The 66,305-nt window shown below is 65.6% G+C and overlaps 2 protein-coding genes across 2 annotated transcripts in view; both read right to left on the bottom strand.

Moving 5' to 3' along the window:
• Positions 1-7,369, bottom strand: part of MUC5AC (mucin 5AC, oligomeric mucus/gel-forming) — a 33,224-nt gene extending 25,855 nt beyond the window's left edge. The window contains exons 1-12 of the mRNA XM_060177349.1: positions 7,295-7,369; positions 6,160-6,231; positions 5,645-5,704; positions 4,816-5,083; positions 4,625-4,739; positions 4,435-4,525; positions 3,453-3,562; positions 3,161-3,374; positions 2,953-3,078; positions 422-539; positions 136-274; positions 1-6 (exon numbers count right to left, since the gene is read on the bottom strand). The exon at positions 1-6 is cut by the window's left edge and continues 105 nt beyond it. Coding sequence (XP_060033332.1) covers positions 1-6; positions 136-274; positions 422-539; positions 2,953-3,078; positions 3,161-3,374; positions 3,453-3,562; positions 4,435-4,525; positions 4,625-4,739; positions 4,816-5,083; positions 5,645-5,704; positions 6,160-6,231; positions 7,295-7,367 — 1,392 coding nt within the window. The 5' untranslated portion in view covers positions 7,368-7,369. The remainder of the gene's footprint in view (positions 7-135; positions 275-421; positions 540-2,952; positions 3,079-3,160; positions 3,375-3,452; positions 3,563-4,434; positions 4,526-4,624; positions 4,740-4,815; positions 5,084-5,644; positions 5,705-6,159; positions 6,232-7,294) is intronic.
• Positions 7,370-31,069: 23,700 nt separating this feature from the next.
• On the bottom strand, positions 31,070-59,060 carry MUC2 (mucin 2, oligomeric mucus/gel-forming). The gene is made up of 50 exons (XM_060177348.1): positions 58,985-59,060; positions 58,457-58,853; positions 57,574-57,688; positions 57,245-57,335; positions 56,499-56,611; positions 56,048-56,258; positions 54,790-54,915; positions 54,567-54,684; positions 54,082-54,220; positions 53,889-53,999; positions 53,591-53,660; positions 52,689-52,826; positions 52,448-52,612; positions 51,742-51,836; positions 51,539-51,665; positions 50,846-51,101; positions 50,625-50,677; positions 50,411-50,511; positions 50,187-50,338; positions 49,566-49,704; positions 49,385-49,495; positions 48,910-49,089; positions 48,295-48,534; positions 47,979-48,135; positions 47,609-47,740; positions 47,256-47,403; positions 45,187-45,230; positions 44,750-44,947; positions 44,529-44,555; positions 41,335-43,833; positions 39,538-40,968; positions 39,137-39,355; positions 38,791-39,065; positions 38,513-38,687; positions 37,579-37,826; positions 36,279-36,462; positions 35,575-35,797; positions 34,958-35,136; positions 34,797-34,866; positions 34,623-34,723; positions 34,391-34,422; positions 33,952-34,129; positions 33,655-33,756; positions 33,537-33,577; positions 33,327-33,449; positions 33,121-33,219; positions 32,246-32,374; positions 32,113-32,152; positions 31,724-31,850; positions 31,070-31,394 (listed from the first exon to the last, which is right to left on the bottom strand). Exons 1-50 carry the CDS (start codon positions 59,058-59,060, stop codon positions 31,175-31,177), a joined length of 10,725 nt encoding a protein of 3,574 aa, XP_060033331.1. The 3' UTR covers positions 31,070-31,174.
• Positions 59,061-66,305: the final 7,245 nt, after the last annotated feature.

Raw genomic sequence — 66,305 nt, 5'->3', positions numbered from 1 at the left:
GCAGGGCTGCGGGGGGGCGTGGTCAGCCCCCGAACGGCCCCGCCCCTACCTCAAGACCCCGCCCCCTTCCGGCCCGGCCCGCCCTCTGGTCGTCTTGGCCCCGCCCCTCTGCGGCCCGGCCCGGCCCTCGCCCACCTTGGCCAGCACGTAGCCGCACTCGCCGTGCACCGTGTAGTGCCGTTCGTCGAAGGTGGAGATGTGCGCACCGCCCAGCACTGCGCAGGTGCCGGGGCACGGCCGCTCCCTGCAGCCCCAGCGGCCCGCGGAGCAGGTGCTGAGAGACAGGCGCAGGTGAGCCGCAGGGCGCAGGTGAGCCGGGCACCCGCAGGGCGCACCCCACCGCCCAGTCCCCGCCAGGTCAGGAGGACGCGCGGTGACCCGGGACAGGTGACCCGGGACAGGCCTGCGTGCAGAGTCCTACCAGTTGGTGCAGTCGGTGGCGTAGCCGGTCCCCGGGGCGAAGGTGATGCCGTTGTGCGTGCAGGGGCACTGGGCCACGGGTACGCAGCCCGAGTGGCCGATGTCATCCAGCACCGTCCCTGCAGGAGCAGCGGGAGTGAGGGGCCCCAGGGGGCTCCCTGGGCCGTGCTGGGGGTCCCCGGGGTCGCATGGGGCCTCCCTGGGCTGTGTTGGGGGTCCCCGGGGTCGCATGGGGGGCTCCCTGGGCCATGTTGGGGGTCCCCGGGGTCGCATGGGGGGCTCCCTGGGCCATGTTGGGGGTCCCCGGGGTCGCATGGGGGGCTCCCTGGGCCATGTTGGGGGTTCCCGGGGTCGCATGGGGGGCTCTCTGGGCCATGTTGGGGGTCCCCGGGGTCGCATGGGGGGCTCTCTGGGCCATGTTGGGGGTCCCCGGGGTCGCATGGGGGGCTCCCTGGGCCATGTTGGGGGTCCCCGGGGTGGCATGGGGGGCTCCCTGGGCCGTGCTGGGGGTCCCCGGGGTCGCATGGGGCCTCCCTGGGCCGTGCTGGGGGCCCCCGGGGTCACATCTGGGGCTCCCCGGGGTCACATGGGGGGCTCCCTGGGCCGTGTTTGGGGTCCCCGGGGTCGCATGGGGGGCTCCCTGGGCCGTGTTGGGGGTTCCCAGGGTCGCATGGGGGGCTCCCTGGGCCGTGCTGGGGGTCCCCGGGGTCACATCTGGGGCTCCCCGGGGTCACATGGGGGGCTCCCTGGGCCGTGTTTGGGGTCCCCGGGGTCGCATGGGGGGCTCCCTGGGCCGTGTTTGGGGTCCCCGGGGTCGCATGGGGGGCTCCCTGGGCCGTGTTGGGGGTCCCCAGGGTCGCATGGGGGGCTCCCTGGGCCGTGCTGGGGGTCCCCGGGGTCACATGGGGGGCTCTCTGGGCGGTGTTGGGGATCCCCGGGGTCGCATGGGGGGCTCCCTGGGCCATGTTGGGGGTTCCCGGGGTCACATGGGGGGCTCTCTGGGCCGTGTTGGGGGTCCCCGGGGTCGCATGGGGGACTCTCTGGGCCGTGTTGGGGGTCCCCGGGGTCGCATGGGGGGCTCCCTGGGCCGTGCTGGGGGTCCCCGGGGTCGCATGGGGGGCTCCCTGGGCCGTGCTGGGGGTCCCCGGGTTCGCATGGGGGGCTCCCTGGGCCGTGTTGGGGGTTCCCAGGGCCGCATGGGGGGCTCCCTGGGCCGTGCTGGGGGTCCCCGGGGTCACATCTGGGGCTCCCCGGGGTCACATGGGGGGCTCCCTGGGCCGTGTTTGGGGTCCCCGGGGTCGCATGGGGGGCTCCCTGGGCCGTGTTTGGGGTCCCCGGGGTCGCATGGGGGGCTCCCTGGGCCGTGCTGGGGCTCCCCGGGGTCACATGGGGGGCTCTCTGGGCGGTGTTGGGGATCCCCGGGGTCGCATGGGGGGCTCCCTGGGCCATGTTGGGGGTCCCCGGGGTGGCATGGGGGGCTCCCTGGGCCATGTTGGGGGTCCCCGGGGTCGCATGGGGGGCTCCCTGGGCCGTGCTGGGGGTCCCCGGGGTCGCATGGGGCCTCCCTGGGCCGTGCTGGGGGCCCCCGGGGTCACATCTGGGGCTCCCCGGGGTCACATGGGGGGCTCCCTGGGCCGTGTTTGGGGTCCCCGGGGTCGCATGGGGGGCTCCCTGGGCCGTGTTTGGGGTCCCCGGGGTCGCATGGGGGGCTCCCTGGGCCGTGTTTGGGGTCCCCGGGGTCGCATGGGGGGCTCCCTGGGCCGTGTTGGGGGTCCCCAGGGTCGCATGGGGGGCTCCCTGGGCCGTGCTGGGGGTCCCCGGGGTCGCATGGGGCCTCCCTGGGCCGTGCTGGGGGTCCCCGGGGTCGCATGGGGGGCTCCCTGGGCCGTGCTGGGGGTCCCCGGGGTCGCATGGGGGGCTCCCTGGGCCGTGTTGGGGGTCCCCAGGGTCGCATGGGGGGCTCCCTGGGCCGTGCTGGGGGTCCCCGGGGTCGCATGGGGCCTCCCTGGGCCGTGTTGGGGGTCCCCGGGGTCGCATGGGGGGCTCCCTGGGGCATGTTGGGGGTCCCCGGGGTCGCATGGGGGGCTCCCTGGGCCGTGTTGGGGGTCCCCGGGGTCACATGGGGGGCTCCCTGGGCCGTGCTGGGGGTCCCCGGGGTCACATGGGGGGCTCTCTGGGCGGTGTTGGGGGTCCCCGGGGTCGCATGGGGGGCTCCCTGGGCCGTGCTGGGGGTCCCCGGGGTCGCATGGGGGGCTCCCTGGGCCGTGTTGGGGGTTCCCAGGGTCGCATGGGGGGCTCCCTGGGCCGTGCTGGGGGTCCCCGGGGTCACATCTGGGGCTCCCCGGGGTCACATGGGGGGCTCCCTGGGCCGTGTTGGGGGTCCCCAGGGTCGCATGGGGGGCTCCCTGGGCCGTGCTGGGGGTCCCCGGGGTCGCATGGGGCCTCCCTGGGCCGTGCTGGGGGTCCCCGGGGTCGCATGGGGGGCTCCCTGGGCCGTGTTGGGGTCCCCGGGGTCGCGCAGGTGGGACTCACCCTCGGGGCAGAAGCACCCGGCCACGCAGTGGTCCTCGCAGAGCTGAGCGCGCTCGGGGTTCGAGCAGGTGTCGGCGCAGGGGGACCCGCACTCGCGGTGCTGCATGCCGGCGGGGCACTGGGCGGCTGGGGGGTGGGCAGGGGTGTCAGGGCCGGGGCGGGGCGGGGCCGGGGAGGGGAGGGGAAGCCTGTCGGGGGCGGCACTCACCGCAGAGCTGGGGGCCCCTCCAGTCCCGGGGCCGGCCCCCCGCGTGGGCGCACTGGCGCGCGTACTCGGCCAGCGTGTGGCAGCCGCAGCGGCTGGGGTCCTCCTCGCGGCAGGCGCACAGGTCCCGCCGACACGCCTCCACGTAGCTGCTGGCGTCCACCAGGCGGGCGCAGCCGGAGAAGAGCGGGCCGCTCAGGGTCTCCTCACAGAGCGTCTGCGCGGGTGTGGGGGGTGAGTCCTGGGACCCCGCCCGGCCCCCTCCACCCGGCCTGCCGCTGCCGCCCACGCTTACCGCGTTCGTGGAGCAGTTCTGGAGGGGCGCGGGGACGGGGTCCTGGCACTGCTCCGTGGGGCCGTCCATCTTCTGCAGGTTCCCGAACTCCACCGGGCTCACCCTGGCGCCTGGGCGCAGCACCCTCAGTGAGGGGCCCTCGCATCTCCCGAGCAGCACCCCCCCAAAGCCCAGCAGCGGCCACTGCGGTCAGGGAGGGAGGGAGGAGCAGCCGGGATTCCCGGGGATTTCTGGGGCAGGACAGGGACCGAGCGGGGAGGGCTGGCGGGAGGCAGGTGTGTGGTGGGGGCGCCCGAGGCCAAGCGGGCAGGGGAAGGGCTTCCTCCATCTCTGCTGGGAGCTGCTGGGCCGGGGGCATGAACTGGGTGCAGGGGGCGTGAGCTGGGTGCAGGGGGCGTGAACTGGGTGCAGGGGGCGTGAGCTGGGTGCAGGGGGTGTGAGCTGGGTGCAGGGGGCGTGAACTGGGTGCAGGGGGCGTGAGCTGGGTGCAGGGGGCGTGAGCTGGGTGCAGGGGGCGTGAGCTGGGTGCAGGGGGCGTGAGCTGGGTGCAGGGGGCGTGAACTGGGTGCAGGGGGCGTGAGCTGGGTGCAGGGGGCGTGAGCTGGGTGCAGGGGACGTGAACTGGGTGCAGGGGGCGTGAGCTGGGTGCAGGGGGCGTGAGCTGGGTGCAGGGGGCGTGAGCTGGGTGCAGGGGGTGTGAGCTGGGTGCAGGGGGCGTGAACTGGGTGCAGGGGGCGTGAGCTGGGTGCAGGGGGCGTGAGCTGGGTGCAGGGGGCGTGAGCTGGGTGCAGGGGGCGTGAGCTGGGTGCAGGGGGCGTGAGCTGGGTGCAGGGGGCGTGAGCTGGGTGCAGGGGCTGTGCCAGGGTCCATGCTGGGCTGCATGCAGACATATGTACAGGCATGCAGCTGTTCAGGCGCCTGTGTTTGAGGGCAAGGTTGGGGTGTCTGACAGGACAGAGAGCAGGTCCTTGGCAGGTCTCACCGTGGACAAAGAATTCATTCAAGTCAGGCAGCCCGTTGAAGTCCCCGCACAGCCCACAGGTCTGGTTGGCGTACTTGGGGTCCAGCTCCAGCTGTGGCAAGGTGGGCGTCAACAGCAGCCCCCTACACCCGGGAAGGAGGGGCAGACGCCGGCCCTACCTCGGCCCTGCACCCCCACCCTGGGCGCTCACCAGGAGGCTGCCATCCTGGTTCCACATGAAGACCAGCCCCAGCCGTGCCGCCACCTTCACGTAACCGCTGCCCAGCTCGATGCTGACCCCCGACCGGCTGAAGGGCAGCTGGACCCTGTGGGAGACGTGGTCAGCACCCAGGAGGCCCGGGGCCAGCCAGGCCCCGCAGACCCTCCGCCTGCCGGACTCACGGGGCGCCGTTGACCAGCACGGACTTCCCGGTCAGCCCCACGACCATGCCGTCCAGCTTGAGTGTGACGCCGCACACACTGGTGGTGTCGGTGGTGGCAGGGTCACAGCGCCGGACCTGCAGGTTGAAGTCCTCGTAGGCAGCCCCGCAGTGCGCCGACAGCACGTAGTTGCAGAGCCCGGGGAAGCGGAAGATGGCGCCGTCGAAGGTCTTGTAGTGGAAGTCGCCCCACGTGCTGCACACCCGCCCGTTGTGCGCGGGGTTCAGGGCTGCGGGCAGCGGGGGGGCTCAGGTGTTGCCCTGGTGCTGGGACCCCACCCGGTGCACCCCCGAGGCCTGAGACCCCCCCACAAGCCCCACATCTCGGACACCCCCACATCCCCAGGAAGCCGTGCCCCACGTGCCCTGAATTCTTTCTTCTCTTTTCTTTTCTTTTTCTCTCCAGGGTTATCACTGGGGCTCAGGGCCTGCGCTGTGAATCCACCGATCCTCATGGGCATTTTTTCATTTTATTGGACAGGACAGAGAAAAATTGAGAGGGGAGAGGGAGAGAGAGAGAAGGAGAGGGAGAGGGAGAGAGGGACCTGCAGACCTGCTTCATCACTTGTGTGAAATGTCTCTTCTGCAGGTGGGGAGCAGGGGCTCGAACCCAGGTCCTTACACATGGTGATATGGGTGCTTAACCTAGCCCCCCTGAGTGCTGGGACACTGTCCCCCACCCTGAATCTGGTCCCTGAGCCTCGAGACCCACCCCAGGTCTGGCGTCGCCAAGGAAAGGGGCTTCAAGAGGAAGGGTAGGCATAACCCCAGGGACGGGGACGCTGGCTTACCTCGTATCACAGGGACAGTTCTCATTGGCGGGAGGATGGTGACCCCACGCACAGGCTCACCTGTGGGGACAGGGCAAAGTGATCCTCGGTCTCCGGGAGCTGGGGTCCCCCTCCAGCATGAAGGCTAGGTATGTCTCCTTCAGGGAGGAGTTCCCCCCAGCCCCCCTTGTGGCCCAGCCTCTGTTTGCATAAGGAGGAGCAAAAGACCTTAATCCACACAGCCCAGGCAGGGCCTCCTGGGTGCCCCGTGGGAATGCAGACACAGACTGGGGACCATTTCCCCAGGGCCACCCCACTCAGACACCTGAGGCCCCACCAGAAGACTGAGAGTCTGGACTTAAACCCAGAGAGATGACCAAGGCTTTGAATCCTAGCGGTCTCTCTGTCGCCTCGCCGGGACATAGCCAGGTGTCCACGAGGCCCCTCATGAGGGGGTGTCCTCCAGTCCTCACATTCTGACCCCCCCACTGGCTGGTGGAAGGCTACCAAGCCTGGGACCGCAGGGGTGGACATACCAGCTGGACCCTGGGGCACAGGAGGCAGGTCCAGGAAGTGGCTGTGTTCTGTGGGGCTGTCCAGGGCCAGGCCTGTGGGAGAAGGAGGGCAGGGCTGAGCTGACAGAGGGAAGGACAAAGGGACTAAAGGACACACGTGAAGGAAGGGACCGAGGGATGGAAGGAAGGAGGGACAGAGGGACGGAGGGATGGAGGGATGGAGGGACAGGCGAAAGATGGATGGAAGGAAGGAAGGAGAGAGGAACAGAGAGGATGATTGGAGGGATGGAGGGACAGAGGGAGAGAGGGAGGCAGAGGGGGCAGCTGGACCCTGTGCCTGTGGGCTCTCGGCATTGAGGCCATCAGCTCCCGCAGCCTCAGTGGCTGGGCTCTGCCTGGCTGGTCTCAATGTTCAGCTGTCGGCCAGTGACCAGGCTCAGTGGGCATCCCTGCCCCGGACATGGGCCTGTCCACTGCTCAGGAGGGGCCAGGTGGGGGGTTTCAGGGGAGCAGACATGAGGCATGAGGGCAGGTGCTCAGGGGACCCTGGGGTTAGAGGTCAGGAGACAAGCCAGCTGTCCCTGGGGCCCTCGGAGGCCAGGTGACAAGAGCAGAAAGTCACCACCAATGTGGGCCTGCAGCGGACCCAGACCCGCCTCCAGAGAGGCACGGGGACCCCTCCCTCCATCTCCACGGCCTCCTCTGAAGAATGTGCACCCCCTCCCTCCCCAAATGACGAACAGACAGAGGGCTGGGGGAGAGACAGAGGGGGCAAGGGATGGAGGGATGGAGGGCGCACAGAGGGGCTAGTCCCCGTACCCAGCGGGGCACCCCATTATCTCTCCCTGGTTTGGGGACTCTGGCAGCTGACAGGGGCCAGGGACCTACAGAGCATTAGCCGGGACCCCTCCTGCCGTGTCCCGGTCCCCAAGGAGCTGAGTGCCGGGGCCACCCTGTGATTCTGGGGGTCCCTGTGAGAATCCCCCGTAGCTGCCTTGGGAGCACGTGACCACCCACTGCCCAGGCCTGGGACAAGGCCATAGGGCCCCACACCCTCCACCCTGAAAACACCCTGCAGCCCTGAGGAGAGCTGGGGGCCCTGGGGATGGGCGGGTGGGGGCAGCTCCGAGGGCGGGTGCTCACAGCGGGTGCTCACCTGCATGCTGGGCACAGGCCAGGGCCAGGGCCAGCACCCAGAGCGGGCCCAGCATCCTCCGGCCGACACCCATGGTGCAGGCAGTGCTGGGTCTAGGACGCACCCTGGCCTCGGGGCCTTTTGTAGTGGGGCCTGGCTCCCAGGTCGCAGGTGGTGGGCGGGGCCGCAGCACCCCAGGTAAACAGAGGCCGTTGGCTGCTGGGATGGGTGGGTCTGCTTCCTCCCTCCCAGGCCGGGGTGGGGGGCCACCCCGGCACTGACCTCCACCCTGACCCCTGGACTCTGTGCCCCAGAAGGTGCCAGAAGCCTGGCTGGAGAGGGGCTGGCAGGACCCCCAGGGATGGGAGCCCCCAGGGGCAACCCACTGCCACCAGGACAAGAGCCTAGTGTCAGAGCCTCCCAGTGCTAGACCCCCCAAGTGACAAAGCCCCCAGGGACAAGACCCCCATGGTCAGCACTCCCTGGACAGGATCCATCAGCCAGCTGCTACCTGACCCCTGGTTGTGCTCAAGCTCCAGGCCAGCTGAGGTCCCCGTGGGTCCCCGTGGGTCCCCCAGCTGCCCCCCAGCCCAGCCCAGGGCCACGCCAGAGGCCTGTGTCCTGCCAGGCTGAGATGAGAGACAGGAGATGCAGACCCTGACCCAGACACGCCGTGGGCCTCAGGCCTGCTTAGAGCCACCCATGGACTCCTTTCCTGCTCCCTGTCTGGGACCCACATGCCCACAGGTGCAAGGACTGACCAGCGAGCCCCAGCGAGCAGCGTGACAGCCAGGTGGACACTCTGCACGGGCAGCTGTGGGCCATGGTGTCTCAGGGCTGTCCTCAGCCTTCGCTCTTGGATCCTGAGGCCTGTTCCCAGCCCTGACCCCTAGCCCTCCTCCTGGGAGAGACGGCCACCTCTCAGGACTGGGGGTGTGTGTGTGGGGAGGGGGGGGGTGGACGAGTGGTGAATTTTCAATGAACACGGAGTTGTGCGGAGAGCAGTCTGTCTGTCTACCCAGCCCTCAGCCTCCGTGCTGTCTCGGGCACCCAGCTCGGGGGTATGCACGTATGGTCGGGGCGTGGGTTCCGGTGAGGCCTGGGGCAGGGCCGCTCCAGCAAGGCTGGGTGACGCCAGTGTCCCTCGAACCCCAGCTCCTGTGCCCAGCACAGGCCCCAGTGAGCCCTCTGAGCCACCACCCTTGCCCGGGGTCCCTCCCACATCCACTGGAAGCTGGGCCGAGACTCCAGCCTGGGAGCCCCTCCAGCACCAGCACCATCTGCAGCTCCCCCAGGACCAGGCCCAGAGTGAGCAGTGGGGGCGCCCCAAGGGCCGTGAGGGGGTACCAGGGCCTCCCAGCCTCAGTTTCCCCAGCAGTGGGCTGGCACAATGCTCCAGGTGTGATGGGGCTCGGGGCGCGGCCTGGACAGGGAGACCTTGGCCGAGGCCCAGAGGGGCCCGGGGTTATCACCGCACTGACGCAGGCGGCACCTTGATTGGGGGACAGGAACTGGGCATCCGATACCCCTGTTTGTCCAGGTGAGTCAGGAGTGGGCCAGCCAGAGGGCGTGAGCTGCGGCTGGGCAGGGACCCCACAGCAGTCCACGGGGAGCACAGGCACTGCCCCAGAACCCAAGGACCGCCTTGCACACCCTCCTGCTGTCCGACACCCAGCAGGGCTGGACCAGTCCCCGCAGTTGGGTGCAGAATGCCCACTGGGGGCAGCCTGCAGAGGGGACCACAGCACTGCGCCACAAACTCTAGGCGGCCCGGAGGCCTCCCAGACCCAGAGTGAGTGGGGCAGCCAGCCTGGATGGAGGTCACAGCTGTGCAGACCCTCCCTTGCCGCCCAGAGCAACCTCTCTGTGCCTCAGACCCCTCTCTCCTGGACCATGGGGTCTCTGCTCGTGGACACTGCAGGACGCATGAGGGGGTGTCTGCCCCAGAAACTGCCCCCCATCTCTCAGGGTCCCTCCCAGCCCCCTGACTGGGGAAAAGAGGGGTTCAGACAGCCTTTTCTTGAGGTTTTGCGTCAGTTTTTAGGGTCGAAGTAATTTCTCAGAGTTCAACTCATTTATTGGGGTTTGGGCCACTTCTTGGGGGGTTCGGATCACGTTGGGTTTTTTTAAGCCATTTCTTGGGGTTCAGGTAACTTCTTGGGATTTAGGGTCATTTCTCAGGGTTTGGGGTCACTGCTCAGGGTTCAGGTCACTGCTTGGGCTTTTGGGGTCACTTTGTGAGGCTTGGGAGCCGCTTTGGGGAGCTTGGGGGCCACTTTTGGGGTCCAGGTCACGTCTTGAGATCCAGTCACTTCTTGGGATCCAGTAACTTCTTGGGGTCCAGTCACTTCTTGGGGTCCAGTCACTTCTTGAGATCCAGTCACTTCTTGGGGTCCAGTCACTTCTTGGGGTCCAGTCACTTCTTGGGGTCCAGGTCACGTCTTGGAGTCCAGGTGACTTTTTGGGGAGCTGCATACTTGTACTTCCTGGGATCCACATCACATTTTGCTGTGACAGCTACTTAGGGAGCCAGCCCCTCCTCTCCTAGTGGCACCAAACACCTAGCACCTCTCCTGGCACCCAGGAGCAGAGCCACCCCTGACCAGGGAAGCCTGAGGGTGGAGGACCCCCTCCAGGCAGCGGCTATGATGAGGGTTAGGGTCCCAGGCCCGTGATAGGTGTGGAGAGTGGGCGTGTCCCTGGCAGGAGGAAGTGGCCAAGGAGCTTACGGGAACTGTCCGCCCTGACAGCCTGGGGTGGCCCCACCGTCCCCATGCCAGGAACTTCCTCCAGGACAGGATGCCCCCCAACTGCCGCCTGAGCTGCTGCAGGTCCAGGGGAGCCCCCCAGATCCCTGCCAGGTGGGATGGATAAACTGGGTGGGGCATGCTGATTGGGGTGTGTGTTTGCTGAATCACTGCTCAAACAGAATTCCTCCCCAGATCTGGCCACGGCGTCCAGCCAGCATCTAGGGTCCTGTGGGAAAGCCAGACCCCTCTGCAGAGAGCCTCCACTGGCCCACAATGGTCCCCGAGAAGGTGACACTACACTGCCCACTGTGTCACCTGACCATGTCACCTGACCATGTCACCCCAGCAACTGCCATGGCTGGTGTCCCCTTGGACTCCATGGCCAGTGTCCCCTTGGACTCCATGGCCAGTGTCCCCTCGGACTCCATGGTCAGCATCCCCCTAGGCCTGTGGTCAGTGTCCCCCTGGGTCCTGTGGTCAGCATCCCCCTGGGTCCCACAGTCTTCATCCCCCTGACCCCCATGGTCAGCATCCCCCTTAGGTCCTGTGGTCAGTGTCCCCCTAGGCCCTGTGGTCAGCATCCCCCTAGGCCCTGTGGTCAGCATCCCCCTAGGCCCTATGGTCAGCATCCCCCTAGGCCTGTGGTCAGTATCCCCCTAGGCCCTGTGGTCAGTATCCCCCTGGGCCCTGTGGTCAGCATCCCCCTAGGCCCTGTGGTCAGCATCCCCCTAGGCCCTGTGGTCAGCATCCCCCTAGGCCTGTGGTCAGTATCCCCCTAGGCCTGTGGTCAGTATCCCCCTAGGCCTGTGGTCAGTGTCCCCCTAGGTCCTGTGGTCAGTGTCCCACTGGACCCTGCGGTCAGTGTCCCCATGTGATCATTTCTTTCTGGACCTGCACCCCTTCCCGCCTCTATGCCAGCCTTTGCAGAGGACAGGGGTGGGTGAACCCTGGGGCTCACACACGCAAGCCTCTGCTCTCCCCCGAGTCCCCACCAGCCACCCACCTGGAGTTGGAGAGATCAGCTGGCATTTAGTGGCCATCACTGTGTGTGCCCTGACCCTCCGCTCCAGCCCAGGTCCCACACATGTGCCTGGGAGTCCCTGCTTCCCCAGCTCTGCCAGAGCGGGCAGAGCGGGCACCCTGACCCCCGAGTGGCTATAGGCCGAGGGCTGGGCTGCTGGTGCTGGGCCGGGTGTGCCCCCGTGCAGGGTGGAGGGTGTGTCTGATTAGATCCTGTTGGCCCCATCACCTGCCCACATCCTCCTGGGCGTCAGTGGGTCCACCCTCCGCTACAGTGATGTCCCTGAGGCCCAGTGAGTCCCCTCCCTACAGTGATGTCCCCGAGGCCCAGTGTGTCCCCTCCTCTACAGTGATGTCCCCGAGGCCCAGTGAGTCCCCTCCCTACAGTGATGTCCCCGAGGCCCAGTGTGTCCCCTCCCCTACAGTGATGTCCCCGAGGCCCAGTGAGTCCCCTCCCTACAGTGATGTCCCCGAGGCCCAGTGTGTCCCCTCCCCTACAGTGATGTCCCCGAGGCCCAGTGAGTCCCCTCCCTACAGTGATGTCCCCGAGGCCCAGTGTGTCCCCTCCCTACAGTGATGTCCCCGAGGCCCAGTGTGTCCCCTCCTACAGTGATGTCCCCGAGGCCCAGTGTGTCCCCTCCCTACAGTGATGTCCCCGAGGCCCAGTGTGTCCCCTCCCTACAGTGATGTCCCCGAGGCCCAGTGGGTCCCCTCCCTACAGTGATGTCCCCGAGGCCCAGTGGGTCCCCTCCTACAGTGATGTCCCCGAGGCCCAGTGTGTCCCCTCCCTACAGTGATGTCCCCGAGGCCCAGTGAGTCCCCTCCCTACAGTGATGTCCCCGAGGCCCAGTGTGTCCCCTCCTACAGTGATGTCCCCGAGGCCCAGTGAGTCCCCTCCCTACAGTGATGTCCCCGAGGCCCAGTGAGTCCCCTCCTATAGTGATGTCCCCGAGGCCCAGTGAGTCCCCTCCCTACAGTGATGTCCCCGAGGCCCAGTGAGTCCCCTCCCTACAGTGATGTCCCCGAGGCCCAGTGGGTCCCCTCCCTACAGTGATGTCCCCGAGGCCCAGTGAGTCCCCTCCCTACAGTGATGTCCCCGAGGCCCAGTGGGTCCCCTCCTATAGTGATGTCCCCGAGGCCCAGTGAGTCCCCTCCCTACAGTGATGTCCCCGAGGCCCAGTGAGTCCCCTCCTATAGTGATGTCCCCGAGGCCCAGTGAGTCCCCTCCCTACAGTGATGTCCCCGAGGCCCAGTGGGTCCCCTCCCTACAGTGATGTCCCCGAGGCCCAGTGAGTCCCCTCCCTACAGTGATGTCCCCGAGGCCCAGTGAGTCCCCACCCTACAGTGATGTCCCCGAGGCCCAGTGAGTCCCCTCCCTACAGTGATGTCCCCGAGGCCCAGTGAGTCCCCTCCTATAGTGATGTCCCCGAGGCCCAGTGAGTCCCCTCCCTACAGTGATGTCCCCGAGGCCCAGTGGGTCCCCTCCCTACAGTGATGTCCCCGAGGCCCAGTGAGTCCCCTCCCTACAGTGATGTCCCCGAGGCCCAGTGAGTCCCCACCCTACAGTGATGTCCCCGAGGCCCAGTGGGTCCCCTCCCTACAGTGATGTCCCCGAGGCCCAGTGAGTCCCCTCCCTACAGTGATGTCCCCGAGGCCCAGTGGGTCCCCTCCCTACAGTGATGTCCCCGAGGCCCAGTGGGTCCCCTCCTACAGTGATGTCCCCGAGGCCCAGTGGGTCCCCTCCTACAGTGATGTCCCCGAGGCCCAGTGGGCCCCTCCTACAGTGATGTCCCCGAGGCCCAGTGAGTCCCCTCCTATAGTGATGTCCCCGAGGCCCAGTGGGTCCCCTCCCTACAGTGATGTCCCCGAGGCCCAGTGGGTCCCCTCCTACAGTGATGTCCCCGAGGCCCAGTGGGTCCCCTCCTACAGTGATGTCCCCGAGGCCCAGTGGGCCCCTCCTACAGTGATGTCCCCGAGTACCCTCCCATAGCCTGCAGCTCTGTAGTTCTAGGAAGCACTTGGGGGATGTCCCCTCAGTTCCCTACTTGGACCCGGGACCGGGACCCCTGGGCTGCACTGCCAACAGTGCTGCTCACTCTTTCTCCCTCTCTCTCTTCCTTTCTCTGACTCTCTTTGTCTTCGTGTCTCTTTCTTTCTTCTACTTTTTTTTTCCCTCCAGGGTCATTGCTCGGCTCTGCACCATGATTCCACCGCTCCTGGAGGCCATCTCCCCCTTTTGTTGCCCTTGTTGTTGTAGCTTCGTTGTGGTTATTATTATTGCCATTGTTGATGTTGTTTGTTGTTGGATAGGACAGAGAAAATCCAAGAGAGGAGGGGAAGACAGAGGGGGGGAGAGAAAGACAGACACCTGCAGACCTGCTTCACCGCCTGTGAAATGACTCCCCTGCGGGTGGGGAGCCGGGGGCTCGAACCGGGATCCTTACGCGGGTCCTTGCGCTCTGCGCCACATGTGCTTAACCCGCTGTGCCACCGCCCGACTCCCTCTTCTACTTTTTAAACACATATTTGTCGTGAGAGAAGAGGGAAAGAGGCCAGCAGAGAGGCACCTGAGGTGATTCCAGGGCTCGGACCGCGGACCTGTGAGGCCGGGAGCACGCTGGCCGAGGTTTTGTAGGCTGCGTGTCTCCTGGGCCCTGGGGTCGGGGAGCTCCGACCCCCACCTCCACCCCCTGGAATCCCTACTGCGTTCGAGCCCGGGCTCAGAGGTCTAGCCAGCCTCTTACTGCCGCTTCCTGGGCTGCCCACCTTCGGGTCTTGAAGCCCCTCGGACATTTCTCGGGGACACCCACAGGGTGCTCCTTCCCATCCCTCTGGCCTCTGTGTCTGCGGCTGGGGGCACTGCGGGTTCCCGAGGTAATAGCCTCACCCGCCCCTGCCCTGGGCACCACCCTGGCCCTGGCCTCTGAGCTGCCCCTGGACGCCTCTGGCCTCTATTTGCTCTTTAAGACCTTTATGAGCTAGGGGCTTGCAGTGTGGCCTTCCAGTCTTTAATCTAGACACAGGAAGAAAGGAGAGCAGGCTGGGAGAAAAGAAAGACACGCAGACCAAGGACAGACAGAGCAGCCCCGTGTCATCCCCCAAGGACCTTGCCCGTCACGGGGCTCCTCTGTGGTCGGACTTGAACCCTCACCCTGTGCACAGCACATGCTCTGCTCTCCCAGGTGGGCTAGCCCCAAGCCCCTCTGGCTCTTTCTTTTCTTCTTCCTCACCAGGGTGTTATCCCTCTGGGCCAACTTTTCCAGACAGAAAGAAACAAGGCAAACAGAGTGGCCCTGCATCCCTGAGGGTCTCGGTGCCTCCCAGCTTCACCGACTCCTCAGCTCCAGGGGCACTGCTGGCATATTTTTCTTTTTCTTCCTTTCTTTTTTTTTTCTGCTTCCAGGGTTATCACAGGGGCTTGGTGCTTGCACTATGAATCCACTGCTCCTGGAAGCTATTTTTTTCCATTTTTGTTGCCCTTGTTGTTTTATTATTGTTGTGATTATTATTGTTGTTGTTGTTTTGGACAGGACAGAGAGAAATGGAGAGAGGAGGGGAAAACAGAGGGGGGAGAGAAAGACAGACACCTGCAGACCTGTTTCACCACCTGTAAAGCAACCCCCCCTACGGGTGGGGAGCCGGGGGCTTGAATCGGGATCCTTGTGCCGGTCCTTGCACTTCGCACCATGTGTGCTTAACCCGCTGCACTACCGCCCAACCCCCCTGGAATATTTTTACTCTATTCTAATGACACATATTCTAATAAATACGGAGAGAAAGACCCCAGTTTAAGACCCCAGTGCCATCCTGTAGGGAGGGGGGAGACTTCTCAAGAGGCAGGCGGGGCTTTAGGCATCTCTCTCTCCCTCCCCCTCTCCCCCTCTCTCTTCCTCCTGTTTCTCCATCAAAAAGAAAAAAAGAAAAAAAATACATAGCCACTGGGAATGGTGGCGTTGTGCAGGAGGCACCAAGTCCCCGCAATACCTCTGGTGGCAAACTAATAATGATAATAAGAAGCAAAGCCCCAGGTTCAAGCCCCCACTCCCCAGCTGCAGGGGGAAAGCTTCACGAGTGATGAAGCAGGGCTGCAGGTGTCTGTCTCCCTCTCTACCTCCCCCTCCCCTCTCAATATCTCTATATATACAATAATAAATAAAATTAATGTGATAAATAAATGATCCATTTTATAACGAATGAGTAAGAGGTGAGGGGAAGCACAGTGGTGGTGTGAATGAGTTCGAGTCTGCGGCTCGAGGACCCAGGTTCAGCCCTCAGCACAGCACCCAGAGCTGAGCAGGGCTCTTATTAATAGCACGGTGCTGGGATTGAACCCGGGACCTCGGAGCCTCGGGCGGGAGTCTTTTGCAGAACCACTGTGCCGTCTCCCCAGTACTATTATTGTTGTTGTTGTTGTTGTTTTTGTTGTTGTTGTTACACTTTCCCAAAGGCCTGCTCAGCTCTGGCTGGTGGTGGTGCTGGAGTTGAACCCAGACCTCAGAGCCTCGGGCGGGAGACTCTTTTGAAGAGCCGTCATGCTGTGCCCCAGCTGCCAGGTTCGTTTCCGTGGGGCCGTCTGGGCGTGTGGACCCGGCCGTCCCCGGGGCTGGTGGTGGCTGTGGGTCCCCGGCTCCCCACCCAGCGGCTCCCGTGCTGCGTCTGACTCACGGCCTGCGTGAGAGGCTCTCCTGGCCTCCCTCCCGCCTCACCCCTCAGGACTTTGTTCAGAGAGGTTCCCTCGGGACCACAGCCAAGACTTCACCCTTGTGTTGGGACGTGTGGCCTTTGGCCCATGTCGCTATGTGCACAGGTCCCTGGAGTGGCTACTCAAGGCCAGCGACACCCCCAGCCTCTGCCTGGCCACCCACTCTGTCTGGAAGGAGCCTGGAGCCGCCGTCCTGGTCTGAGGCCGCCCCCCCCCCCCCGCAGAGCAGAGCACCCAGCACCCCCCAAGGCTGTGGCCTCCTCACTCAGTGGCATGGAGGCGGGGCCAGCGGTCAGGGGGCTGGTGAGGCCTGGTTTCCTCGAGCGCCCCGTGTCCTGCTCCTCAGGATTCCGACTGTCTGCTCTCCTCTGGGACAGCTGGCGGCAGATCTCTGCTTCTCTGTCCGAACAGGCTTCGCCGGCTGGGGACAGGACTTAGCGCTCCAGAGCGGGGGCCTGGCTGCAGGGTCCCAGTTCAGGCCCCTCCACGCCGCAGCACCCTGCAACCCTGCACCGAACGGGCTCTGTGCTGCAGAATCAGGGGCTGTCCTCTCCCCCCTCTTTCTCTGTCCCCTCTCTCCCTCGCTTCCCTCTCCCTCTCTCTCCCTTTCTCTTCCTCTTCCTCTGCCTCTCCAGCTAACTCTTTCTCCCTCTCTCTTCTCTCTCCCTTTTCTCTCCCTCTGATTATCTCTCCCTTCCCCATCTGAATGAACAGTGATTTGGGCGCAGTGAAATCATGGGTGTGTGAGGCCCCAGCTCTGCCAAAAAAAAAAATAAAACAATAAAGTGACACAGGATACTTATCACCCCAGAGGGGCACCTTTTCCCCTTTATTAGAGTGAGTAATGGTTTACAGTCGACAGTGAGATCCAGTGCTTGGTCCTTGTGTCACATTTCACAGTTTTCCATGTAACTCTCTCCCCCAGGTCCTCCCCATCATGTCCCAGGACCGCCCTCCGGGTCCTCCCCATCATGTCCCAGGACCCCAGGTCCTCCCCATCATGTCCCAGGACCCCAGGTCCTCCCCATCATGTCCCAGGACCCCAGGTCCTCCCCCATCATGTCCCAGGACCCCAGGTCCTCCCCATCATGTCCCAGGAACCCCAGGTCATCCCCATCATGTCCCAGGATCCCCAGGTCCTCCCCATCATGTCCCAGCACCCCAGGTCCTCCCCATCATGTCCCAGGATCCCCAGGTCCTCCCCATCATGTCCCAGAACCCCGAGGTCCTCCCCATCATGTCCCAGGACCCCAGGCCCTCCCCCATCATGTCCCAGGACCCCAGGTCCTCCCCATCATGTCCCAGGACCCCCCAGGTCCTCCCCATCATGTCCCAGGACCCCAGGTACTCCCCATCATGTCCCAGGACCCCAGGTACTCCCCATCATGTCCCAGGACCCCAGGTACTCCCCATCATGTCCCAGGACCCCAGGTCCTCCCATCATGTCCCAGGAGCCCCAGGTCCTCCCATCATGTCCCAGGACCCCAAGGTCCTCCCCATCATGTCCCAGGACCCCAGGTACTCCCCATCATGTCCCAGGAGCCCCAGGTCCTCCCATCATGTCCCAGGAGCCCCAGGTCCTCCCCATCATGTCCCAGGACCCCCAGGTCATCCCCATCATGTCCCAGGACCCCAGGTACTCCCCATCATGTCCCAGGACCCCCGGTCCTCCCCATCATGTCCCAGGACCCCAGGTCCTCCCATCATGTCCCAGGAGCCCCAGGTCCTCCCATCATGTCCCAGGACCCCAAGGTCCTCCCCATCATGTCCCAGGACCCCAGGTACTCCCCATCATGTCCCAGGAGCCCCAGGTCCTCCCATCATGTCCCAGGAGCCCCAGGTCCTCCCCATCATGTCCCAGGACCCCCAGGTCCTCCCCATCATGTCCCAGGACCCCAAGGTCCTCCCCATCATGTCCCAGGACCCCAGGTATTCTCCATCATGTCCCAGGACCCCAGGTCCTCCCCATCATGTCCCAGGACCCCCAGGCCCTCCCATCATGTCCCAGGACCCCAGGTCCTCCCCATCATGTCCCAGGACCCCAGGTACTCCCCCATCATGTCCCAGGACCCCCGGTCCTCCCCATCATGTCCCAGGACCCCAGGTACTCCCCATCATGTCCCAGGACCCCCAGGTCCTCCCCATCATGTCCCAGGACACCAGGTCCTCCCATCATGTCCCAGGACCCCCTGGTCCTCCCCATCATGTCCCAGGACCCCCAGGTCCTCCCCATCATGTCCCAGGACCCCCAGGTCCTCCCCATCATGTCCCAGGACCCCAAGGTCCTCCCCATCATGTCCCAGGACCCCAGGTACTCCCCATCATGTCCCAGGACCCCAGGTCCTCCCCATCATGTCCCAGGACCCCCAGGCCCTCCCATCATGTCCCAGGACCCCAGGTCCTCCCATCATGTCCCAGGACCCCCAGGTCCTCCCCATCATGTCCCAGGACCCCCCAGGTCCTCCCCATCATGTCCCAGGACCCCCAGGTCCTCCCCATCATGTCCCAGGACCTCCCAGGTCCTCCCCATCATGTCCCAGGACCGCCCCCCGGGTCCTCCCAATCATGTCCCAGAACCCCCAGGTCCTCCCCATCATGTCCCAGGACCCCCCAGGTCCTCCCCATCATGTCCCAGGACCCCAGGTCCTCCCCCATCATGTCCCAGCACCCCAGGCCCTCCCCCATCATGTCCCAGCACCCAGGTCCTCCCCATCATGTTCAGGACCCCAGGTCCTCCCCCATCATGTGCCAGGACCCCCAGGTCCTCCCCATCATGTCCCAGGACCCCAAGGTACTCCCCCATCATGTCCCAGGACCCCCAGGTATTCTCCATCATGTCCCAGGACCCCAGGTCCTCCCCATCATGTCCCAGGACCCCCAGGCCCTCCCATCATGTCCCAGGACCCCCAGGTCCTCCCCATCATGTCCCAGGACCCCCCAGGCCCTCCCCATCATGTCCCAGGACCCCAGGTCCTCCCCATCATGTTCAGGACCCCAGGTCCTCCCCCATCATGTCCAGGACCCCCAGGTCCTCCCCATCATGTCCCAGGACCCCAGGTCCTCCCCATCATGTCCCAGGACCCCAGGTCCTCCCATCATGTCCCAGGACCCCCAGGTCCTCCCCATCATGTCCCAGGACCTCCCAGGTCCTCCCCATCATGTCCCAGGACCCCAGGTCCTCCCCATCATGTCCCAGGACCCCCAGGTCCTCCCCATCATGTCCCAGGACCCCCAGGTCCTCCCCATCATGTCCCAGGACCCCAGGTCCTCCCCATCATGTCCCAGGACCCCCAGGTCCTCCCCATCATGTCCCAGGACCCCAGGTCCTCCCATCATGTCCCAGGACCCCCAGGTCCTCCCCATCATGTCCCAGGACCCCAGGTCCTCCCCATCATGTCCCAGGACCCCAGGTCCTCCCCATCATGTCCCAGGACCCCCAGGTCCTCCCCATCATGTCCCAGGACCCCCAGGTCCTCCCCATCATGTCCCAGGACCCCCAGGTCCTCCCCATCATGTCCCAGGACCCCCCAGGTCCTCCCCCATCATGTCCCAGGACCCTCAGGTCCTCCCCATCATGTCCCAGGACCCCCAGGTCCTCCCCCTCATGTCCCAGGACCCCCCAGGTCCTCCCCATCATGTCCCAGGACCCCAGGTCCTCCCCATCATGTCCCAGGACCCCCAGGTCCTCCCCATCATGTCCCAGGACCCCAGGTCCTCCCATCATGTCCCAGGACCCCCAGATCCTCCCCATCATGTCCCAGGACCCCAGGTCCTCCCCATCATGTTCAGGACCCCAGGTCCTCCCCCATCATGTCCAGGACCCCCAGGTCCTCCCCATCATGTCCCAGGACCCCAGGTCCTCCCCATCATGTCCCAGCACCCCAGGTCCTCCCATCATGTCCCAGGACCCCCAGGTCCTCCCCATCATGTCCCAGGACCTCCCAGGTCCTCCCCATCATGTCCCAGGACCCCAGGTCCTCCCATCATGTCCCAGGACCCCCAGATCCTCCCCATCATGTCCCAGGACCCCAGGTCCTCCCCATCATGTTCAGGACCCCAGGTCCTCCCCCATCATGTCCAGGACCCCCAGGTCCTCCCCATCATGTCCCAGGACCCCAGGTCCTCCCCATCATGTCCCAGGACCCCAGGTCCTCCCATCATGTCCCAGGACCTCCCAGGTCCTCCCCATCATGTCCCAGGACCTCCCAGGTCCTCCCCATCATGTCCCAGGACCCCAGGTCCTCCCCATCATGTCCCAGGACCCCCAGGTCCTCCCCATCATGTCCCAGGACCCCCAGGTCCTCCCCATCATGTCCCAGGACCCCAGGTCCTCCCCATCATGTCCCAGGACCCCCAGGTCCTCCCCATCATGTCCCAGGACCCCAGGTCCTCCCATCATGTCCCAGGACCCCCAGGTCCTCCCCATCATGTCCCAGGACCCCAGGTCCTCCCCATCATGTCCCAGGACCCCAGGTCCTCCCCATCATGTCCCAGGACCCCCAGGTCCTCCCCATCATGTCCCAGGACCCCCAGGTCCTCCCCATCATGTCCCAGGACCCCCAGGTCCTCCCCATCATGTCCCAGGACCCCCCAGGTCCTCCCCCATCATGTCCCAGGACCCTCAGGTCCTCCCCATCATGTCCCAGGACCCCCAGGTCCTCCCCCTCATGTCCCAGGACCCCCCAGGTCCTCCCCATCATGTCCCAGGACCCCCAGGTCCTCCCCATCATGTTCAGGACCCCCAGGTATTCCCCATCATGTCCCAGGACCCCCCAGTTCCTCCCCATCATGTTTAGGACCTCCCCGTCCCTGCTTTGGGCTGTGCCATCACAGAGAACACTAACGTGCTCACTCCCGCCTCTGAGCCCCCTCTGACGTCCCCCGACAGCCCTGAGTCAACCACTCCCTGTGTGAGCAGCCATGCTGCTCCCTCCCTCCCGGCTCAGGGCTCGGAGTCTTGGCAGAGAAGCCTCGCAGAGCTGCCCGTCTCCTGGCTGCGTGGGCTCTTCCCCATCTCTGTCTGTCTGTCTCCCGACCTCTGTCTCTGCCCTACATCTCTCTTATCTCTGCCTCAGCCTCCCAGCCTCTGTCTCTGGCCATACCCCTGCTGGTGCTGCCTGGCTGTGTGCTCAGTCTCCTGGCTGACCCTGGCCAGCCCTGAGCCTAAGCTGCGAGGTCGCGTGGCCTCCCCCAGGGCCCTGGGAGTGCGGGACCTGGCACTAGGGCTCCCCAGTGCCAGTGACGCCACCCGGTGGCCCTCGTGGGGACAGCCCCGGAGCCCTGGGGGACGGGGCCAGGTGCAGGCAGGGGAAGGTGGGGGCTGGATGCCAGGCGGCTTCCTGTGAAGGTGAGGAGGTGGTCAGGGGTGCCCATGCTGTGTGGACATATCGCCGTGTGTGTGTGTGTGTGTGTGTGTGTGTGTGTGTGTTGTGTGTGTGTGTGTGTGTGTCAAGGCCTTCACGTGGTAAGCAGTGTGGGTTGCCTGTGTTCCGATGGGCTGTGGCTGGATGACCCAGGGGAGGGTACCTGGTGCTGCCTCGCTATTCCTGAAGGCAGCAGAGGCATCGCCCCCCTGCATGAGGAACATAGTCACCCCCATGGTGGCCCCAGGCCACGGGGTCCAGCCCTGGCTTTCTGGGGGACAGTGACCCCAGGGCCCCCTGAGCCCAGGGAGAGGGTGTGGTGAGCTGGCCTCAACTGAGGGGGTGCAAAGCCTCTCTGTGACCGGAGCCTGCGGGTGGGGCCTGTCCTCAGGGGCCACTTGGGGCCCCTCCCTGGGGGTGACCACACAGTGCATGCCCGCCAGCACTGCCAGGGCTCCCTAGGGCTGCAACACCAGACGAGGCCACCGGGTCCCAGAGCTCACTGCTCAGCCCCCTAGAAGCCGAGGCTGCTGGGTGTCCTGGACGAGGCCACCGGGTCCCAGAGCTCACTGCTCAGCCCCCTAGAAGCCGAGGCTGCTGGGATCCGTCCGAACATCACCAAATAGAGGCAGAGGTGCCCTCGCTGCCCGGGGTGCGACCCCCGTGCCCTCCCTGCCCAGCCGCCTCCCAGCCTCAGGGCCCTACACCGTCAGGCTTGGTGCCTCGGACACTCTGCTGGGTAGCAGTGCCCCCAGAGGCGGCCCGTTCCCGAGAGGACACGTTGCCGGGGCGCCTGTGCGTGAGACATGCATCCCTTGTGTCTGGCTGGGTTTCAGCCTCCTTCTCTTGAAGGGGCGACCGGGCCTTGTCTGTCTGGGCAGGGCAAGACACTGAGTGGGGTGCTGCCCCTGTGCCTGCCTGCGGGCTCCCCAGGAACCCGGAACCCCAGGGACATCCTGGATTAGGGCTCCCTAAGGGAGGTGCCCGCAAATCCTGGGTGTGACCTCAGGGCCCTGAGCAGCCCTGCCCACAGGGACAGGATTGCCCAGGTGGGGGTGGGGGCTGGTGTCACGGTGTGCTCATGCCCTGGGGACACTGTCCAAACCACATGACATGCCCACTCAGACCCGCACGGACTCCTTCCCCAGAGCCACAGTCAGACCCGTGTGGATGGCAGCCGGAACTCTGGGAGGACTATGCCGGGGGGTGGGGCACAGACAGGCCTGCCCCTCCCCACGACCCCCACAGCCCCCTGCCCAGGCTCCCAGACTGGGGCTCTGCAGGCCTGAGCACCCTCCACCACAGTCTGCCCTGTGGGTCCCTCATGGCACTGGACATGCCTACCCCGAGCCCCAGAACAGCACATCCCCCCCAAGACCTGGCTCAGCGCCCTCCCTGTGGGGCTCAGCTGTCTGTCCCGGGTGTCTGGGGGTACAGCACAGTGCTGGCCAGGAGCCAGCTGGGGTTCCAGGAAGGCAAACACCCTTTTGTCTGACCCAGGAGCCCAGGAAACAGAAGCCGGGATAGGAGCCCCACTGTCTAGACAGCCCACCCTGGGGGCTGGGGGCTGCAGACAAGCTGGGGGGGCCTCCCCACCCAGGGGCTCCCAGGCCTGAGCCTGAACCCAGGCCTTCCTGCCCCTCCCACAGTACCCAGGACTCAGACATGGGGCAACAGCACCCCCATGGCATTGGGACTCGGAGGAGAGGGGGACAGAGACAGAGATAGGGGAACAGAGGGAGGAGGAAGAGACAGAGGGATGGGGAAACAGATAGAGAGGGGGAAACAGACAGAAAGGAGAGACAGAGGGAAGGGGAGAAAGACAGAGAGGGAGACAGAGACAGAAAGAGGGGCAGACAGAGACAGAGAGACAGAGACGGGGAGAAAGGAAGAGAGACAGAGGGGGCTGGGAGGAGGCAGATGGATCTGAGTAGAACATCGCTGGACACTCGCCACAGGACCTGACTGAGCGATTTAGTCCTTTTGTACCAAGAGGGACAGACAGGCCCCTGCCCGCTGACCCCCACCCTGCATGGAGGGGTGAGTTCTGCACTCACACTTGGCCACTGTCCCTCAGGCCAAGCAGGGAGCTGTCCCCAGGAGACACCTGCAGGCCTGGCAACCTGCATACTGCCCCGGGCATGGCAGGCTGGACCGGCCTCCACAGGGCAGAGACCCGCATGGAGCAGAGACCCCCACGGGGCAGAGACCCACATGGGGCAGAGACCCCCACGGGGCAGAGACCCACATGGGGCAGAGACCCCCACGGGGCAGAGACCCACATGGGACAGAGACCCACATGGGGCAGAGACACCACAGGGGCAGAGACCCCCACGGGTCAGAGACACCACATAGGGCAGAGACCCCCACAGGGCAGAGACCCACATGGGGCAGAGACACCACATAGGGCAGAGACCCCCACAGGGCAGAGACGCCATGCACGGGGACACTGGGCTCACTCCTGAACCTGGCTCTGTAGCTTCTGGGCTCTGCCCTGACTCATGACGGAGGACGAGAGAGAGGGACACACACGCCCCCATGTCCCCGTGCTGGCAGCACCTGGGCCCAAGCACCATTATCACTCAGCACCAGCACTCCTTATCCGGCAAACTTCCGTGGCCTGGAATGCCGCCCATCGGACGGAAGGGTGGACCTGAGGGTGGGGCAGGCCTGCGGCTTGGCCGCCTCTGCCCCACGGGGTCTGGTCTCTGGGCTTGACCACGTGCAGGGCCAGGAGCCCGCTGTGCCGGAGCTTTTCCAGACTCTAACCAGCCCGCCCCCCTCATGTCCCCCTCCTATCTCAGCCCGTCCCCTCCTGTCTCCCTCCTGTCTCCCTCCTGTCCCCAACCTGTCTCCCTCCTGTCCCCAACCTCTCCCTCCTGTCCCCAACCTGTCTCCCTCCAGTCCCCAACCTGTCTCCCTCCTGTCCCCAACCTGTCTCCCTCCTGTCCCCAACCTGTCACCCTCCTGTCCCTAACCTGTCTCCCTCCTGTCCCCAACCTGTCTCCCTCCTGTCCCCAACCTGTCTCCCTCCTATCCCCAACCTGTCTCCCTCCTGTCCCTTTCCTGTCCCCAGCCCATCCCCCTCCTGTCTCCCTCCTATCCCCAACCTGTCTCCCTCCTGTCCCCTTCCTGTCCCCAGCCCGTCCACTTCCTGTCTCCCTCCTGTCCCCAACCTGTCTCCCACCTGTCCCCGTACTGTCCCCAGCCCGTCTCCTGTCCCCAACCTGTCCCCGTCAGTCCCCAGTCTGTCCCTTGTCCGACCCCCAGCCATCCCCACAGATGGCATCTGAGGCACTCTGCAGTTAGAACCTCAAGTTCTAGCTGGGTCCTGGCTTCCCCTGGGGTGACAATCTTCAAACAAAGGGGGTGCATTACACAGCACAGGCCCCAAACCCACCCCAGACACCTGCACCCACTGCCCCCCAGACACCTGGTTTCCCCACACTCAGGCTGAGCTTGTCTCTTGTCTCTGGCCACTTCTCCCCTAAAGAGATCTCACTCTCCTGGCTGCCATGAACCTGCATGTTCTTCCTTGTAGCGCCGCGGTACCTGTGCCCGCCAGTGCCTGTCAGTGCCTGTCAGTGCCTGTCAGTGTCTATCAGTGTCAGTGTCTGTCAGTGTCAGTCAGTGTCTGTCAGTGTCTGTCAGTGTCTGTCAGTGTCTGTCAGTGTCTATCAGTGTCAGTGTCTGTCAGTGTCTGTCAGTGTCTGTCAGTGTCTGTCAGTGTCTGTCAGTCTCTGTCAGTGTCTGTCAGTGTCTGTCAGTGTCTATCAGTGTCAGTGTCTGTCAGTGTCTGTCAGTGTCAGTCAGTGCCTGTCAGTGTCTATCAGTGTCAGTGTCTGTCAGTGTCAGTCAGTGTCTGTCAGTGTCTGTCAGTGTCTGTCAGTGTCTGTCAGTGTCTATCAGTGTCAGTGTCTGTCAGTGTCTGTCAGTGTCTGTCAGTGTCTGTCAGTGTCTGTCAGTCTCTGTCAGTGTCTGTCAGTGTCTGTCAGTGTCTATCAGTGTCAGTGTCTGTCAGTGTCTGTCAGTGTCTGTCAGTGTCTGTCAGTGTCTGTCAGTCTCTGTCAGTGTCTGTCAGTGTCTGTCAGTGTCTATCAGTGTCAGTGCCTGTCAGTGTCTGTCAGTGTCTGTCAGTGTCTGTCAGTGTCTGTCAGTGCCTGTCAGTGCCTGTCAGTGTCTGTCAGTGTCTGTCAGTGTCTGTCAGTGCCTGTCAGTGTCTGTCAGTGTCTGTCAGTGTCTGTCAGTGCCTGTCAGTGCCTGTCAGTGCCTGTCAGTGCCTGTCAGTGCCTGTCAGTGTCTGTCAGTGTCCGTCAGTGTCCGTCAGTGCCTGTCAGTGTCCGTCAGTGTCCGTCAGTGTCTGTCAGTGTCTGTCAGTGCCTGTCAGTGTCTGTCAGTGTCTGTCAGTGCCTGTCAGTGCCTGTCAGTGTCTGTCAGTGTCTGTCAGTGTCTGTCAGTGCCTGTCAGTGTCTGTCAGTGCCTGTCAGTGTCTGTCAGTGTCTGTCAGTGCCTGTCAGTGTCTGTCAGTGCCTGTCAGTGCCTGTCAGTGTCTGTCAGTGCCTGTCAGTGTCTGTCAGTGCCTTTCAGTGCCTGTCAGTGTCTGTCAGTGTCTGTCAGTGTCTGTCAGTGCCTGTCAGTGTCTGTCAGTGCCTGTCAGTGCCTGTCAGTGTCCGTCAGTGCCTGTCAGTGCCTGTCAGTGCCTGTCAGTGCCTGTCAGTGCCTGTCAGTGCATGTCAGTGCCTGTCAGTGTCTGTCAGTGTCTGTCAGTGCCTGTCAGTGTCTGTCAGTGTCTGTCAGTGCCTGTCAGTGTCTGTCAGTGTCTGTCAGTGCCTGTCAGTGTCTGTCAGTGTCTGTCAGTGTCTGTCAGTGCCTGTCAGTGTCTGTCAGTGTCCGTCAGTGCCTGTCAGTGCCTGACAGTGCCTGTCAGTGCCTGTCAGTGTCTGTCAGTGTCTGTCAGTGCCTGTCAGTGTCTGTCAGTGTCTGTCAGTGTCTGTCAGTGCCTGTCAGTGTCTGTCAGTGTCCGTCAGTGCCTGTCAGTGCCTGACAGTGCCTGTCAGTGCCTGTCAGTGTCCGTCAGTGTCCGTCAGTGCCTGTCAGTGCCTGTCAGTGTCTGTCAGTGTCTGTCAGTGCCTGTCAGTGTCTGTCAGTGTCCGTCAGTGCCTGTCAGTGCCTGACAGTGCCTGTCAGTGCCTGTCAGTGTCTGTCAGTGTCTGTCAGTGTCTGTCAGTGCCTGTCAGTGCCTGTCAGTGCCTGTCAGTGTCTGTCAGTGCCTGTCAGTGTCTGTCAGTGTCTGTCAGTGTCTGTCAGTGCCTGTCAGTGTCTGTCAGTGTCTGTCAGTGTCTGTCAGTGTCTGTCAGTCTCTGTCAGTGTCTGTCAGTGTCTGTCAGTGTCTATCAGTGTCAGTGCCTGTCAGTGTCTGTCAGTGTCTGTCAGTGCCTGTCAGTGTCTGTCAGTGCCTGTCAGTGCCTGTCAGTGCCTGTCAGTGCCTGTCAGTGTCTGTCAGTGTCTGTCAGTGTCCGTCAGTGTCCGTCAGTGCCTGTCAGTGCCTGTCAGTGTCTGTCAGTGTCTGTCAGTGCCTGTCAGTGTCTGTCAGTGCCTGTCAGTGTCTGTCAGTGTCCGTCAGTGCCTGTCAGTGCCTGACAGTGCCTGTCAGTGCCTGTCAGTGTCTGTCAGTGTCTGTCAGTGTCTGTCAGTGCCTGTCAGTGCCTGTCAGTGCCTGTCAGTGTCTGTCAGTGCCTGTCAGTGTCTGTCAGTGCCTGTCAGTGTCTGTCAGTGTCTGTCAGTGCCTGTCAGTGTCTGTCAGTGTCTGTCAGTGTCTGTCAGTGTCTGTCAGTGCCTGTCAGTGCCTGTCAGTGCCTGACAGTGCCTGTCAGTGCCTGTCAGTGTCTGTCAGTGTCTGTCAGTGCCTGTCAGTGCCTGTCAGTGTCTGTCAGTGCCTGTCAGTGTCCGTCAGGGTCCGTCAGTGTCCGTCAGTGCCTGTCAGTGTCTGTCAGTGTCTGTCAGTGTCTGTCAGTGTCTGTCAGTGTCTGTCAGTGCCTGTCAGTGCCTGTCAGTGCCTGTCAGTGTCTGTCAGTGTCTGTCAGTGTCCGTCAGTGCCTGTCAGTGTCTGTCAGTGTCTGTCAGTGCCTGTCAGTGCCTGTCAGTGCCTGTCAGTGTCTGTCAGTGCCTGTCAGTGCCTGTCAGTGCCTGTCAGTGTCTGTCAGTGCCTGTCAGTGCCTGTCAGTGTCTGTCAGTGTCTGTCAGTGTCTGTCAGTGTCTGTCAGTGCCTGTCAGTGTCTGTCAGTGTCTGTCAGTGTCTGTCAGTGCCTGTCAGTGCCTGTCAGTGTCTGTCAGTGTCTGTCAGTGTCTGTCAGTGCCTGTCAGTGTCTGTCAGTGTCCGTCAGTGTCCGTCAGTGTCCGTCAGTGTCCGTCAGTGTCCGTCAGTGCCTGTCAGTGTCTGTCAGTGTCTGTCAGTGCCTGTCAGTGTCTGTCAGTGTCTGTCAGTGTCTGTCAGTGTCTGTCAGTGTCTGTCAGTGCCTGTCAGTGTCTGTCAGTGTCTGTCAGTGTCTGTCAATGCCCATCAGTGTCTGTCAGTGCCATCAGTGCCCGTCGGTGCGTGACTGCATCCACTGGTGTGTGTCAGTGCCCATTGGTGCCCATCAGTACCCACCAGTATCTGTCAGTACCCATCAGTGCAGTCAGTGCTGCCACTACCAATCAGTACCCACCAATACCTACCAGCACCCACCAGTGCCCATCAGTACCATCAGTGCCCTCAGTACCTTCGGTGGCATCAGTGCCCATGAACCCCTCAGCACCCTGTTAGGTGGGCACTGCCCTGTCACAAGTCCCCAGCAGTTAGCATGGCGGTTGGCCACCAGCTGCCTCAGCTGCATGCTGTGTCCCTGGTCACTGCTGACCTGAAAGGCCATGTTTGGACCCCAGGCAGTGACGGCTGTGATGAGAGGGCACCGCCGGCACCCAGCGCCCAGCCACAGCGGCCCCGCAATCTCCTGGGGCCTCACAAACAGGCCGCTGACACGTGGAGATTAGAGTGAAAAATGCCCAGCGGAGGGGACAGGCAGGCAGGAAGGGCGTCCACGTGGCTGGCAGGGCCTGTGAGGACGGGCCACCTGGGCACGGGATGTGGGCACACCAGAGGGCAGCCAGGGGAGCTCAGATCTCTCAGCACCTGTGGCCCTCGCTGCAGTAGGACAGCCCTCACCTGAAGCAGGCTGCTCCACCAGGATGGCACAGGCGCCCCCGTGTGTCCACAGCGGGAACTGCAGCGCCCTCTGAGCAGCCTGTTCCCACCAGCCTGGCACAGGCGCCCCCGTGTGTCCACAGCGGGAACTGCAGCGCCCTCTGAGCAGCCTGTTCCCATCAGCCTGGCACAGGCGCCCCGTGTGTCCACAGCGGGAACTGCAGCGCCCTCTGAGCAGCCTGTTCCCATCAGCCTGGCACAGGCGCCCCCGTGTGTCCACAGCGGGAACTGCAGCGCCCTCTGAGCAGCCTGTTCCCATCAGCCTGGCACAGGCGCCCCCGTGTGTCCACAGCGGGAACTGCAGCGCCCTCTGAGCAGCCTGTTCCCACCAGCCTGGCACAGGCGCCCCCGTGTGTCCACAGCAGGAACTGCAGCGCCCTCTGAGCAGCCTGTTCCCACCAGCCTGGCACAGGCGCCCCGTGTGTCCACAGCGGGAACTGCAGCGCCCTCTGAGCAGCCTGTTCCCACCAGCCTGGCACAGGCGCCCCCGTGTGTCCACAGCGGGAACTGCAGCGCCCTCTGAGCAGCCTGTTCCCATCAGCCTGGCACAGGCGCCCCGTGTGTCCACAGCGGGAACTGCAGCGCCCTCTGAGCAGCCTGTTCCCATCAGCCTGGCACAGGCGCCCCCGTGTGTCCACAGCGGGAACTGCAGCGCCCTCTGAGCAGCCTGTTCCCACCAGCCTGGCACAGGCGCCCCGTGTGTCCACAGGCAGGAACTGCAGCGCCCTCTGAGCAGCCTGTTCCCATCAGCCTGGCACAGGCGCCCCCGTGTGTCCACAGCGGGAACTGCAGCGCCCTCTGAGCAGCCTGTTCCCATCAGCCTGGCACAGGCGCCCCCGTGTGTCCACAGCGGGAACTGCAGCGCCCTCTGAGCAGCCTGTTCCCATCAGCCTGGCACAGGCGCCCCGTGTGTCCACAGCAGGAACTGCAGCGCCCTCTGAGCAGCCTGTTCCCATCAGCCTGACACAGGCGCCCTGTGTGTCCACAGCGGGAACTGCAGCGCCCTCTGAGCAGCCTGTTCCCATCAGCCTGGCACAGGCGCCCCGTGTGTCCACAGCAGGAACTGCAGCGCCCTCTGAGCAGCCTGTTCCCATCAGCCTGGCACAGGCGCCCCGTGTGTCCACAGCAGGAACTGCAGCGCCCTCTGAGCAGCCTGTTCCCATCAGCCTGACACAGGCGCCCTGTGTGTCCACAGCGGGAACTGCAGCGCCCTCTGAGCAGCCTGTTCCCATCAGCCTGGCACAGGCGCCCCGTGTGTCCACAGCAGGAACTGCAGCGCCCTCTGAGCAGCCTGTTCCCATCAGCCTGGCACAGGCGCCCCGTGTGTCCACAGCGGGAACTGCAGCGCCCTCTGAGCAGCCTGTTCCCATCAGCCTGGCACAGGCGCCCCCGTGTGTCCACAGCGGGAACTGCAGCGCCCTCTGAGCAGCCTGTTCCCATCAGCCTGGCACAGGCGCCCCGTGTGTCCACAGCAGGAACTGCAGCGCCCTCTGAGCAGCCTGTTCCCACCAGCCTGGCACAGGCGCCCCCGTGTGTCCACAGCGGGAACTGCAGCGCCCTCTGAGCAGCCTGTTCCCATCAGCCTGGCACAGGCGCCCCGTGTGTCCACAGCGGGAACTGCAGCGCCCTCTGAGCAGCCTGTTCCCATCAGCCTGACACAGGCGCCCTGTGTGTCCACAGCGGGAACTGCAGCGCCCTCTGAGCAGCCTGTTCCCATCAGCCTGGCACAGGCGCCCCGTGTGTCCACAGCAGGAACTGCAGCGCCCTCTGAGCAGCCTGTTCCCATCAGCCTGGCACAGGCGCCCCGTGTGTCCACAGCAGGAACTGCAGCGCCCTCTGAGCAGCCTGTTCCCATCAGCCTGGCACAGGCGCCCCGTGTGTCCACAGCGGGAACTGCAGCGCCCTCTGAGCAGCCTGTTCCCACCAGCCTGGCACAGGCGCCCCGTGTGTCCACAGCGGGAACTGCAGCGCCCTCTGAGCAGCCTGTTCCCATCAGCCTGGCACAGGCGCCCCCGTGTGTCCACAGGCGGGATTCACCGCCCTGCCGGTGTCCTGATTGGAACTGGGTGGTCAAGTCACATCTCAGCACCCCTCACCCTCTCACGTCCAGAGCCCTGGAGATCAGAGCCCTGGAGTCTGGGTGCCCGCCGCCACACTGGCCCTGCCCACACCCTCTTCCCACAGAGATGTAGAGAGGCCACCTCCACAGGGATGGCGGGGCCAGGTCCTCTTCCAGTCGGGGCTCAGAGCAGCATGTGCTGTCTGGAGGGTCATGCAGGCTGGGCCGCATGGTCCCCATATGGCTACAGAAATGTGTCCACGGTTCTGTCCTCCCCAGCACGACGCACAAGCTCTGTTCAGTGTTCTTGGTCCCTTCCCGCACCTCTTGGGCTGCCTGTGTTGTGCCCAGATGTCAGAAGTGGGGTGCAGGTTCTGCTGTTGGGGGGGTCAGCAGAGACCACAAGCATGGGGAGATGCTGGAAGTGGGTTTACAGAGCACCGTCCTCTCCAAGCAAGAGGGAGGGCTTCCTGGAGATGGGGGTCTGCATCCTGTGAGCCTCATGAGGGCTTGGCATGTACCGAGAAATGGCCATGAGGCTGGTGTTCACCGTGTCCTAAGGTCCCATTTGTGGCCCCTGAGGACAGAGGGGTCCTCTCCCACCCTCCTTCCCCCATTGTGCACCCCAAAATCCGCAGAACCCCAGAGCACTCAGCACAGCGTGTCTGCCAAGTTTATTTAGTGAAAGTCAAGAGCTGAACTGCAACTGAAAGAATAAATATGCAGAAAGAAAGGCGGGTGGAGGGAATCGGGTGGGGTGGAGGTCACTGGTGTCCGGCACGGGGAGCACGGGGGCCAGAGCGGCGGGCACGGGCATGCAGGGGCTCGCAGGCCGTGTCCTGGCACAGGCAGCTCTCGATGTGGGTGTAGGTGTGGGTGAGGGTACCACCCGTGGGGCACAGCAGCTCCACCTCCCTCTGGCTGGTGCGGTCCTCCTTGCAGCAGGCACAGCGGTGGTCCAGGCCCTGAGCCTCAGCCGAGTACCTGGGGGCAGAGAGCAGGGGCCAGGGGTCAGAGCAACTGGGGACAGGGGTCGGCAGGCCAGGGCGACCGGGGACAGGGGTCGGGCAGGTCAGGGCGACCGGGGACAGGGGTCAGGCAGGTCAGGGTGACCGGGGACAGGGGTCGGGCAGGTCAGGGCAGCCAGAGACAGGGGTCGGGCAGGTCAGGGCGACTGGGGACAGGGGTCGGGCAGGCCAGGGTGACCAGGGGTAGGAGTCAGGTCAGGATCTGCTCAGGGCGGCCGGGGGCTAGGGGCAGGGGTCAGGGAGCAAGAGTCCAACCCAGGGCCCGCCGCAGGCTCCGGGACTCACATGGCAAAGGTACCACAGGAGCCGACACAGTAGTTCATGGTCACAGTCCTGCTGCAGCCGGCGTGGGTCACCTCCTTGGTGACAGGGATGGTGGAGCAGGGGATCCGAGATTCATTGCGGGGGATGCCTGAAAAGGGGCACCAGGCTCAGGCTCGAACCCCACAGCCAGGCCTCCCTGCCTTGGGGTGCACCCCCAGGGCCCATCTCCAGAGTTTCCTCAGCAAGGACTAGGGCTTCCTGGCACCCAGGGGCACCCACACCCAAGGTGGGGATGAGGGTGATAGGGGCTCCCCCACCCGGAGCAGGGGCCTCCCCAGGCTACACTCACAGGTCCTGGGTGACAGGGATTCCCACCCCCCAGAGCAGGGGCCTCCCCAGGCTATACTCACAGGTCCTGCAGCAGCCGTTGGGCATGAATGTGATGGAGCCCTGAGGAGAGAGGGTGTGAGCCCACCCCACCCCCACCCCTGCCCTGACTACACTGGACGCCCCCTCCATCCCACTGGAGCCCCAGGCCCTCACCGGTACACAGGTGCTGGGGTCAAAGTCGGGGCAGGTGATATTGGACACTGAGGAGATGAGCTGGTTGTGGATCTTCACGCAGCTGAAGAAGGTGCAGTTGTTGCTGGGGTCACTCTGCATGTCTCCGGGCTGCGGCAGAGAGAGAAGGGGCCCCAGTCAGACCACCCCCGGGCTGCGGCAGAGAGAGGACACCCCAGTCAGACCACCCCCGGGCTGCGGCAGAGAGAGGACACCCCAGTCAGACCACCCCCGGGCTGCAGCAGAGAGAGAGGACACCCTAGTCAGACCACCCCCGGGCTGCGGCAGAGAGAGGACACCCCAGTTAGACCACCCCCAGGCTGTGGCAGAGAGAGAGGGGGCCCCAGTCAGACCACCCCCGGGCTGCGGCAGAGAGAGAGGACACCCCAGTCAGACCACCCCCGGGCTGCGGCAGAGAGAGGACACCCCAGTCAGACCACCCCCGGGCTGCGGCAGAGAGAGGACACCCCAGTCAGACCACCCCCGGGCTGCGGCAGAGAGAGAGGGGGCCCCAGTCAGACCACCCCCGGGCTGCGGCAGAGAGAGAGGGGGCCCCAGTCAGACCACCCCCGGGCTGCGGCAGAGAGAGAGGACACCCCAGTCAGACCACCCCCGGGCTGCGGCAGAGAGAGAGGGGGCCCCAGTCAGACCACCCCCGGGCTGCGGCAGAGAGAGGACACCCCAGTCAGACCACCCCCGGGCTGTGGCAGAGAGAGAGGGGGCCCCAGTCAGACCACCCCCGGGCTGCGGCAGAGAGAGAGGACACCCCAGTCAGACCACCCAGCTGGCCCAGGGACATACCCACGGCCTGCCTAGCCAGAGTCCAGGGGGGCTGAGCCAAGGACAGGGGTACCCACCTTCAGGATGAGATGCTGCCCATGGGGACGTGAGATGATGCAGCTGGTCTGCTCACACTTGCGGCAACACTCGCCAGGTGCCGGCACCAGCTCGAAGCCCTGCGGGCACACACGACCTTGGCACGGGGGCTAGAGGACCCAGGAGAATGGGAGGGGACCCCGGGTGTGGGGGACCCCGGGGCTGGGGCCCAGGGGCGGCCTCGTACGGGGCTGCAGGAGCTGGGGCAGGGCACGTGCGAGCAGCTGACGACGTTGAGCTGGGTGCTGCTGTTCTTCTTGTCGGTGCACCTGCACTCCTCGCACTTGGAGGAATAGACTGGAGAGCCGGGCTGCGGGGGGGCGGGGGGCGGCAGTCAGCAGGGCCCAGGCAGGGCTCCCCCACGGCAACGCCCCCCTCGCCCCTCCACCCAGCACACCTGGTACTCGGCGTTGTTCAACACACACACACCCTTGGGCTCTGGGGAGAGACGGGACCGGGTCAGACACTCCCCATCTGCCCATGACGCCCACCCGGGCAGCCCCCAGGTCACTGACCGCAGGAGTAGGCCGGGCAGCAGCGCCCGGGCGCCGTCACCTTCTTGACCTCGAAGCCCAGCGGGCAGGCGGCCGGCTCCTTGCACAGGCTGACGTCACACTCTGGAGGGAGGGGCCAGGTAAGGGCGGGGGCCCCCGCTGCACCCCCCACACCGCACGGCTGCACCCTAGCTGGCTGGGAGGGTGCCCCCCGACCCTCAGTGCACCCTGCTAGCGGAGATGGGCCAGGCTGGCCTGGACACGCCCCAGTGGGGGGCTGGGGGTGAGGACGCCGTGACCCGGAGGGCAGGGACTCACTGCAGAAGGTGACATTGCAGCAGGTGTCTGAGGGGTCCACCTCGGTGACGGGGAAGGTGCCCTCCTCGCTGCACTGCAGGCCGGGCTGCTGGCGGCACTGCCACGGCTGGCACACGATGCCGCTCCCGCCCTCCAAGCACACGCAGTCTTTGCAGTCGAACTCGAAATGCTCCCCGAACTGTGGGGGGAGGGAGTGTGGGTGGCGCTGACCGCAGGGGGAGGGGACTACAGCTCCTGCCCAGAGACCCCACATGGGGCCTGCTGCCGGTTCGTGCTCCCTGGGGTGGAGGACACCATGGGTGGAGACAGTCACAGGACCCACGGTGAGGAGAGAGGCGGGGAGGGGGAGGGGGAGGGGCAGGTGGGCAGGTGGAGGGACAGACAGGAGGGAGGTGGGCAGCAGCCGGTGGGGACGTCCGTCCACAGCAGGGGTGCCTACCTCTCTGGGCACATTGTCGGGGCCCACGCAGCCTGGGAAGGGAGAGAGAAGAGAAAGCCTATTAGCAGAGTCCTGGCTGGGGGCAGGAGGAGGGTGGGGCAGAGGGCTGGAGCAGGGGGCAGAGGGCTAGGAGCAGGGGGCAGAGGGCTAGGAGCAGGGGGCAGAGGGCTAGGAGCAGGGGGCAGAGGGCTGGAGCAGGGGGCAGAGGTCAGGGAGCAGGGGATAGTCCTACCGCAGGTGTCCACACAGACATCATAGCCAGGGGCGTAGCTCATGGTACCCTCAGGACAGAAGCAGCCCTCCACCAGCCGTGTGTCATTCTGCTGAGGGGAACTGGGGGGGTCGGGGACGTGAGCAGACCCCCCACCAGTGCCCTCCCCCACCACCACCGCCCAGCCCAGCTCACCCGGACTTGCAGGTGGGCTCCTCAGTGGGGCCGCAGGCTCGGTACTCCCGGTGGGCCGGGCAGGTCACCGCTGCAGGCGGGCAGAGCGGAGGGTCAGGGGCAGCCCCAGCACCGCCCGCGCTCACACGGGTCCCGCCCGCCGCCCCACTCGCCACACTCACGACAGGCCCCGCCGGTGCGGTTGCGCCAGTCCACGCACACGCCCTGATGGGCACACAGGGTGGCATAGGCCTGCAGGCTGGCACACTCCATGCCTGCGCCTGGCACAAAGCAGCTGTCGAACACGCAGGCGTCGTAGTAGTGCTGGGGGGGCACCGCAGCGTGGCACGGGGCGAACAGGCTGGGGGTGGTCAGGCGGGTCAGGTGAGCCACACTCCACAGGCCCCCAGACCCCCAACCCAGGACCCCCGGACCCCACAGGCTCAGGGTCAAGGCCACAGACCCCACAGGCCCCCAGTCCCACAGGGCCCAAGGCACTCCAGACCCAGAGCCCCAGACCCCGCAGGCCCCCAGACCCCGCAGGCCCCCAGACCCCACAGGCCTCCAGACACCCACAGGTCCCCAGGCCCCACAGGCCCCCAGACACCCACAGGCCCCCAGACCCCACAGGCTCCCAGGACACCAAACCCCACAGAGTCCAGAGCCCTGCAACCCCCAGGACACCAACTCTGTGCAGCTGAGCTCAGATCCCTCTGCACCCCACCCTGTGCCTGGCTCAGTCCCTGCCACAGACAGCACCCCGGGAAAGACCTTGGACCCAAGTCACCCCCAGGCCCACCTGTCCTTGATGAGTTCGCACAGTGGGGACGCACAGCCCTGGCTGGGGGTGCCGCCAGCCCCTGGCTTGGTGATGGCCGGTCGCTGGGTGGTGAAGCTGCCCTGGGGGCAGTGGGGCTTGGAGGGGTCGTTCACCACCCACCCATCAGCCGCCACCTCACAGTCAGCCACCACGTCCCCGCTGGGCAGCACACAGTCGTCCACCGTGGTGTTGGTGCAGGTGCCTATGGGCAGAGGCCTGTAACCCACCAGGCAGAGGGCAGAGGCCGTGTACCCACCAGGCAGAGGGTAGAGGCCTGTACCCACCAGGCAGAGGGCAGAGGCCTGTACCCGCCAGGTAGAGGGCAGAGGCCTGTACCCACCAGGCAGAGGGCAGAGGCCGTGTACCCATCAGGCAGAGGGCAGAGGCCTGTACCCACCAGGCAGAGGGCAGAGGCCTGTACCCCACTGGCAGAGGGCAGAGGCCTGTACCCACCAGGCAGAGGGCAGAGGCCTGTACCCACCAGGCAGAGGGCAGAGGCCTGTACCCCACTGGCAGAGGGCAGAGGTTGTGCAGCCCAACAGGGCATATGGCCATATACCCCCCCAGGACAGATGTACCCCACCAGGACAGAGGACAAACAGTGTGTACCCCACCAGGACACAGAGAGCCACTCATCCCAGGACCAGGGCCATGCACCCCTCCCCGGGTGGGCGGACACTCACCACACTGGCCCTTGGTGTTGTTGCCAAAGCGGTGGAAAGGCAGACGGATGGAGAAGGAGAGGCCATTGTAGGAGAAGAGGGCACCCAGCTCGGGGATGTCCACCACATAGTTGATGCCAGACTCGTAAATCTGCAGCCCGAACTTGCGGTAGGGTAGTGCCACGGCCTGCCGGTTAACCTGCACCTGTGCGCATGTGTGTCAGAACCACGACCCCTAGTCCAGGGGCATGCTACCTGCACCTCAGGGCCCGGCACCCCTCAGGGACCAGCACCCTCAGACCCCTGCACCCTCAGACCCCTGCACCCTCAGACCCCTGCACCCTCAGACCCCTGCACCCTCAGACACCTGCCCCCTCAGACCCCTGCACCCTCAGACACCTGCCCCCTCAAACCCCTGCACCCTCAGACCCCTGCACCCTCAGACCCCTGCACCCTCAGACCCGTGCACCCTCAGACCCCTGCACCCACAGACCCCTAAACCCTCAGACCCCTGCACCCTCAGACCCAGGCAACCTCAGGACCCCTGCACCCTCAGACCCCTGCACCCTCAGGACCCCTGCACCCTCAGACACCTGCACTTTCAGACCCCTGCACCCTCAGACACCTGCACCCTCAGACCCCTGCACCCTCAGACCCCTGCACCCTCAGGACCCCTGCACCCTCAGGACCCGTGCACCCTCAGACCCCTGCAACCTCAGGACCCCTGCACCCTCAGACCCCTGCAACCTCAGGACCCCTGCACCGTCAGACCCCTGCACCCTCAGACCCCTGCACCCTCAGGACCCCTATACCCTCAGGACCCCTGCACCCTCAGACCCCTGCACCCTCAGGACCCCTGCACCCTCAGACCCCTGCACCCTCAGGACCCCTGCACCCTCAGACCCCTACACCCTCAGACCCCTGCACCCTCAGACCCCTACACCCTCAGACCCCTGCACGCTCAGACACCTGCACCCTCAGACACCTGCACCCTCAGACCCTTGCACCCTCAGACCCCTGCACCCTCAGGACCCCTGCACCCTCAGACCCCTGCACCCTCAGACCCCTGCACCCTCAGACACCTGCACCCTCAGACCCCTGCACCCTCAGACCCCTGCACCCTCAGACCCCTGCACCCTCAGACACCTGCACCCTCAGACCCCTGCACCCTCAGACCCCTGCACCCTCAGACACCTGCACCCTCAGACCCCTGCACCCTCAGACCCCTGCACCCTCAGACCCCTGCACCCTCAGACACCTGCACCCTCAGAGCCCCTGCACCTCGGGTCCCTGCATCCTGGGCCCTGCCCCCCAGGCTCACCTGCACCCGCATGGGTGCCATCTGCACGGTGGTGAGCAGCACCTCCTGCGTCTCATGCCGCACGATGAGCGAGCGAGGGCAGGACACCTGGTCTCGGGGGTCGCAGTGGTAGTTGTCGATGTACACCCCGAAGTTGTCCACTGTGGGGTGCACCTCCTCCATCAGCACGTAGGTGCAGTTGCCCTGGTAGCTGTAGTACAGCCCGTCGAAGGTGACGTAGTGGGGATCACCCCAGCCCGTGCAGTAGCCTGGGGGGGTGAGGGGTCAGAGCACGGCCAGGGCAGACCCACCAGGACCAGGCCTCCCATGTGGCCAGTCCTGCAGTGGAGCATGGGGAGGGGGAGCACGGGGAGGGGGAGCACAGAGAGGAGCATGGGGAGGAGGAACACGGGGAGGGGGAGCACGGGGAGGGGGAGCACGGGGAGGGGGAGCATGGAAGGAGGAGCACAGGGAGGGGGAGCATGGGGATGGGGAGCATGGGGAGGGGGAGCATGGGGAGGAGCACAGGGAGGGGGAGCACAGGTAGGAGCACGGGGAGGGGGAGCACAGGGAGGGGGAGCATGGAAGGAGGAGCACGGGGAGGGGAACATGGGGAGGGGCACGGGGAGGGGGAGCATGGAAGGCGGAGCACGGGGAGGGGGAGCACGGGGATGGGGAGCACGGGGAGAAGGAGCACGGGGAGGGGGAGCACGGGGAGGAGGAGCACGGGGATGGGGAGCACGGGGAGAAGGAGCACGGGGAGGGGGAGCACGGGGAGGAGGAGCACGGGGAGGAGGAGCATGGGGAGGGGCACGGGGAGGGGGAGCACGGAGAGGAACACGGGGAGGAGGAACACGGGGAGGGGGAGCACGGGGAGGGGGAGCACGGGGAGGAACACGGGGAGGAGGAGCACGGAAGGAGGAGCACGGAAGGAGGACCGCGGGAGCCGGCTTACAGTCACACTCCCAGTGCCAGCAGCAGCCATCGGGGTCCATGACGCGTACAGGGCTGAGGCCGTTGGAGCAGGTGGGCATGGGCGGAGGCACACAGGGCACCTCCACCAGCTCCACCGTGTTGTTGTATTTGCAGATGGCCTGGGTGCAGTTACACAGCCACCACGTCTCGTTCTCCTGTGGGCAGACGCAGCGCCGGTGAGAGGCAGCGCACGAGGGAGCACGGAGTGCACGGGGCACCCATGGGAGGGCCTGACCTCCTGCTGCGCGGGTCACTGACCTTTCGGGGGGGGTCGAAGTCCGGGCACCCGGGGCCGGGGGGCGCGGGGGGAGTCGAGGTGGACACAGTGGCAGCCTGGGTGGGGGAGGGGGTGGGGACTGGCGTGGAGGGCGTGGAGGGCGTGGAGGGCGTGGGGACTGGTGTGGAGGGCGTGGGTGCAGGCGTGGGTGCAGGCGTGGACACGCAGGTCCAGTTGTAGAACTCGAGGTTGCAGGTCTCAGAGCAGTTGACGTAGTAGCAGGTGTCTCCGTGTGTGCCGTTGTACACCAGCTCTCCTGCGGGGGGCAGTGCTGAGCCCTGGGGGGCTTCCCAGGGCCCCCTCCCCCTGCCGGCTGCACCCCTGTACCTGGTCCGAAGTAGGTGTCGTTGACAACGCAGCAGGTGTACTGGGTCCCGGTGGAGACGGAGACCCCCGTGCCCGTGTTCATACTGACACTGGGAGAGCTCATGGGGCTCGGCGTGGGAGGTGAGGAGCTGCTGCTCTGCATTGTGGTGGGGGGCCAGGGCCGCGAGGTGGTGGAGGCCGTGACCGGCGGCCGGGGGGTGGTCTCAGAAGGGGGTGTGCCTGTGAGGGTGGAGGCCCCAGGCACCGATCAGAGTGGCCTCCACTCTGGGCGGCAGCTCCCGGGGTGGGGGTGGGGGGACAGGGCGAGATCGCTCCCAGGGGGCTCCCACCAGGACCGTCACGGGGAGGGAGGATGGGGACGGCACCCCACCTACGAGCTCACGAGCTCGCCGGGTCCTCACCTGGTGGCGTGGCGGGCGTGAGGGGCAGCTTCGTGCTGGCTGTCTGCACTGTTGCCGGCGATGTGATTGGGGTGGCAGATTCCGTGGAGGAGGGGGATGGAGACAGCGAGGTTGAAGGAGTGGACTGTCCAGCAGGTGGGGTGGGGGTCACCACACTGCTGGCAGTGACTGTGGGGGTTCTTGTGGTTGTGGTGGAGGTGGGGGGTGTGACCCCCGTGGTGCTTGATGATGGAGGTGGAGTCCCTGGGGTGCTGATGAGTGGAGTTGGGGTCCCTGGGGTGCTGGATGGTGGGGGTGGGGTCCCTGTGGACGTGGTTGGGGTTGGAGTTGGGGTCTCAGAGGGTGTTGTGGTGGAGAGAGTGCTGGGAGTTGGGGTCTCTGGGGTGCTGGATGGTGGAGGTGGGGTCCCTGTGGACGTGGTTGAGGTTGGAGTTGGGGTCTCAGAGGGTGTTGTGGTGGAGAGAGTGCTGGGAGTTGGGGTCTCTGGGGTGCTGGATGGTGGAGGTGGGGTCCCTGTGGACGTGGTTAAGGTTGGAGTTGGGGTGCCTGTGGAGGTGCTGGTGGGGGTGCTGCTGGGTGTAGGGGTGCCTCTAGTTGTGGTTCCTGTGCTGGTGGGAGTTGAGGCAGGAGTGATGGGAGAGGTGGGAGAGGGTGTCTCTGTGGAGGTGGTGGATGTGATGGTGCTGGGGGGTGGGGTCCCCGGGGTGCTGGATGATGGAGGTGGGGTCCCTGTGGAGGTGCTGCTAATGGTGGTTGAAGGTGGCCTCCCAGGTGATGTGGTGGTAGAAAAGGTGCTGGGAGTTGGGGTCCCTATGGTTGTGGTGGATGGAGGTGGGGTCTCAGGAGATGCTGTGGATATGGTGCTGGAGGGTGGGGTCCCTGTGGTGGTGGATGATGGAGGTGGGGTGCCTGTGGTGGTGGATGAAGGTGGTGGGGTGCCTGTGGAGGTGGTTGTGGTTGGAGTTGGGGTGACTGTGGAGGTGGTGGTGGATGGAGGTGGGGTCTCAGGAGATGTTGTGGTGGAGATGGTGCTGGGGGTTGGGGTCCCTGTGGTGGTGGATGATGGAGGTGGGGTCCCTGTGGTGGTGGATGATGGAGGTGGGGTCCCTGTGGAGGTGGACGATGGAGGTGGGGTCCCTGTGGAGGTGGACGATGGAGGTGGGGTCCCTGTGGTGGTGGGTGATGGAGGTGGGGTCCCTGTGGTGGTGGACGGTGGATGTGGGGTCCCTGTGGAGGTGGTTGGGGTTGCAGTTGGGGTCCCTGTGGAGATGCTGCTGGAGATGGTGCTGGGGGGTGGGGTCTGAGTGGTTGTGGTGCCTGTGGTGGTGGGAGTCGTGGGAGTGGTGATCTCTGTGGTGGTGGAGGATGGAGGTGGGGTCCCTGTGGTGGTGGATGATGGAGTTGGGGTCCCTGTGGTGGTGGATGAAGGTGGTGGGGTGCCTGTGGAGGTGGTTGTGGTTGGAGTTGGGGTGCTCATGGAGGTGGTGGTGGATGGAGGTGGGGTCTCAGGTGGTGTTGTGGTGGAGATGGTGCTGGGGGGTGGGGTGCCTGTGGTGGTGGATGATGGAGGTGGGGTCCCTGTGGAGGTAGTTGGTGTTGGAGTTGGGGTGACTGTGGAGGTGGTGGTGGATGGAGGTGGGGTCTCAGGTGGTGTTGTGGTGGAGATGGTGCTGGGGGGTGGGGTCTGAGTGGTTGTGGTGCCTGTGGTGGTGGGAGTCGTGGGAGTGGTGATCTCTGTGGTAGTGGAGGATGGAGGCGGGGTCTCAGGTGGTGTTGTGGTGGAGATGGTGCTGGGAGTTGGGGTCCCTGTAGTGGTGGATGAAGGTGGTGGGGTGCCTGTGGAGGTAGTTGGGGTTGGAGTTGGGGTGACTGTGGAGGTGGTAGTGGATGGAGGTGGGGTCTCAGGTGGTGTTGTGGTGGAGATGGTGCTGGGAGTTGGGGTCCCTGTAGTGGTGGATGAAGGTGGTGGGGTGCCTGTGGAGGTAGTTGGGGTTGGAGTTGGGGTGACTGTGGAGGTGGTAGTGGATGGAGGTGGGGTCTCAGGTGATGTTGTGGTGGAGATGGTGCTGGGGGGTGGGGTGCCTGTGGTGGTGGATGATGGAGGTGGGGTCCCTGTGGTGGTGGATGAAGGTGGTGGGGTGCCTGTGGAGGTGGTTGGGGTTGGAGTTGGGGTCCCTGTGGTGGTGGACGATGGAGGTGGGGTCCCTGTGGAGGTGGTTGGGGTTGCAGTTGGGGTCCCTGTGGAGATGCTGCTGGAGATGGTGCTGGGGGTTGGGGACTGAGTGGTTGTGGTGCCTGTGGTGGTGGGAGTCGTGGGAGTGGTGATCTCTGTGGTGGTGGATGGAGGTGGGGTCTCAGGAGATGTTGTGGTGGAGATGGTGCTGGGGTGTGGGGTGCCTGTGGTGGTGGATGATGGAGGTGGGGTCCCTGTGGTGGTGGACGATGGAGGTGGGGTGCCTGTGGAGGTGGTTGGGGTTGGAGTTGGGGTGACTGTGGAGGTGGTGGTGGATGGAGGTGGGGTCTCAGGTGATGTTGTGGTGGAGATGGTGCTGGGGGTTGGGGTGCCTGTGGTGGTGGACGATGGAGGTGGGGTGCCTGTGGAGGTAGTTGGGGTTGGAGTTGGGGTGACTGTGGAGGTGGTGGTGGATGGATGTGGGGTCTCAGGTGGTGTTGTGGTGGAGATGGTGCTGGGGGGTGGGGTGCCTGTGGTGGTGGATGATGGAGGTGGGGTGCCTGTGGTGGTGGATGAAGGTGGTGGGGTGCCTGTGGAGGTGGTTGGGGTTGGAGTTGGGGTGACTGTGGAGGTGGTGGTGGATGGAGGTGGGGTCTCAGGTGATGTTGTGGTGGAGATGGTGCTGGGGGGTGGGGTTCCTGGGGTGCTGGATGATGGAGGTGGGGTGCCTGTGGAGGTGCTGCTACTGATGGTTGGAGTTGGGGTCTCAGGTGGTGTGGTGGTGGAGAAGGTGCTGGGGGGTGAGGTCCCCGGGGTGCTGGGTGAGGAAGTCGGTGCCTCAGTGGAGGAGGTGGAGTAGGAGGTGGCAGTGGGCGCGGGAGTCTGCGTGGACGTGGCCATGGACGTGGAGACGGTGCTGGGCGTTGGAGCCGGGCTCTGGGTGGTGGTGCCGGCGGTGGGCGTGGCACAGTACCCACAGCAGAGGACGCTGATCTCATAGTTGAGGCAGTAGGGCATGTGCACCCCGCCCTGCGGCTTCTGGTCCTCGTTCCTGCACACCAGACCCACAGAGAGGTCACACACCAGGCTCTGCCCCAGCTGCTCGAGGGGCCGGTCGGGGAACATGGTGGCCCTGCAGGAGATGTTGGCTGCCCACTTGTCCCCGCAGACGCCCTCGATGGACTCGAAATCTCCTCCTCCCGGCTTGCCGTACTCGGGCTTGCCGGAGTCCAGCCAGCCCGTCCAGTGGCAGTCTTCCAGACACATCGTGGATGTGGGCCACGTGGTGGCCGTGCTGCTTGAAGGGGTGCTGGGCACGGTGGGCGTCGTCAGTGACACAGTGGCAGTTGTGGTTGGGGAACTGGTGGAGGTGGTGGTCGGAGATGTGATTGGGGATCCAGTAGTGGTGATGCTTGGTGTCTCGGTTGGCGTCCTGGTTGGAATCCCAGGAGAGGTGGTCGGAGATGCAGTTGGGGAGGTTGTGGTTGGGGTGGTGGTTGGTGGTTCAGTAGACGTGGTGGTTGGGGTGGTGGTTGGTGGTTCAGTAGAGGTGGTGGTTGGGGTGGTGGTTGGGGTCGTGCTTGGCAAGGTGGTGGAGGTGGTGGTCGGAGACGTGGTCGGTGACCCAGTAGTTGTGGTGCTTGGAGTTTGGGTCGTGGTTGGAGACCCAGGAGAAGTGGTCAGAGACGTGATTGAGGATGGCGTTGGTGAGGTGGTGAAAACGGTTGTGGTCGTGCTTGGAGACTCAGTGGAGGTGAGCGGGGAAGTGGTGGTGCTGGAGATCGGGGTCGGGGTCCGGCTTGGGGTGGTGGGCTCAGAGGTGGCCGTGCCCGGAGGACACTGGTCCATCGGCAGACAGCAGTTGACACGGATCTCGTAGTCATAACAGAGCCCAAAGAGGTCGATGCCAAACTGTTCTTCATTCTTGCAGGTGAAGCCAGTGGAGACGTCACACTGCACCTTCTGTCCCAGCTCCTCCCAGCTGAGGTGGGGCTCTGTGGCGGCACGGCACTGGATGTCCTCCGGGGCTTGGCAGACGCCCTCAAAGGTCTCCCGGTCGCCATGGTCACTGCCCGTGCTGGGGTGGTCTTCGTTGATCCAATCAGACCAGAAGCAGCACAGCTCTGTGAAGTGACATAGTACTGTGTCCTCCAGCTGGGCACAAAGGCCCACAGGCTCCCCAGGGGTCACAGAGACCTCAGAGAGGGAGAGACTGGGAGCCACAGAGACCTCAGACAGGGAGAGACTGGGAGCCACAGAGACCTCAGACAGGGAGAGATGGGGCCACAGAGACCTCAGAGAGGGAGAGACTAGAGGCCACAGAGACCTCAGACAGGGAGAGATGGGGCCACAGAGACCTCAGAGAGGGAGAGACTAGAGGCCACAGAGACCTCAGACAGGGAGAGACTAGAGGCCACAGAGACCTCAGACAGGGAGAGACTAGAGGCCACAGAGACCTCAGAGAGGGAGAGACGGGGCCACAGAGACCTCAGGACAGAGACCGGGGCCACAGAGACCTTAGACAGGGAGAGATTTCAGGACAGGAAGAGACTGGGGGCCACAGAGACCTCAGGACAGGGAGAGACCAGAGGTCCTGGCCCAAACTGGCACCTCCAGAGAAGCAGACGTGCTGGGATCAGGGCATCTGGAGACAGGTGGCCCACTCCAGCCACACCCCTCCACCCTGGCCAGGAGGAAGCGGCCGGTGCCCACCCTCCCTCAACACTGAGCCCCCAGACTGCAGGTCACCACTGATGGTGGACTGAGGGACTGAGGGTGGGGACGCCCACCCGGTGGGGGAGCTGTCAGGGCCACTTACTGGGCGTGGTTGACGGCGGAACAGAGACTGCGTAGTGGAGAGAAAAGGGGAGGCTGTTAGGTCACCGATGGGGCTGACGTCCCACCCACAGGGCCGGCTCAGGGGCGGGGTGGCCCCCAGAGCAAGGCTGGAGGGGCTGGGCCAGGGGACTCGAGAATCCTCCCCCAAGTGCATCCACAGCTCTGGGCCCGGGGGTGTGGGTAGTCCCCAGAGGGCCCCACCTGTGCTGGCCGTGGTGCTGGGGGTGGCGGTGCTGCTGGTGGCGGTGGTGGTGGTGGTGGTCGCGGGCCTGCTGGGTGTGGGGGTCCAGGGCGTCGTGCTAGATATGCAGACGTTGAAGTGCTTCTCCACAGAGCCGTCGGGCGCACATATCTCCCAATAGCAGAAGGAGCCGTCTTGCGTGAAGTTGAGGAGCTTCCCTGGGGGGGTGGGGGGGTCACACCAGCAGCAAGAGCCAGCCACCCAGGACCTCAGCGGGTCCCATCCGGGGTGACGATGGCCCAACTCCAGCGGGTCACCCAGCAGACCGTGGGGGGGCCACAGAGAGCCCACTGAGAGGAGTGAGCCTGCCCCCTAGAGAGAAGGCCGTGGGGTCCCGGGGACAGACGGGGACGGGAACCCAGCATCCAGAACAGCCGAGGAGGACCCCGAGACCCACCTACATCAGGCCAACACGTGACATTCGAGTCGGTGGTGCATTTGCTGGGGGAGAAAGATGTCTGTCACCTGGGGCCACCTCTAGCCCGACCTACTGATCACACACCCACCAAGGCCAACAGAGGAGGGACAGCAGAGACTGAGGGAAGCAGACCACACCCCCACCCCCGGTGCGGCTGGGACGACCCTGGTGCAGGGGACCCAGGGCACAAGATGGGGGGTCAGTGCAGGGGAGCCGAGGCATGGCGAGGGGAGCCCCCAGTGCAGGGGAGTTGGGGCATGGGGTGTGGGGACCCAGAGATGGAGGTCCCCAGGGGTGGGGGGGTCCCCAGGACAAGGGAGTCAGTGCATGGGATGAGGGCACCCCCCACTGCAGGGGGTTTGGGGCAGGGGGTGAGGGTTTCCCAGGGCAGGGGGCTGGGGCATGGGGTGAGGGTTTCCCAGGGCAGGGGGCTTGGGGCAGGGGGTGAGTGTTCCCCAGGGCAGGGGGCTGGGACAGGGGGTGAGGGTTTCCCAGGGCAGGGGGCTTGGGGCAGGGGGTGAGTGTTCCCCAGGGCAGGGGGCTGGGGCAGGGGGTGAGGGTTCCCCAGGGCAGGGGGCTGGGGCAGGGGGTGAGGGTTTCCCAGGGCAGGGGGCTGGGGCATGGGGTGAGGGTTTCCCAGGGCAGGGGGCTGGGGCATGGGGTGAGGGTTTCCCAGGGCAGGGGGCTTGGGGCAGGGGGTGAGTGTTCCCCAGGGCAGGGGGCTGGGACAGGGGGTGAGGGTTTCCCAGGGCAGGGGGCTTGGGTCAGGGGGTGAGTGTTCCCTAGGGCAGGCGGCTGGGGCAGGGGGTGAGGGTTCCCCAGGGCAGGGGGCTGGGGCAGGGGATGAGGGTTCCCCAGGGCAGGGGGCTGGGGCAGGGGGTGAGGGTTTCCCAGGGCAGGGGGCTTGGGGCAGTGGGTGAGGGTTTCCCAGGGCAGTGGGCTGGGGCATGGGGTGAGGGTTTCCCAGGGCAGGGGGCTGGGGCATGGGGTGAGGGTTTCCCAGGGCAGGGGGCTTGGGGCAGGGGGTGAGTGTTCCCCAGGGCAGGGGGCTGGGGCAGGGGGTGAGGGTTTCCCAGGGCAGGGGGCTGGGGCATGGGGTGAGGGTTTCCCAGGGCAGGGGGCTGGGGCATGGGGTGAGGGTTTCCCAGGGCAGGGGGCTTGGGGCAGGGGGTGAGTGTTCCCCAGGGCAGGGGGCTGGGACAGGGGGTGAGGGTTTCCCAGGGCAGGGGGCTTGGGGCAGGGGGTGAGTGTTCCCTAGGGCAGGCGGCTGGGGCAGGGGGTGAGGGTTCCCCAGGGCAGGGGGCTGGGGCAGGGGATGAGGGTTCCCCAGGGCAGGGGGCTGGGGCAGGGGGTGAGGGTTTCCCAGGGCAGGGGGCTTGGGGCAGTGGGTGAGGGTTTCCCAGGGCAGGGGGCTGGGGCATGGGGTGAGGGTTTCCCAGGGCAGGGGGCTGGGGCATGGGGTGAGGGTTTCCCAGGGCAGGGGGCTTGGGGCAGGGGGTGAGTGTTCCCCAGGGCAGGGGGCTGGGGCAGGGGGTGAGGGTTTCCCAGGGCAGGGGGCTGGGGCATGGGGTGAGGGTTTCCCAGGGCAGGGGGCTTGGGGCAGGGGGTGAGTGTTCCCCAGGGCAGGGGGCTGGGGCAGGGGGTGAGGGTTTCCCAGGGCAGGGGGCTTGGGGCAGGGGGTGAGTGTTCCCCAGGGCAGGGGGCTGGGGCAGGGGGTGAGGGTTTCCCAGGGCAGGGGGCTTGGGGCAGGGGGTGAGGGTTCCCCAGGGCAGGGGACTGGGGCATGGGGTGAGGGTTTCCCAGGGCAGGGGGCTGGGGCATGGGGTGAGGGTTTCCCAGGGCAGGGGGCTTGGGGCCGGGGGTCAGGGTTCTCCTGAGCAGGGGGCTGGGGCATGGGGTGAGGGTTCCCCCGGTCAGGTGGCTTGGGGCTGGGGGTGAGGGTTCCACAGGGCATTGGGCTTGGGGCATGGGATGTTGGTGCCCCAGGACAGGGGAGCAGGGGCAAGCCCAGGGTCGCACCCATGCAGTCCCCACCCTCGATCAAGTACCATAACTGGCAGATGTCTTCGGAGGGCAGGATGCTTCCCGGGGGGTAGTGGGTGTCGTCCACGTAGCAGCCGCATTCGTCAGAGGTGACACACTTCTTCAGGTCCTCATCAAAGATGGGCTTATCCACCGGACACCGCGGGTAGCAGCCTGCAGCCAGGCGCAGCTGGCACCTCAATGCCCAACCCTGGCCCTGCCCCCACCACCCACAGGGTCTGTGTCCCCACGGCCCCCACCCAGATGCACCCAGGCCTAAGGCTGGCCCGGCCAGCCCCACAAAAGCCTGGACGGTCCCCAGCTCACCCTCCAGGCCCACCCCTCACCCCTCGCCCCCACCTCTGGGCCTGCCCCTTACCCTCCAGGTAGGACACGGAAATGTTGGAGTGGAGGCCATGGAAGGTCCTGCAGGTCTCGTAGCTGCGGTTCCCACACGGCTCATAGTGCCAGGAGCACTCATGGGGGGGGTTGTAGAAGTCACAGAACACGGCTGGGGGGCATGGAGAAGTGAGGCGGGCAGGCCCCAGACTCACAGCACTGGCTGCCCCCAGCCCCACCCTATTCCTGCACTCACAGCACGTGAGGCAGTGGGGTGACACCTGGGCTGCTCACGGCACAGCCAGCCCACCCGGCACGCCAGCCCGCTCAGCTCACAGCACAGCTGGCCCACCCGGCACCCCGGCCCACTAAAGGCACAGCCAGCCCACCCGGCAGCCCGGCCCACTCACGGCACAGGTCGGGGGTCCTCCAGAAGACACAGGCGCCCTCTTTGGTGCACTCCTGCGCGTAGGCCGCCACGGCGGAGCAGAAGCACTCACAGTCGCCGCCAGAGTCGCAGGAGCAGGAATCGTGCACGCAGGCCTCGTAGAAGGGCTTGGGGTCCACCTGGAGGCACCGCCAGTGTCCTGTCCAGCCGGGCTGCTTGCCTGCCCCTCAGCCCGCCTGCCCCACGGCACGCCTGCCCCCGAACCCCTGGCCTCTGCCCCCCCCCGGCCCGCCTGCCCCCCGACCCCCTGGCCTCTGTCCCCGCCTGCCCGTAAAGACCTTGCTGTGGCAGACGCTGAACACGGTGCTCTTGATGAGGCTGCACTGCTTCTCGGCCCAGGCGTGGCGGTGTGGGTTTTGGGCGCAGGGCTCGGGGGTGGAGGTCACGTCGGGGCAGGTGGGAGCCTCTTTCCAGCTGTTCCCGAAGTCCAGCTCGCTGTCCACCACCATGTGGTCCCGCGTGGTGAAGTCATTGTTGGAGCGGCTGTCAAAGTTCCCACATAGCCCGCACACCGTGCCCTGCGGGGACAGCAGGTGGGGGCTCTAGGCCAGGGCTGGGGAGGGGCTCCTGGGACAGGGCAGGGGAGGGGCTCCTGGGACATGGCTGGGGAGGAGGCTCCTGGGACATGGCTGGGGAGGGGCTCCTGGGACAGGGCAGGGGAGGGGCTCCTGGGACATGGCTGGGGAGGAGGCTCCTGGGACAGGACAGGGGAGGGGGCTCCTGGGGCAGGTCTAGTTGAGGGGTCCTGGAAAGGAGTCTTGGGGAAGGGGCTCCTGGGGCAGGGCTGCCAGAAGGGTCCTGGGGAGAGGCGGGCTTCCTGGGGTGGGTGCTCCTGAACAGGGGAGGAGGGAAGGGGGCTGCAGGGCCCTGGAGGTTGGGGACGCCGCCCTCACCTTGTAGGAAGGCGCCAGCTTGATGAAGATGGTTGTCCGCTTGTCCCAGATGACAATGATGCCGATACTGGCCTCCACCACCAGGTACAGGCCCACCTCCCGCGTAGTGTAACTCACGTGGTGGCCCTGGTCACGCTGGATGACCATGCGATGCCTGTCCTCCAGCTTCAGCTCCGTCCTCTGCGCCACAACCGGCACGTCAAGGGCAGGCCCTGGGATTCCCGCGCCCGGGCCCTGGGCTCTGCCCCTACACCCCATCACCCCAGACCCTGGGCTCTGCCCCTACACCCCATCACCCACAGAATCTGGGCTCTGCCCCTACACCCCATCACCCCCAGAATCTGGGCTCTGCCCCTACACCCCATCACCCCCAGACCATGGGCTCTGCCCCTACACCCCATCACCCCCAGACCCTGGGCTCTGCCCCTACACCCCATCACCCCCAGAATCTGGGCTCTACCCTCCCGCCCCTCACCCCTAGGAAGATCTTGATGGCCTTGGAGCAGGTGACGCCTGTGGTACCACAGGGGACGTTCTCGGTGATGACGCTGAAGGATCCCCCGGAGGAGTTCTGGCCACAGTAGTCCTGGCAACACGAGGCTGTGAGCAGCGGCCGGGACTCTGGGGCCCCAGCCCTGAGCGGGCACTGGCCTCACCTGCACGGCCACGTAGGAGCAGTGGCCATCGAAGTCAAAGTACTTGCCGTCGAAGGTGACGTAGTGGCCGCTGCCGTAGATGGTGCAGGTGCCATGGCACACAGCCTGGGTGCAGACCCAGCGGCCCCGCTCGCAGGTGCTAGTGGGAGGGGGAACAGCGCCTTCAGTGGCCTCCATGTTCACCCGCCCCCATCACCAGCCAGGCCCAGGGTCCCCTGCACCCCCAGGACCAGGACCCCCTGCCCCCAGGCCCAGGTCCCCCTGACCCCCCCCAGGCCCAAATCCCCCTGCCCCCAGGCCCAGGTCCCCTGGACCCCCCCAGGCCCAAATCCCCCTGCCCCCAGGCCCAGGTCCCCCGGACCCCCCCAGGCCCAAATCCCCCTGCCCCCAGGCCCAGGGCCCCCTGACACCCCCAGGCCCAATCCCCCTGTCCCCCAGGCCCAGGTCCCTCTAACCCCCATGCCCAAATCTCCCTGCCCTCCCAGGCCCCTCTGCCCCCCAGCGCCCAGGTCCCCCTGTCCCCAAGCCCAGGACCCCTGCCCCCCGGCACCCAGGTCCCCCTGCCCTCCCAGGCCCCTCTGCCCCCAGGCCCAGGACCCCTGCCCCCCAGCGCCCACCCACCAGGTGTTGCAGTCCACCGCGATCTTTTCTCCCGGGGAGTAGAGATCATTGTTGTGCACACAGGGGCAGGCCACCTCCTGCACGCAGCCCCCACGCCCATCGTCCAGCAGCCCCTCGGGGCACACGCAGCCGCTCACACATTCCGTCTGGTACTGGGGGTCGTAGGCAGGTTAGACTGGGGTCCAGACGCCCCGCCCCGGCCCCCCACCCCACCCCACACTCACGTAGCCGGCCGCCAGCGTCTGGCAGCTGAGGGCCCGCGGGCTCCGGAGGGTCAGCGCCGAGGGGTCACTGCAGTCCACGTGCTCCTTCGGGGCCTTGCAGCCTGGGGGTCATGCGGTTCAGGCGTGAGGAGGCAAAGGGCTCAAGGGGTGCGGGGACCCGAAGGGTCAGCAGGGGCTGGAAGGGGCCTGCGTGGGGGCGGGGCGGGGGACTCACTCTGGCCCAGCAGCCGGACTTGCATGCACTGCAGCCTCCCATGCTTGCAGACGCTGTGGGCGGAAGGGGGTGAGCGGGCTGTTGGGGGGGGGCAGGGCAGGAGAGGGAGGGGTGTAGAAGAGGGTGGGGCAGGGCAGGGCAGGGGAGGAAGGGGCAGGGAGGGAGGGGCATAGCAGGGGGAGGGCAGGGCAGCCCCTCCCCCCTGCCCGCCCTGCACACACCAGCGCTCCTCCTGCCGCAGCAGCACCTCGCCCGCCTCCAGGTAGAGGCCGCGGTGGTAGCAGGAGCACCTGGCCAGCGGCACGCAGCGGCCCTTCTCGTCCAGGAAGCTGTGGCGGGGGCAGCCGCAGCCGTCCACCGGCGCGAAGCCGCGCAGGCAGTGGGCGTCGGGCTCGGCCAGCGAGCGGCAGGTCTGCTGGCAGGTGGTCAGGTTGTAGAGAAACACCTGCGATCCGGGGCAGGCGCCCACGTCCTTGTCTGCGGGAGATGGGTGGGCGGTGGGTGAGCGGCCGAGCAGCAGCCGCCCAGCCCCCAACCCCAGACTGCAGACCCCAGACCCCTGCCTGAGCCCCCGACCCCAGACTGCAGACTGCAGACCCCAGAGCCCTGCCCTAGCCCCTGACACCAGACTCCAGATTGCAGACCCCAGACCCCAGAGCCCTGCCCTAGCCCCTGACACCAGACTCCAGACTGCAGGCCCCAGACCCCTGCCCTAGCCCCAGACCCCAGACTGCAGACCCCAGACCCCTGCCCTAGCCCCCGACCCCAGACTGCAGACCCCAGACCCCCAGACCACAGTGCCGAGACCCTCAGACTCTCTGCCCCAAGCCCACTCGACCCCAGACTGCAGACCCCCAGACACGCTCATCAGGGAGACCCAGAGCCCCTGCCCACCCCCACCCACCCCCACTCACTGCAGACGCGCTCCCGCCAGCCCCAGAGCATGACCCCGCGGGCGGCGCAGGCTCGCGCGTAGGAGGATAGCGCGGCGCACAGACAGTCCTCGTTGTTCCTGCAGTTGCACGTGTCGTACTTGCACCTCTGCGGGGTGGGGAGGGGGCATGAGGCGGGCGCGGGGACACCGCCGCAGCAGCCCCGGGGTGCGCCGCCCACCCACCTTGTAGTACTCAGTGGGGTCCACGACTGAGTGGCAGCGGCCGAAGGGCGTCTCCGTCTTCTTGAGCAGTGAGCACCAGTGCTCGGCGTAGTTGGCTGGGGGTGGGGGGAGAGGGTCTCAGCAGGGCCCCATGGGGGGAGGGTCTCACAAGGGCCCCGTGAGGGGGAGGGTCTCAGCAGGGCCCCATGGGGAGAGGGTCTCACAAGGGCCCCGTGAGGGGGAGGGTCTCAGCAGGGTCCCCAGGTCGGGAAGGGTCTCAGCAGGGCCCCGTGGGGGGAGGGTCTCAGCAGGGCCCCATGCAGGGGAGGGTCCCAGCAGGGTCCCCAGGTCGGGAAGGGTCTCAGCAGGGCCCCATGGGGGGAGGGTCTCAGCAGGGCCCCATGGGGGGAGGGTCTCGCTGCCCTACCCCTGAGGGCCCCCTGTGCCAGCTTGGCCCACCCCCAGGCCCCTGGGCGTCAGGGTGTCAGAGCCCCTCTCCCCACCCACTTACAGGTAAGGTGCTAGGTTTCCTGGCCCCAGGGCCCCCCTCTGCCACTGTGGCCACAGAGATCCCGAGATCAAGTCCCAGAGTCACATGTGGCAGAGAGCCCCCACCCCAGTAAACGGCCATGAATGTTCGTCCCCCCACCCCAGTAAAGGGTCATGAATGTTGGTCTCCGCGCCTGGGGCCATGTGCAGGTGAGCTGCCCGCCCCCGCCAGGCTCACCGCTCTCGATGTTGAGGGAGCAGGGGTCTTCCAGCCAGTCATGCTGGTCGTGGCAGCTGGCCTGGGCCTTCCAGGAGTTGGCGAAGCCGGCACCCGTGGCCTCCACCAGGCCGCCTGCCGTGCGGAAGTCGTCGCCGGCCTGGCCATCGAAGTTCCCGCAGAGACCTGGGGGCGGCACGGATTGGCGGGCGGCGGGGAGGGGGGGGGAGGGCGGGGAGAGGGCAGGGGCGGGGAGGCTCACCCTGCACGTGACCCCGGGACGCCTGGTCCAGGGTGACAAACAGCTGCATGACCGGCACCAGCTGCAGCTGCAGCCGCAGCCCGAAGGCCGTGTTCACGATGAGGTGGTAGGAGGACGGCTGGAAGACGGAGAAGCTCGCTGCGGGGCGAGGGGGCAGACTCAGGCCGTGCGGGCCGGGGACCTCCACCAGCTGGCCCCGACAGCCCCCAACAGGACTCACCCCTGCAGCCCCCCAGCAGGACTCACCCCTCTGCAGCCCCCCAGCAGGACTCACCCCTGCAGCCCCCCAGCAGGACTCACCCCTGCAGCCCCCCAGCAGGACTCACCCCTGCAGCCCCCCAGCAGGACTCACCCCTCTGCAGCCCCCCAGCAGGACTCACCCCTGCAGCCCCCCAGCAGGACTCACCCCTCTGCAGCCCCCCAGCAGGACTCACCCCTGCAGCCCCCCAGCAGGACTCACTCTGACAGCCCCCAGCAGGACTCACCCCTGCAGCCCCCCAGCAGGACTCACCCCTCTGCAGCCCCCCCAGCAGGACTCACCCCTGCAGCCCCCAGCAGGACTCACCCCTGCAGCCCCCCAGCAGGACTCACCCCTCTGCAGCCCCCCAGCAGGACTCACCCCTGCAGCCCCCCAGCAGGACTCGCCCCTCTGCAGCCCCCCAGCAGGACTCACCCCTGCAGCCCCCCAGCAGGACTCACCCCTCTGCAGCCCCCCCAGCAGGACTCACCCCTGCAGCCCCCCCAGCAGGACTCACCCCTCTGCAGCCCCCCCCAGCAGGACTCACCCCTGCAGCCCCCCCAGCAGGACTCACCCCTCTGCAGCCCCCCAGCAGGACTCACCCCTGCAGCACCCTCAGCAGGACTCAGCCCTGCAGCCCTCCCCTCCCCCCAGCAGGACTCACCAGTCACGTGGGGCAGGTTCACCTCCAGCTGGTTCAGCAGCACACTGCCATCAGACTTGAAGGTCACCACCTGCAAGGGACAGGGAGGGGCTCAGGGGGTGGGGACAGGTGTGAGTGGGGCAGGGATGGGGACAGGGACAGGAGGGTTAGGAGCAGGGATGGGGGACAGTCAGGGGCAGGGGTAGGGACAGTGGGTGCCGGGAGGGTGGGCACAGGAGGGCAGGGTGGGAGCAGTGGGTGCCGGGAGGGTGGGCACAGGAGGGCAGGGTGGGCACAGTGGGCACGGGAGGGCACGCACGTTCTTCTTCTGGTCGGCCAGCAGCACCACCGTCTTCAGGCAGGTCTGCTTCTCCGTGGAGCCGCAGGGCGCCAGCTCGCCCAGGAGGGCGTAGGAGTCATTGTGGTCCCCCTGCGGAGGTGGGCCAGACTATGTGGACCCCGGCCCCCAGGCACCCGGCCCCCGGCCCCCGGCCCACTCAGTGCCCACCTACCCGAGCCAGCACGTAGTAGCAGTCCCCGTGGAAGGTGTACTTCTTGCCGTCAAAGGTGGTGACGTGAGAGCCGCCCTCTAGGGCGCAGGTGCCTGGGCAGGGGAGCTCCTTGCACGCCCAGCGGCCAGCCTTGCACACGCTGGGGAGGGGTGCACTCAGCCAGGCTCCACCAGCCCCGGACCCCAGACTGCAGCCAAGCACCCAGCCGGGGCCCCCAGGACCCCTGCCTCAACCTCAAGTCCACAGCCTGGACCCTGAGATCCCAGCCTGAATCCCGGGGCCTCCTAGAATTCCGTCCTGGATACTAGGACCCCAGCCTGCACCCTGAGCCCAGCACCCCTTCCCTGGGCGCCCGCCCAACCTGCACCCACTTGGCACTTCCTCCCCGGGGCTCCCAGCCCAGCCTGTGCCCACCCAGCAAGCCCAGCTTGCACCCACCCAGCACCCCATCCCAGGGCCGCACACAGCCTGCACCCAGCACCCACCACTGCTCGCAGTCACTGCTGATCTGCTGGCCGGGTGAGTACAGGCGTCCGTGCAGTTTGCAGTGACACTGGCTCACGGGGACGCAGCCACTGCCCGCCACATCATCATACACGGTGCCTGGGATGCAGGGGTGCTGTCACCCGGGGCTGAAGAGCCCCCCGGTACCCTTCCCTCACGGAGCCCAGGCTCGTCTGGGCCCCCTGCCCCCGGAGCCCGGCCCACCTTCGGGGCAGAAGCAGCCATCCATGCGGTGCTCCTCACACAGGCTGCTGACCTCCAGGTGTGAGCAGGTGTCCATGCAAGGGGAGCCGCTCTCCAGGTAGATCATGTTACCAGGGCAGCTCTTGGCTGTTGGGGGGGGGCGGCCTGAGCACCCGCTGGGCACACAGGCCGCCCCTCTCACCTGACCTACCTGACACCTTGCAGTCTTGTACCCCTGCCCCTGTGTCCCCATGTTCCCCTGTCCCTGCCCCTGTGTTCTCTGTCCCCCTGTCCCTGTCCTTGTGTCCCCCTGTCACTGCCCCTGTGTTCCCCTGTTCTCCTGTCCATGTTTCTGTGTCCCCTGTCCCAGCTACTGTGTCCCCATTCTCCTGTCCATGTTCCAATGTCCCCCTGTCCCTGACCCTGTATCCCGTCTCCCTGTCCCCCTGCCTGTGTCCCCCTGTCCCCTGCACCTGTGTATCCCTGTTTTCCTGCCCCTATCCCTGTGTCCCCCAGCCCCTATCCCTGTGTCCCCCTGCCCATCCCTGTGTCCCCTATCCCTGCCTCTCTGTCCCCTGTCCCTGTGTCCCCCTGCTCTTGTATCCCCATCCCTCCCCTGTGTCCCCCTACCTCCCCAGTGTCCCCCTATTCCTCCCGTGTCCCCCATCCCACTCCTGTGCCCCCTGTCCCCTGCCTCTGTGTTCCTCTGCCCCTGTCCCTGTGTCCCCTATTCCTGTGTCCCCCTGTCCCTTTGTCCCCTGTCCTGGTCCCTGCCCTGCCCTTGTGTTCCCCTGCCCCTGTCCCTTTGTCCCCATTCCTGCCCCAGAGCCCCCCACCCTGCCCCTGTGTCCCCTGTCCCTTTGTCCCTGTGTCCTGTATCCCTCCCTGCCCCAGAGCCCCCGACCCTGCCCGTGTCCCCTGCCCCTTTGTCCCTGTGTCCTGTGTCCCTCCCTGCCCCAGAGCCCCCCACCCTGCCCCTGTATCCCCTGTCCCTTTGTCCCCTGTCCTTGCCCCAGAGCCCCCCAACCTACCCGTGTCCCACTGCCCCTGTCCCTGTGTCCCTCCCTGCCCCAGTGCCCCCTGCCCTGTCCCATGTGTCCCCCTGCCCCTGTCCCTTTGTCCCCTGTCCCTGACCCTGTGTCCCCCCACCCTGCCCCTGTGTCCCCCTGTCCCTTTGTCCCCTGTCCCTGCCCCAGAGCCCCCCACCCTGCCCCTGTATCCCCCATCCCTTTGTCGCCTGTCCCTGCCCCAGTGCCCCCCACCCTGCCCTCCTGCTTACGGCACAGCGAGGCACTCCTCCAGTTTCCAGGCCGCCCGCCCGCGTGGGAGCACTGGCGGGAGAACTCGGCCAGGGTGCTGCAGGCACAGGCGGGGCTGCGGGCGCATGTGCAGAGGTCCAGCACGCAGGCCTGCACGTAGGGCTCCCGGGCCACCCGGGCCTGGCAGTCCGCGAAGGCTGGCGCCGTCAGCAGGCGCTCACACTCGGCACGCTGTGGGCAGAGGGGCATGAGGGGCAGCGCCCCAGGGTGCCCTGGGCAGAGCGGCAGGGAGGGGGCACTCCTGGTGGGGAGGCAGGGGTATGGGGGGGTAGGTCCTAGGAGGGCTGCCGATGGCCGGGGAGAGGTGTCTGCGTGGGAGGAGGAGGTCCACGGAGGGCTCTCTGGGGTCTCTCAGGAAGGTCTCCTAGGAGGGGGTCTCAGGGAGAGTCTCTGGGAAGGGTCCCCACTCACATGCAGAGAGCAGGAAGAGGGTGTTGGGGGCAGCTCCTCCAGGTCCTCACACGCCACCTCGGGCCTGTTGATCTTCTGTAAGTTCCCAAATTCCACAGCACTGAAGGCCACACCTGGGGGATGGGCACAGCCCGTCAGTGGGGCACAGCCCAAGGGTATAGCCCTTCAGTGGGGCACAGCCTGGCATCACAGCCCTTCAGTGGGACACAGTGCAAGGGTATAGCCAGTCAGTGGGCACAGCCAGTCAGTGGGCACAGCCCGTCAGTGGGCACAGCCCATCAGTGGGGCACAGCCCAAGGGTATAGCCCTTCAGTGGGGCACAGCCTGGCATCACAGCCCTTCAGTGGGACACAGTGCAAGGGTATAGCCAGTCAGTGGGCACAGCCAGTCAGTGGGCACAGCCCTCAGGTGGGCACAGCCCTCAGGTGGGCACAGCCCGTCAGTGGGCACAGCCAGTCAGTGGGCACAGCCAGTCAGTGGGCACAGCCAGTCAGTGGGCACAGCCCTCCAGTGGGCACAGCCCTCCAGTGGGCACAGCCAGTCAGTGGGCACAGTCAGTGGGGCACAGCCTGGCATCACAGCCCTTCAGTGGGACACAGTGCAAGGGTATAGCCAGTCAGTGGGCACAGCCAGTCAGTGGGCACAGCCCGTCAGTGGGCACAGCCAGTCAGTGGGCACAGCCCTCCAGTGGGGCACCTCCCAGGGGCACAGCCCATCAGTGGGCACAGCCCCACCCCAGCCCTCACCCTCAGAGAGAAACTCCGAGTAGGTTTGCAGGCCATTGTAGTCCCCACAGAGGCCACAGGTATGGTTCCGGAACTTGCTGTCCAGCTCCAGCTGTGTGTGGGGGTACACGTGAGACAGGAGGCCAGTGAGCCAGAGGCCCCCGCCCCAGGCCAGCGGGCACCCTTACAGCAGGGTGCTAGCACCCAAGAGGAAGATACGGTGGCTGTGAGCCCCTCCTGGCACCCTCGGGACAGGGTTCTGTGAGCCCCCTCCCGCACCCTCAGCTGCCTGTGAACCCCGGCAGGGCAGGGTGTCTGAGCCCCGCAGGGTAGGGGCCTGGCGGGCGCACCATGAGCGAGTCCTCGCGGTTCCACATGAGCGCCAGCCCCGCACGGGAGTAAACCTTGGTGTAGGCGTCATTCTTCTCGATGAGCAGCCCGGGGCTGTAGTGCGGGGTGCTCACCCTAGGAGGGGTGGGGGGTCAGGGCGGCAGGTGCTGCCTGAGGGAGGGGCTGAGCGCTGGGCCAGGCCCCTCTGCGCCCCTCCTCAGGCCTGTCCCAGGAGCCCCCCAGGAGAGGCGTGGAGGGGAGCGGGGCTCTGCAGGAGGGGCCCAGGTGCTGTGCCCCCCCCCCCCCAGGGCAGTCTCATGCAGAAACCGAATCCTGGATCAGGAGGTGAGAACCAGAGAACTCGCTGGGCAGGCAGCTTAGCTCATTGTTCCCCCAACAATGGGGGACAATGGCGGGGGGGGGGGTCCTACAGCTCCTCCCGCAGATTGTAACCCTAGCCAGGAGTCCAGGGCAGATGCCAGGCACAGGGACAGGCTTCTTGTCAGATCCAAGGTCTGGGGGTCACCAGAATTAGGGTGCTGAGGAACGGAGGGTTGTGAGACCAGCAGGATAAGAGCTGGGGTGGGGTGGAGGTGTGAGGGTGTGACAGGGTGTGAAGATTGGAGGTTCCGGAGACCCAGGGGTCCCAGGAAGCTAAGGGGCTTGGGGGCTGGCGGTCCAGAAGCCTGAGAGTTTGAGGGTCTGTGGTCCCAGGGGACTGAGGAAGCTGGTGGTGGGGGTCTGGGGTATCCTGGAGTATAGGGTTCCAGGAGTCTGAAGCTTTGAGTGTCTGGGGCCCCAGGGGACTGGGGGGCTGGTGGTTGGGGGCTGGGGGTGTCCCACAGGACCCATCTGGGGACTACGAGGCTGGAGCCTTCATGGGCCGGGGGCCACCCCACTCACATGGCCCCGTTGACCACGGCCAGCTGGCGGGTAAGGTAGACGGTGTCGTCCTTGACGGTCAGCAGGATGGACTCAATGTGGGGGTGCCCGCCCTGCCTGGGACCCCGCCGCAGGTGCACAGCAAACTCCTTGTAGGAGTCCCTGCAGTCGGACGCGAACTTGTAGTCGCACAGCCCGGGGAAGCGGAAGACGTCACCGTCGAAGGTCTTGTAGTGGGAGTCGCCCCATGTGCTGCACACACTGTGGCCGTGGGCACGGGTCCTGCCTGTGGGCAGCGGGGTGAGCGGGGGCCGGGGGGAGCCAGCCTGGCCTGGGCACAGGGATGGACACCTTCCCGCCACCACCTGTACCGCTCGGCTCCTGCAGCCCAGAGCCAGGGGCCCGGAGACCCCACCGCCTGCCCACCCCACGGCGCCCTGGATCAGCCACCCCCAGGCCAGCCACAGCCTCCCCAACCACCCTGCCCGGTCACCCCAGATGCCATGGCACCCCGAGAGGCTCCCGGCATCAGCAACTGAGGCTGCTCACCTCTGAGCAGCTCCTGGCCGCTGGCCGAAGCCAGAGCCAGGCAGACGGCCACCAGGCGGGCCAGTGGCAGCCCCATGGAGCTGGGACAGGAGTGGAGAGCGAGCTGAGCCCGGGGTCCAGGCCTTAAATGCCTGGGGGGGCGGGGCGGGCCGTGCCGGGTGGGTGGGGCGCTGACGCAGAGAGCAGCTGTGGGGGCTCGCGGGGAAATATTGATTCAGCTTATTGCCACTATATTATCTTTTTATTACCTGGCAGACGCCCCATCGCCCCCATTCCGACACACCCCGAGGTTCTTGCCGGCCTGGGTGGGGGCCTGACAGGAGCTCTGCTGAGGCCGTGTGCACCCAGCGTGGCCTGGCACAGCACCCCCTCCCTACCCAGGGCCCTGCCCCATCCCACTCCCTACAGAGGGACTGCGGGGACCTGACACCAGGGCCTGGGGCAGGGACTGGGGGGTCTCCCAGCCCGTCCATCCCTGAGGGGTGGCTCCACCTCTAATCCTCTCTCTTTTCCCAAGCCCAGCCAGTCTCTGGAATTACATGTAACCGGAACTTGGGGAGCCAGCCAGGGACGCCCACAGATTGGCCTCTGGGGTGCGGGGAGCTGGCTGGAGGCCAAGGGACTGCAGGCACGACGCTGGGGTCCCCCTGCCAGGGGGCTCTCCAGGCCCTTGTTCCCCTCCACACAGGTGGAGCCTCCTGGAAGCCCAGCCCTCAGCCGCCAGGAGGCCCCAAGCAGGCCCCCTCCCAGTCCACAGGCTCCTGAGACAGCAAGCCAGGAGGGTCCCCAGAGCTGCTCAGGTGAGGTGCCCCTGAGCACCAGTCCTTGATGGGCTCCCCAACCCAAGCTCCGATGGGACCTCCAGTCCCAGTCTCAAAGGCTCCAACACCAGTCTCAGATGAGCCCCAACTCCGTGTCTTAGATGGGACCCCATGTCCCAGTAACATGAAAGTCTGTGATCCATGACCCTCAGCCTGGGGGGAGGGGGGCGCCACAGACCTGAGAGCCCATGCCACCGCTTCCCATGCCCCCAGGGCTCAGTGCAGGGGCATGGGGCTGAGCGCCTGGTCTGCAGTGGCTGGCCACCCCAGGGGATTAGGAACCAGAGCCACAGGGCCCTTGGCCTTTGTGTCCACTCCTCATGTGGCCTGCCTGCTGGCACCCTGCCACGGGGAATCCAGCACTGCCCTGCTCAGGATTTTCCATGTTGACCCCCCCCCAGGATCCCAACAGACACAGCACCCCAAACCTTCCTGCCTGGGCACAGGGAGGCGGGGGGCATCTGAGGAGGTGAGGTCCCCCTAGGTCTGAGGAGCTGGGGTCTCCCTGGGTCTGAGGAGGAGAGGACCCCTGGGTCTGAGGAGATGAGGTCCCCCTAGGTCTGAGGAGCTGGGGTCCCCCTGGGTCTGAGGAGGTGAGGTCCCCCTGGGTCTGAGGAGCTGGGGTCCCCCTGGGTCTGAGGAGGTGAGGTCCCCCTGGGTCTGAGGAGCTGGGGTCTCCCTGGGTCTGAGGAGGTAAGGCCCCCTAAGTCTGAGGAGGTGAGGTCCCCCTGGGTCTGAGGAGCTGGGGTCCCCCTGGGTCTGAGGAGGAGAGGACCCCTGGGTCTGAGGAGGTGAGGTCCCCCTGGGTCTGAGGAGCTGGGGTCCCCCTGGGTCTGAGGAGGAGAGGACCCCTGGGTCTGAGGAGATGAGGTGCCCCTGGGTCTGAGGAGCTGGGGTCCCCCTGGGTCTGAGGAGGTGAGGTCCCTGGGTCTGAGGAGGTGAGGTCCCCCTGGGTCTGAGGAGATGCGGTCCCCTGGGTCTGAGGAGATGAGGTCTCCTGGGTCTGAGGAGGTGAGGACCCCCTGGTTCTGAGGAGATGAGGTCCCCTGTGTCTGAGGAGGTGAGGACCCCCTGGGTCTGAGGAGATGAGGTCTCCTGGGTCTGAGGAGGTGAGGACCCCATGGTTCTGAGGAGATGAGGTCCCCTGTGTCTGAGGAGGTGAGGACCCCCTGGGTCTGAGGAGGTGAGGTCCCCCTAGGTCTGAGGAGCTGGGGTCTCCCTGGGTCTGAGGAGGAGAGGACCCCTGGGTCTGAGGAGATGAGGTGCCCCTGGGTCTGAGGAGCTGGGGTCCCCCTGGGTCTGAGGAGGTGAGGTCCCCCTGGGTCTGAGGAGCTGGGGTCCCCCTGGGTCTGAGGAGGTGAGGTCCCCCTGGGTCTGAGGAGGTGAGGTCCCCCTGGGTCTGAGGAGCTGGGGTCCCCCTGGGTCTGAGGAGGAGAGGACCCCTGGGTCTGAGGAGGTGAGGTCTCCCTGGGTCTGAGGAGCTGGGGTCCCCCTGGGTCTGAGGAGGAGAGGACCCCTGGGTCTGAGGAGATGAGGTCCCCTGGGTCTGAGGAGGTGAGGACCCCCTGGTTCTGAGGAGATGAGGTCCCCTGGGTCTGAGGAGGTGAGGACCCCCTGGGTCTGAGGAGATGAGGTCGCCCTGGGTCTGAGGAGGTGAGGTCTCCCTGGGTCTGTGGAGGTGAGGACTCCCTGGGTCTGAGGAGATGAGGTCTCCCTGGGTCTGAGGAGGTGAGGTCCCCCTGGGTCTGAGGAGCTGGGGTCTCCCTGGGTCTGAGGAGGTGAGGGCCCCTAAGTCTGAGGAGGTGAGGTCCCCCTGGGTCTGAGGAGCTGGGGTCTCCCTGGGTCTGAGGAGGTGAGGGCCCCTAAGTCTGAGGAGGTGAGGTCCCCCTGGGTCTGAGGAGCTGGGGTCCCCCTGGGTCTGAGGAGGTGAGGACCCCTGGGTCTGAGGAGATGAGGTGCCCCTGGGTCTGAGGAGGTGAGGTCCCTGGGTCTGAGGAGGTGAGGTCCCCTGGGTCTGAGGAGCTGGGGTCCCCCTGGGTCTGAGGAGGTGAGGTCCCTGGGTCTGAGGAGATGAGGTCCCCCTGGGTCTGAGGAGATGAGGTCCCCTGGGTCTGAGGAGGTGAGGACCCCCTGGGTCTGAGGAGATGAGGTCCCCTGGGTCTGAGGAGGTGAGGACCCCCTGGGTCTGAGGAGATGAGGTCGCCCTGGGTCTGAGGAGGTGAGGTCTCCCTGGGTCTGTGGAGGTGAGGACTCCCTGGGTCTGAGGAGATGAGGTCTCCCTGGGTCTGAGGAGGTGAGGTCCCCCTGGGTCTGAGGAGATGAGGTCCCCTGGGTCTGAGGAGATGAGGTCCCCTGGGTCTGAGTAAATGAGGTCCCCTGGGTCTGAGGAGATGAGGTCCCCTGGGTCTGAGGAGGTGAGAACCCCTGGGTCTGAGGAGATGAGGTCCCCTGGGTCTGAGGAGGTGAGAACCCCTGGGTCTGAGGAGATGAGGTCACCCTGGGTCTGAGGAGCTGAGGTCTCCCTGGGTCTGTGGAGGTGAGGACTCCCTGGGTCTGAGGAGGTGAGGTCCCCCTGGGTCTGAGGAGATGAGGTCCCCCTGGGTCTGAGGAGATGAGGTCCCCTGGGTCTGAGGAGATGAGGTCCCCCTGGGTCTGATGAGGTGAGGTCCCCTGGGTCTGAGGAGGTGAGGTCTCCCTGGGTCTGAGGAGGTGAGGCCCCCTGGGTCTGAGGAAGTGAGGTCTCATAGGTGTGAGGAGATGAGGTCCCCTGTGTCAGATGAGGTGATGACCCCCTGGGTCTGAGGAGATGAGGTCCCCTGGGTCTGAGGAGATGAGGTCCCCTGGGTCTGAGGAGATGAGGTCTCCCTGGGTCTGATGAGGTGAGGTCCCCTGGGTCTGAGGAGATGAGGTCCCCTGGGTCTGAGGAGATGAGGTCCCCTGGGTCTGAGGAAGTGAGAACCCCTGGATCTGAGGAGATGAGGTCCCCTGGGTCTGAGGAGGTGAGGACACCCTGGTTCGGAGGAGATGAGGTCCCCTGGGTCTGAGGAGATGCGGTCCCCTGGGTCTGAGGAGATGAGGTCTCCCTGGGTCTGAGGAGGTGAGGTCCCCCTGGGTCTGAGGAGATGAGGTCTCCCTGGGTCTGAGGAGGTGAGGTCCCCTGGGTCTGAGGAGGTGAGGTCCCCCTGGGTCTGAGGAGATGAGGTCCCCTGGGTCTGAGGAGGTGAGGACCCCCTGGTTCGGAGGAGATGAGGTCCCCTGGGTCTGAGGAGATGCGGTCCCCTGGGTCTGAGGAGATGAGGTCCCCCTGGGTCTGAGGAGGTGAGGTCCCCCTGGGTCTGAGGAGATGAGGTCTCCCTGGGTCTGAGGAGATGAGGTCCCCTGGGTCTGAGGAGGTGAGGTCCCCTGGGTCTGAGGAGGTGAGGTCTCCCTGGGTCTGTGGAGATGAGGTCCCCCTGGGTCTGAGGAGGTGAGGACCCCTGGGTCTGAGGAGATGAGGTCTCCCTGGTTCTGAGGAGGTGAGGTCCCCGGGTCTGAGGAGGTGAGGACCCCCTGGGTCTGAGGAGATGAGGTCTCCCTGGGTCTGAGGAGGTGAGGACCGCCTGGGTCTGAGGAGATGAGGTCTCCCTGGGTCTGAGGAGGTGAGGTCTCCCTGTGTCTGAGGAGATGAGGTCCGCCTGGGTCTGAGGAGGTGAGGTCTCCCTGTGTCTGAGGAGATGAGGTCCCCCTGGGTCTGAGGAGGTGAGGTCCCCTAGGTCTGAGGAGGTGAGGTCCCCGGGTCTGAGGAGGTGAGGACCCCTGGGTCTGAGGAGATAAGGTCTCCCTGGGTCTGAGGAGGTGAGGTCGCCCTGGGTCTGAGGAGGTGAGGTCTCCCTGTGTCTGAGGAGATGAGGTCGCCCTGGGTCTGAGGAGGTGAGGTCTCCTGGGTCTGAGGAGGTGAGGTCCCCGGGTCTGAGGAGGTGAGGTCCCCTGGGTCTGAGGAGATGAGGTCCCCTGGGTCTGAGGAGGTGAGGTCGCCCTGGGTCTGAGGAGATGAGGTCCCCTGTGTCTGAGGAGATGAGGTCTCCCTGGGTCTGTGGAGGTGAGGTCGCCCTGGGTCTGAGGAGGTGAGGACCCCTGGGTCTGAGGAGATGAGGTCCCCTGGGTCTGAGGAGGTGAGGTCGCCCTGGGTCTGAGGAGATGAGGTCCCCTGGGTCTGAGGAGGTGAGGTCGCCCTGGGTCTGAGGAGATGAGGTCCCCCTGGGTCTGAGGAGGTGAGGTCCCCCTGGGTCTGAGGAGATGAGGTCTCCCTGGGTCTGAGGAGGTGAGGTCCCCCTGGGTCTGAGGAAGTGAGGTCTCCCTGGGTCTGAGGAGGTGAGGTCCCCCTGGGTCTGAGGAGATGAGGTCACCCTGGGTCTGAGGAGGTGAGGTCCCCCTGGGTCTGAGGAGGTGAGGTCCCCCTGGGTCTGAGGAGGTGAGGTCTCCCTGGGTCTGAGGAGGTGAGGTCCCCCTGGGTCTGAGGAGATTAGGTCACCCTGGGTCTGAGGAGGTGAGGTCCCCTCTGTCTGAGGAGGTGAGGTTCCCTGGGTCTGAGGAGGTGAGGTCTCCCTGTGTCTGAGGAGATGAGGTCCGCCTGGGTCTGAGGAGGTGAGGTCTCCCTGTGTCTGAGGAGATGAGGTCCCCCTGGGTCTGAGGAGGTGAGGTCCCCTAGGTCTGAGGAGGTGAGGTCCCCGGGTCTGAGGAGGTGAGGACCCCTGGGTCTGAGGAGATAAGGTCTCCCTGGGTCTGAGGAGGTGAGGTCGCCCTGGGTCTGAGGAGGTGAGGTCTCCCTGTGTCTGAGGAGATGAGGTCGCCCTGGGTCTGAGGAGGTGAGGTCTCCTGGGTCTGAGGAGGTGAGGTCCCCGGGTCTGAGGAGGTGAGGTCCCCTGGGTCTGAGGAGATGAGGTCCCCTGGGTCTGAGGAGGTGAGGTCGCCCTGGGTCTGAGGAGATGAGGTCCCCTGTGTCTGAGGAGATGAGGTCTCCCTGGGTCTGTGGAGGTGAGGTCGCCCTGGGTCTGAGGAGGTGAGGACCCCTGGGTCTGAGGAGATGAGGTCCCCTGGGTCTGAGGAGGTGAGGTCGCCCTGGGTCTGAGGAGATGAGGTCCCCTGGGTCTGAGGAGGTGAGGTCGCCCTGGGTCTGAGGAGGTGAGGTCCCCCTGGGTCTGAGGAGGTGAGGTCCCCCTGGGTCTGAGGAAGTGAGGTCTCCCTGGGTCTGAGGAGGTGAGGTCCCCCTGGGTCTGAGGAAGTGAGGTCTCCCTGGGTCTGAGGAGGTGAGGTCCCCCTGGGTCTGAGGAGATGAGGTCACCCTGGGTCTGAGGAGGTGAGGTCCCCCTGGGTCTGAGGAGGTGAGGTCCCCCTGGGTCTGAGGAGGTGAGGTCTCCCTGGGTCTGAGGAGGTGAGGTCCCCCTGGGTCTGAGGAGATGAGGTCACCCTGGGTCTGAGGAGGTGAGGTCCCCTCTGTCTGAGGAGGTGAGGTTCCCTGGGTCTGAGGAGGTGAGGTCCCCTGGGTCTGAGGAGGTGAGGTTCCCTGGGTCTGAGGAGGTGAGGTTCCCGGGTCTGAGGAGGTGAGGTCCCCTGTGTCTGAGGATGTGGGGTCCCCTAGGTCTTAGGAGGTGAGGTCCCCCTGGGTCTGAGGAGATGAGGTTCCCTGGGTCTTAGGAGGTGAGGTCCCCCTGGGTCTGAGGAGATGAGGTCCCCTGGGTCTGAGGAGGTGAGGTCCCCCTGGGTCTGAGGAGATGAGGTCCCCTGGGTCTGAGGAGGTGAGGTCCCCCTGGGTCTGAGGAGATGAGGTCCCCTGGGTCTGAGGAGGTGAGGTTCCCTGGATCTGAGGAGATGAGGTCCCCCTGGGTCTGAGAAGGTGAGGACCACCTGGGTCTGAGGAGATGAGGTCCCCTGGGTGAGGAGGTGAGGTCCCCCTGGGTCTGAGGAGGTGAGGTCCCCCTGGGTCTGAGGAGATGAGGTCCCCTGGGTCTGAGGAGGTGAGGACCTCCTGGTTCTGAGGAGATGAGGTCCCCTGGGTCTGGGGAGGTGAGGTTCCCTGGATCTGAGGAGATGTGGTCCTCCTGGGTCTGAGAAGGTGAGGTCCCCCTGGTTCTGAGGAGGTGAGGTCTCCCTGGGTCTGAGTAGGTGAGGACCCCTGGGTCTGAGGAGGTCAGGTCTCCCTGGGTCTGAGGAGGTGAGGACCCCTGGGTCTGAGGAGGTGAGGTCCCTGGGTCTGAGGAGGTGAGGTCCTCCTGGGTCTGAGGAGGTGATGACCCCTGGGTCTGAGGAGGTGAGGTCCTCCTGGGTCTGAGGAGGTGATGACCCCTGGGTCTGAGGAGGTGAGGTCCTCCTGGGTCTGAGGAGATGAGGTCCCCTGGGTCTGAGGAGGTGAGGTCCTCCTGGGTCTGAGGAGATGAGGTCCCCTGGGTCTGAGGAGGTGAGGTCCCTGGGTCTGAGGAGATGAGGTCCCTGGGTCTGAGGAGGTGAGGTCCTCCTGGGTCTGA

Source organism: Erinaceus europaeus, chromosome 17 (genome assembly GCF_950295315.1).
Source record: "Erinaceus europaeus chromosome 17, mEriEur2.1, whole genome shotgun sequence".
Lineage (NCBI taxonomy): Eukaryota > Metazoa > Chordata > Mammalia > Eulipotyphla > Erinaceidae > Erinaceus > Erinaceus europaeus.
Note: the sequence above shows the minus strand (reverse complement) of the source record. Positions and strands in the feature narration are given on the sequence as shown.

What these genes read in the sequence shown, in the direction of transcription:
- MUC2 (XM_060177348.1), bottom strand. Translation starts at nt 59,060, where the DNA reads ATGGGGCTGCCACTGGCCCGCCTGGTGGCCGTCTGCCTGGCTCTGGCT. An exon ending in GAAGACATCTGCCAGTTATG is followed by an intron (nt 45,231 to 47,255) that starts GTACTTGATCGA and finishes TTTCTCCCCCAG; the next exon opens with CAAATGCACCACCGACTCGA. An exon ending in GCCCCAGCTCCTGCAGCCCC is followed by an intron (nt 33,220 to 33,326) that starts GTACGAGGCCGC and finishes GTGTGCCCGCAG; the next exon opens with GGCTTCGAGCTGGTGCCGGC.